Consider the following 72,089-nt stretch of genomic DNA (forward strand, 5'->3'; position numbering starts at 1 on the left):
TTAAATGTGCATTTTTAAATGGACAACTCGAAGAAACAGTGTATGTTGAACAACCACCAGGTTTTGTAAACAGTGAGTATCCTGATCATGTGTATGTCCTTGACAAAGCTATATATGGGTTAAAACAAGCACCAAGGGCCTGGTATGCAACACTTACAAATTTCTTGAAACAATCTAAATTTAAACAAGGATCAGTTGACCCGACATTATTTCGCAAGAAAGTTGGGTGTCATCTAATGCTTGTTCAAATTTATGTTGATGATATTATATTTGGTTCAACTGATCCAACATTGTCAATTGAATTTGAAAATTTAATGAAAAGTCAGTTTGAAATGAGCATGATGGGAAAAATTAATAATTTTCTTGGTTTAAATATAAGGCAGAACAGAGAAGGAATCTTAATCACTCAAGAAAAATATGCGAAGAACTTGCTTGAAAATTTTGGAATGCTAAATAGCACAAAGCTCAGAGTACCTATGGCAGTAGGAACAAGACTAACTCCTTCGTTAGATGCTCCTGCTGTCGATCTAACACTGTATCGTAGCATGATAGGGTCTTTATTGTACTTAACTGCAAGTAGACCTGATATTATGTTTTCGGTTTGTTGTTGTGCTAGATTTCAAGCTAATCCAAGAGAGCCTCATTTGATTGCAGTGAAAAACATTTTTCGATATCTCAAGGGAACTGTTTCTTTAGGACTATGGTATCCTGCGAAAACAGGATTTTTCATTCAAGCTTTTTCAGACTCAGATCTAGGAGGATGTACTTTGGACAGAAAAAGTACAACTGGTAGATGTCAACTTTTGGATGGAAAGTTAGTGAGCTGGCAATCAAAGAAACAGACTTGTGTGGCTATATCCACCGCTGAGGCAGAATACATATCTGCAGCTGCTTGTACTTTGCAAATTAACTGGATTCAGAGTCAACTTCGTGATTATGCAATAAACATGAAAAAGATTCCTTTGTATTGTGATTCGCAAAGTGCAATTCGCAGTTGTCACAATCCAGTACAACATTCAAAGACAAAACACATTGCTCTTCGATATCATTTTATTAAAGATCATGTGGAAGATGGAAATATTGAAATTCATTTTGTCAAAACAACTGAACAACTTGCTGATATTTTTACAAAACCTCTTGATGAAAAATCCTTTGTTCGAATTTTAGCAGGTTTGGGGATGATTAATGCGAATTCAATTTTGTCAACACAAGAGTAAAAGCTTTGTTCAGCAGCTAAGAGTCGAAATCATTCAGAGGTTACTGTTCATTCAGAATGCTTCGCATGGCTTCGCAACCACAGTTGTTCGCATCTGGTTCCACAATACTATGGTAAGGTTTACGCTTATTGTTTTAGTTATGAAAAATCGAAAATCCAAAAAGATTTTATTTTTTAAAAATTTAAAAATCCAAAAAGATTTTATTTTTTTTGTTCTTTAAAATTGAAAAATCAAAAATACAAAAAGAGTTTATTTTTTTTGTCCTTTCGTTTTTGAAAAATTTCATAATCACAAAAATATTTTTTGTTGTTCTTTAAACTGTGTGTTGAGAATTAATACAGGGCTACAATGCGAAGATGTCATACATTTATGTTTCTATGGGAAGATATTAAATTTCTTTTACAAACTAGTTAGGATGTCCCTAGAAGCATGCTGTTGTATGTAGACCTCAAGCCTCGAAAGATTCTATGTGTGAAACATGAAAGCCTTGATGAAATTATCTCATGAACATTTCTACCCAGCAAGGCTTGTATTCGCATAAATCAACAAAGAGCTACCTTACTCTTCTCATATGAGTTAAGAGTTTTCTGTTTTGTCCACATCATAACAGAGGTACAATTTGATTCTTAACCAATCTTTTTAAACCAACATGTTCTTCAAATCCAAAAAAATTTTTTGAAAAGATTTGTCCTTGAGGTCTTTGGTAAAACCAATCAAAACCTAGACAAATCAAAACTCTGTGTTTAAGATCTAACATCATGAGACCGTGATGGAAGTGAAACCCAAAAATCATACACCTTTAAGGAATTAACGGGGAACTTTGTTCCAGATTTTTACGAAACCTTTGTTTCAGTATCAAAAATTTCGAAACTTCAAATCATATTCAATTCGCATGCGTGGTCTTGATCAAATATTTGCAACCAAGAATATTTGTTACCCAACAAGATCCAAAACAATTTTTTTCTTGAATATGATTTCAGTGTAAGTTTCATTCGCAAATTCTTGTCATGATAAATATTTTCACAAGCCAACTTGTCACTGACTATACTGGTCAAACAAGTAATTTCATTTACAGTTTCTCACCTTATGTTAAGGCTGATATGTAATGAAATTTCAAACCAACCCAAAATGCCCTTTAAAAGAAGCCCCTCGAAACTTCTTTACAAGTATTCGATTGTAATTCACGAGAAACTACACAAGCTGTTGATTATCTCTCTTGATAATTAACGAAGCAACCTTTGCCTGGGGTTTTACTGCATTCATGTCAAAATAACTTTTTGACATCACTACATTCCAAAAATTTCTTTATTCTTATCTTATTTCATTGGCACAATGCACACACGAAATCCTTGAGGTTCTGAGTAAACCCAACTCAGACTGATGATTTCGCAAGTCTGGCATATGACTTCGCTTTAAATCCCAAAAGTGAAAGAGCCTTGCTTCCATGCGAAGGGTTTTATTGGTTCGCATTCTCTAACGGTTACTTGACAGGCTGTCTACTAAAAATGGTTGGTATTCTATCCGGTTTTCGAGGAGATGTGACAGTTACTTTTTGCAGCATAGTACTCTTTTACAGTGATGATCCGAGATTCAAGGTGCCACATCGGATTACATTAAATGCATCCCGCTTTAATTTCAAATCAAAGTTTGAGTAACCTATAAAAGGGGCATGAAGAACACTATGTACGGTTACGCAAACAAGAATTCTCACAAACCTTCAAAGCTTTCATCTTGATCCTATACTTCAAATTTCTTTCAAACCCTACAATGGCAGTCACAAACTCAAACACTGATGAGGTCCTTTCTCAATCCCTCATGAAGATTCAAAGCACAAACTATCAGGTTGATCCTAATGTATCCGCTTACCCAGAAGAATTGAAGATGCTCATTGTGGCTTTGAAACGATCACCGTTGTCAACAGCCATGTTCCGATCCTTCCCAGTTCCGATGATCTGGTTATCCCGTGCTGCATCCACGGCTTCCTACAATCACACGGCGGATGTAATTACCTTTAACCTTGTCAACAACAAAAGGGTGAAACTGTCCAAGAACTTGTTCGTGGAGTTCTTGGAGATTCCCAACAACCCACCTTTTGTGAAACCGGTCAACTCCCAGATTATCCACATGTTTAACGAGATGGGCCATCAGCCGGAGTTGGAGAAGATAAGTGATTTCCGGAAGTTGGGATTGCCCTGTATTTGGAATTTTCAATTTGGAATTCTCCTCAGGTGTCTTACAGGAAGATCTGTTGGTCTATACAGAGGAAGAGTCGAAGTGTATGCCATGTTAATGGGTATATACTATGACATCAACGTTGACTACGCGACTCAACTGTGGAAGGAATTCGTAAAAAGCCTTGAAAACACGAATTCGGAGAAGGGGATATCCTGTGCTAGGTACTGGAGTCTGATCTTGGAGAAAGTCTACGAAAAAGAAGCAATTCCGGTCGTAGCAGATGTCGAAGTGGCTGAGTTTTCACTTTACCAATTTCCAAAAGTGGTAGAAGATGATGAAGCCATATTCACCAGGATAGCTCGCATTCCAGATGCGATGCTTCGCAAAGTGTCTCCCACTCACAAAGTGTTGGTGAGGTATTTGCGAAACATAGACACAGCTGATCAGTCGGGTGTCTTACCTGAATTTGCTTCTCCATCAAAGAAGACGAAGAAGGGGAGCAAGAAACCTGCAAAGGGTTCACCTTCACCAACTGTTCAAGAAGAAGAGGTGAAGAAAGATGTTTTACCCTCCAGGTCTGGAGTGTTAAAACAGATTTGCAAGGCGGAGGTGAGAAGTAAGGGAGTTACTATTCGTAGCATTCCTGCACCAGTTTCTCCTAGGAAGAAAAGACAAAGGGCGGAAGACGTTGCGAAGAATATGCAACGAACACTAGGAAAGAAGAGGAAGATGGTGATTCGCAATGAATCATCAGACGACGAAGTTGTCCCTGAAACTCCACCTATTTCTCTACCTATCACAACCATGGTAACCGTTTCTCTACCTATTTCTCAACCTTCGCAAATTTCACCAATTATTTCTCAAACCCAACTACTCGAAATAGCTCTTACCAAATCAATTACTGAGGAGGTACCTATTTCGGATACGGTTGTCAACGTATCTGATACGGGGGCACCTATCCCGAGTGTTGCAACTACTCTACCCATCACCACCACTTCATCCATATTCGACCATGCCCTTCGGAACCCATTCACCACCCTTTTCCCATCCCAATCACCTGAAAATCCTATACCTTCGCAACAAATGTCAGATCCAGAAGTAGAAGGAGGTGCTTTTGGTGGTGTCCTTGATGACATTTCATTTGATTCCGATGAAGAAGATATTCCTGATCACATGCTGATGACAGAAAAACAATTCAAGATTCTCAATCAAAAATTGAAGGCTATCATTCAATCCCAAGCCGATTCTGGGAGAATGTCTTCAATCTCATCCATGGAGGTGGACGTGATGATAAAAGGGGCTGAGAAACGAATTATGGAGAAAGTCGATCAGTCAGACAAAAATAACGAACTCAGACTGCAAGCACAAGGGAATAATTTCACGACTGCAGTTAAAGATCTTAAAGCTACTACAAAAGAAAGACATCTTCTTTTTATTCAAGATGTAAAGAAAGTTCGTGAAGACGTCAACTTCAAAATTCAGGAGTTGAAGTCTGACCTTGCGAAGGATTTGCAAGCAGTAAATACAAGACAGGAATATCTTCACAAGCAGGTTGTGGAAATCTCGTCTCAACTACACAAACTCAACAACATTCATGTTGCTGATGATCAAAAGGCTGCTACAATGGAGAAGTTTGATCTCCTGATCAAATTGGTCACGGAGCTCAAATCAGCAGTTTCACAGTCTTCCACTTCGCAAATCCTTACTCCAGAATTCTAGTCTCTAAAGATTAACACTTTAGAACAAGCCATTCAGAAGGCTCTAGCTCCGATATCGAACTTCAGTTCTTTACTTCCGAAGGGTGCTCCACCTGTTTTCACAGGGGCGCAAGGGGGGGAGAAGTGTCGAAGTAAAGAAGCCGATGCCAAAACAGTTGGAAAAGTCATCTCGACTCAACTGGTTGCAACTCTTCCAATCCCTACCAAACCGATTTCTTCAACAACAATAACTACAAATACAATTTCTAAGGGAATTGTTATTGAAGGAAATGAAGGAGGTTCGAGTTCTCAACCTCAGAAGGATGTATCAGGGAAGGGAAAGGGCATCCTTTATGAAAAATCGAAAGAGGAGATAAAAGTTGATGCTGAAGCTGAACTGGAAAGGATGAGACAGGTCCAGAGCATAATGCGACAACGTGCAAGTGATTCTCCCTCAATGAACAAAGGCGATCCTGCGAAGCTTTACTCTTACGAAACGATAGAGTCTAAAGTAGTAGGAAGGGAGATGTACGAGTTCGAGAAGAAGCCGAAACAAAGTTACGACATTGCGAACTCAGATCACTGTCAGCTAGATTTTCCTATCAACGAAATGCTGTTCATCACAGCACAATACAAGATCAGTGAGAAATTCGATAATCCGGATGACTACACTCGCATGAAAATCAGATTTCATGCTGTTCTTGCGAAGAATCCTGACGAAGTCTGGTCCCTGATGAAGATCAAGAAGGTGCTCACGATAAAGAAAGATGTTCTGTTTGAAGACATGCTTCAGAACTTTCGATATTTTGTCATCAGGGCAGACAACAAACAATATGACTTCACTATTGCTGACTTCCCACTGATGAACTGCAATGATTTTATTCAAGTAGCTTTGATTTTGAAGCACATGGAAGAGAACAAACTTAAAGGCTCAGAGACTGATGTTTTCAAAGTCGGGTTCGCACATGTGAGGACTTACATCGACAACTACTTCGATTGTCTTGCACTGACTGATGAGGAGTTGGCGAATGTGCTTGGAAGAGAAGTGAAGGTTCCATGGGAAGATACTTTGACACAATCAGCATTGTCGAAGTATGTAGTGGGTGAAATTTGCCTTAAACCATTTGGCATAGTGTTTTCGGGAAGAGACACTAAGGGCAAGTCGAAGAAGTTCTTGTTCAAAGCTTCAGAGATCGAAAGATACAATTCTTCGCAATATACGCACTTCATTGTACGTATGGACAATTGCAAGAAAAACAACGAAGGTGACAAGAAGGATTTAAAGAAAGTGATCTCCTGGTATGGAGAAGTGCGAAGAACAATTCACTCTGCAATTCAAAAGCTTTTAAGTTGAATTGTATCGACTGTTTACAAAGGGGGAGAATGTAGGTGTTATGTTGTAAAAGTCGAATAGTGTCTTGTAATGATTCGCATTTTTGTATGTATTTTACTAAGTCAATTTTAAATGCGAAGTGTAGCATGCGAAGTTTCAGTGTATTAGACTTAGTATACTTTTTGTAAGTACCCTATAAATAGGGAGTTAGGCTTGAAGTAGAAGACAGGAGATCGAAACACATAAACTCTCTTCAGCTTATTCTGTAATCAGTCTTAATAAAATGAGATCTGATTAATATTTACTTCGTGTGTTCTTTATCATTCATCATTCAAATCAATTGTTTCGCATCTTAATTCTCGATAACAATTCTCATCACTCCAGAGCTTTTATCTTAGATGTTTCAGTTGTTGAAATTGACAATCCACAATGAGCTTACTCCACTTGCGAAGTTGATTAATCTGATGCCAACAGATGCCGCAATTGTTGACACAAGGGTGCAAGGGGGGAGAAAAGGGTCGAGTTGGCATAAGTTTGAAAACATGATTGGGAGGAAGTGGTTCAGGGAAAGGAGATGGTGATGCAAAATTAGTAGGGAAGGTCATGTCTACTCAAATTCCTACTTCATCGCCAAAGGGTTTCAACTACAACCACTTCGAAAACAACAACAACAAAGCTAATAACAGAAGGTGTTGTAATTGGTTCTACTGTTGAAGGTTCAAGTTCTTTGAAGCCACCTCCTACAATAGAAGAAATGAAGAATAAAGAAAAGGGTATTTCTATAGAACCAAATACCGAAGAAAAGAAAGATGCAACTGAAAAGGGAATGGAGAAACAAAAGAAAATTCAAAACATACTTCGACAAAGGGCAAACGACCCTCCTGGTCTTTATAAAGGTGATACTTTGAAACGGTTATGTTATAAATACATTGAAGCCCAAGTAATAACAAGAGAAACGCATGATTTTGAGAAGCGTCCAAAGAAAACTTTTGATACTGAGAATACGGATTTTAATTAGTTAGATTTCCTGATAAACAAGATGTTGTTCTTCGCTGAACAATTTGAGATTGCAAATAACTATAAAGATAGATAGGAGTTTAATCAGCTGGAATTTCGATTTCACTCAGTACTTGGAAAAAGGGAGGAGGATATATGGTCCTTAGCCAAGATAGTTCGGATTCTCATTATATCCAAAGACGTTTTGTTCGAGGGTGTGTTGTAGAATTTATGCTATCATGGAGTCCGAGCTAATAATGTTGTATTCAATTTCTCGGTTGCAGACTTCCCTCTGATGAATCTTCATGACTTCATTTGTTTTGCAAGTATATTGAAAAGTGCTGATGTCTCAAAGCTACAAATGACCAAAAAAAAAGATTTCTTACGTTGCATTGCACACATCAAATTTTTTATAGATAAATACTATGGTTATCTAGCTTTAATAGATGTCGAATTAGCTTTTTCATTGGGAAAACATATCATAGTTCCCCAATCCATGGTTAAAAGCCAAGCTAGTTTGAGATGTTATGAATATCGAGAGATTTTTCTAAAGCCGCTCGGGATAGTGTTTGTTGTTAAGAACAAGAAAGGAAAGAACACAAAGTTTTTGTTTCAAGATTTTGATGTAGAAAGATATACCATACCTCATTATACAAACCTCATGGATTGAATGAATAGTTGTGCAAAGAATCTTGAAGGTGACAAAGCTGAGGTTCGTAAGGTGATCAATTGGTATTCAGAGGTTCGAAGAGTGATTCATGAAGCAGCTCAGATGTTTATGACTTAGATTCGACATTTCTCACAATGGGGGAGAATGTACAGATCGAAAGTAGTTGCGAGATGTCGAAATCTGTCTAGGTCATTCCAAGTATCGAAAGTGTGTTTGTCTGTTTACTATAAGGGCATTGTTTGTTTCGAAACGATAATGTTTAGTCCCTTACATTTTTTGTATGCTTTCCTTATCCCTATATATATGGGATGAATAGTAGAGTTAGACCTAAGCTTTTATGCATTCAATTTGTACTCTCTAAAACTTCTCTGTATTCCTTCAAAGCATAATTGAGCCAACCATATTATATTTAGATCTTGTGTTCATAATTCGTTCTTAACTCTGATCTCGTAAGACATACTCGATTCAATCACCTCCACAGCGATAACGAGGGAACTTTCATCATCCACATCTCGTGAGGTGTTTTTGCAACATTATTAGTTAGGAAAAGATTGAGGATATGGGTGGTTGTCTCTAAGCCATACCCCTAGAAAGATATGGGAAGAGTTGCTCGACTCATGGATCATGGAACGAACCATGTCCCACAAGGTTCGATTATGCCTCACAGCCACAACAACAAGTTGTGGTGTCCTATGAGGAGTCAATTGTGAAAATATTCCACATTGCTTGAGGTATTCATGGAACTCGATACTAATATACTCTCATCCTCTATCATATCCAAGCATCTTTATCATCCGGCTTAATTGATTCTCGACATCATGTTTAAAATCTTTAAACTTTTCAAAGGTTTCTGATTTTATGTTTGATCAAGTATATATAACCATACCTTCTATAATTATCCGTAAACGTTACATAAAACTGATTAGCATCTCTTGTGTTGGATCTGAAGTGTCTACACACATTTATGTGTATGAGGTCCAACAAACCTTCACCTCTTTCACAAGATCTAGTGAAAGCTGATTTTGTCATCTTGCCCAAAAGACAAGATTCGAATTCATAATTTGGCCTTAGATCAAATGATTCCAATACTCTATCCTTTTGGAGTTGGGTGATGTGTTTCTTGTTAATGTGCCCAAGACGACAATGTCACAAGCATTCCTTGTCTAAACCATTAGACGAATTAATGTGAAATATATTATTTCCTAATCTATCAATACAAGTCACAGTTTCATATACACCATTACAAGGTAAAGCTTCAAATATAAAACACCATCTTTATAAACTAAAATTGAACCATTCAAAACATTAAACGAGTAAAGAAAACCGTGTCTAAACAATGCATGCAATGAAATAATGTTTAACGTCATTTATGATGAATAGCGACATACTCGCCGAGTCCAAGAAGGGACTCGACGAGTAGGAGCTGGAGGACGAAATCCTAATTTACGGGGTTTTGCACCCTATTTAAGGATCACTTATTCGCCCTTAGCCTCTCTTACTGCCTCCCTCGAATTCAGAAACCCTAAAGTTTCAGTCTAGCGTTGCAACCTCAGATCTGGACTCCTTTATCCCCTCTTTGTCATAAAGTTTCAGTCTTTGTCAAGCTATGACCTCTCCGTTACCTTAAGCCACTCCTTTAGCTTGTTTTGGGTCATTATCATCTTGCATGCACATAAAGTTTTCAACTTTACGTGATAAACATGCTCTAGGGGCTTAGATCTACAATATGGAGCGTTTACATGGCTAAGAAAGAACCTGTAGGGATGACGGATTGAAGGGACTCGACGAGTCACATGGTCGACTCGGCGACTCATATGAAGATGGTCCTGAACTCGACGGGTTGGATGAACAACTCACCGAGTCCGATGAAGATTGTCGTAGACTCGACGAGTCAGTAGAGTGACTCGGCGAGATGGTCAGTTATGCAAGGAACTCGGCGAGTGTCGAGTTGCACTCAACTAGTTCAGGTCAACATGGACTGTTGACCCTGGCAGTTAACTTTGACTTTGACAATGGGTTGACTTTTGGACTTTTGGGGGAATTTTGGGAACTTATGAACATGGTTGTATGGCGATTATAGATGGTGGAGTTTTTGGCAGTGATCCGAGAGTGTGAGTTTATCTTTCCAGTCGACAATTGCAAGGTGAGTTATCCTCATTATACTCAAGGGTCTAAGGCACCAAGGTCGGCCCTTTGAAATGTTGTCTTGTTATGTTATGCTAGTATGATATATTAGATCGGTATCCTAGAGGGTAGGATAATATTATATGATATGTCGTATGAGCTGTTAGATCGGTATCCTGGTTGATAGGATGGTATTGTGCTGTGTGGTATGATATGCTAGATTAGTGTTGTCTATAGATTGTTATGTAATTAGCTGTTATATGTGCACATGTTTTTTGGCGGTTGAGGTTTATCTGCTTTGTGCGGAGGCCAATAGACCGGGGCATTCCAACCAGTTGGTTGAGGGCGTGGGGTATTCCATCTCGAGGATGATTGGACCCATAGTATGTTGGCATTCCAACCTGTTGGTTGAGGGCCTGGGGTATTCCAAACTGATGGTTGACTGGACCCATAGTATGTTGTGTTTTATGATTATATGTGTATTATTGTAAGTATGGGTATTTTAGGGGAACTCACTTAGCTTTCGGTCTTACAGTTTAAGTTTATTGTTTCAGGTACATTAGGGGATCGCGGCAAGGAAAAGGCGTGATCGTATAGCTCCTCATATTTTGTTGTGGATTTCTGGGAAAACTCTAATATAGACTATTTTGAAACAAATTTGTTATAACTATTGGTTTTAAATGTTTATGAAAATTTTAAATTTGGCTTGAAAGTTTTGGGTGTTACAAGTTGGTATCAGAGCCTTGGTTTGAGTGAAGTGGAGGAACACTCGTGTGAATCCAGTCTCAAATCAAGGAAGGATTTTCAAAATAAGTAAGGAGGATGCAGTGTGTACGATCAGCCGGAGCCAGTAAGTAAACCCCCAAATACCATACAAGTTATTTGATTATGTAATCTGTTAGCACAACATGTTAGTACTAGGCTAGGGATCTTCAGGAATTGCATGATAGAATTTCCAGATTACATGATGCCTGTTAGCCTAGGGATTTCCTTATATGAGATTGACATCATTACTATAGTTGCTTATGTATGCATCACAACTATATATAATTAAGATCTTATAGCCTGAGAATGTTTGATCTGGACTTATGTTCTGTTCCTAATGATTAGAGCTTAGGGTAGGATTGAATATTTGAAAGTCTATAGGGTCTAGTGTTATGTATGGCTAGCATACATTAGTGCTACAGGGTTGGTGGAAATTTCATGGCCAGGTGGTTGTGTTAGACCGTTAGGTCAGTTACACGACAGTTAGCCTTCCTCCAGGGGTAAGGTTGAGCGGCCGCCATGTGTATGTATAGTGTTAGGGTGTTGTGGTGATACTTGAGACAAATATGGGTAGGTGTGGAAGGTAGCATGGGCTCGTACTACTGGAAACACATAACCCATACACGTAGCAAGGAAGTGACAACCCCTAGGATTTAGTAGGGAGTTGGTTCCCGGTTATTTTGAGGATTGTCTGATATCTTCTTGTTGTATTTTCAGTATGGTGGTTACTAGGCGTTCCTTGACTGGATCCGGATCGGGATCGGGATCGGGGCAGGGTGATCAGGATGCCTCAACAGCGCCTGAGATTATCGGCAAGGGAGAGTAAGTGTTGGTAGAGGATCAGGTCAGGGAGATCATCCACGAGGAGGTGGTCGAATTGTCAGGGGTCAGATTTCGGAGTTGTTTGAGACTATTAAGTCTGCTATGATGGAGTGATTTGACGACAGATACGTAGCCCTAGCAGATACAGCTGCCACTGCAGCTGCATCAGCTGTAACCACGGAAGGAGGAGGAGTAGGAGTCAGTCGTTGCTTCTAGTACCGGGACTTCGATAACACGTGGCCCCTTACTTTTGATGGGACTGAGGACCCCATCAAGGCCATGAGGTGGGTTTCTGATGTGGAGGGGTGCTTCTTCACTTGCTCATGCCCTACGGACCAGAAGGTCAAGTTTGCCCTAAACCTGTTGAGGTCTGGGGCCAAGGACTGGTGGAGATTGACGACTGGGTTGTACACTGATGATTAGAGAGCTGCTATTACTTGGGAGCAGTTCTGGGATATTTTTCGCGCTCTTTACGTTCCGCAGGTCGAGCGGGAACGATTGGCTAAGGAGTTTTTGAGTTTGAGATAGGATGGGGAATCGGTGATGGAGATCACCTGTATGTTTACCGAGTGGGCGATGTTCTACCCAGAGTTTGCTTCCGAGTAGGCTCATATGACTCGTTATCTGAGCATGCTCAAGACCGATATCCGATAGTTTGTGCCTACCCAGCAATGTGGTACTCTTCTGGAGTTGCAGGAGGCCGCGAGGCGGCATGGGTTGGAGATCGAGCTACAGTTGATGGAGCAGCAACAGGCCCCGATACAGTCGCAGCTGGCACCGAAGCGGTCCAAAACCGCCGATACCAGGATTGTTGGATAGCCAGGCTGCACCTGTGGAAAGTGTAGAAACGCTCATTCAGGGACGTTTCGGTCAGGGAGTGGGTGCCACCGATGTGGCAAGCAGGTCCATTTGGCCAGGGATTGCAGATAGTAGACTCCGGTTTTCGGAGTCGGGCTTTCTTATCATTGTGAGCAGGTGGCCATATGAAGGCCCAGTGTCCTTTGTTAGCCGCCAAGCCAACGCAGACTCTAACGCCGGCCACTTTGACAATTTCAGATGGGGGGCCAGTTAAGGTAGAGCCTCTGAAGGCTCAGGGGCGTGCATTTCAGCTTACGGTCGAGGAGGCTAAGGCAGCATTGGATGTGGTTGCTAGTATGTTTTTATCACTTGCCTCATTTATTATATATATGTTATGCTTATCTGTTGTACCTGTGTTTAGGTACGTTTTTAGTAAATCCATTGCCCGCTTTGGTTCTATTTGACTCGGGGGCGAGTCGTTCCTTCGTATCTCAGACATTTAGTAGGGAGTTTAGTGTGCCAGTAGGTGAGCTAGAGTGTCCGTTGAGAGTCCCCATCGCCAACGAACACGGGGTTTCTGCTTCTTCGGTCTACCAAGGATGTGATTTGGAGATTTTCGGTGTATCCTTCCCAATAGACTTGATTCCGATTCCCATGAGGGAAGTATGTGTGATTGTGGGGATGCACTGCCTTAGTCGATTTGGTGCCATGATAGATTGTGAGGGCCAGCGAGTGGTAGTTCGAACCCCAAGTGGGGGAGAACTGATTGTATATGGGGGGGCACCAGAGTGGGATCAGGGTTTTGTTCTGCCGCCAGGGCTCGGCAGTAGATAATTTGTTCAATCTATTACATGGTGCATCTTGGTTCTCCAAGGTTGATTTGTGGTTGGAATATCATCAGGTCCGGGTCAGAGAGGAGAACATGGAGAAGGCCGCGTTTCGGACACGTTATGGTCATTATGAGTTTGTGGTGATGCCTTCTGGGCTCACCAACGCGGCGACAGTATTTATGGACCTGATGAATCGGGTCTGCAGACCGATGCTTGATCGCTCGGTCATCGTGTTTATTGATGATATCTTGGTATATTCCAAGACTCGAGAGCAGCACGAGGAGCACCTCGGTGAGTTATTGTAGGTTCTGAGACGAGAACGATTGTATGCTAAGTTCTCAATGTGCGAGTTTTGGTTGCGAGAGGTCCAGTTCCTAGTACATCTCGTTAATCAGGAGGGGATTTTGGTGGACCCAGCAAAGATCGAGGCAGTCATGCAGTGGGATGTGCCAAGATATCCCTCGGATATCAGGAGTTATCTGGGTTTAGTCGGGTACTACCAGAGATGTACTTGAGATTTCTCCAAGATTGTGGTACCCCTCACTCATCTGACGAGGGAGGGGTGGATTTCCGGTGGGTCATTGAGCAGCAGAGGGCGTTTGAGACCCTTCTTCAGCGTTTATGCGAGGCTCCAGTCTTAAAACTCCCAGGGGGAGTTGAGAATTTTGTGGTATTTTGTGATGCATTCATCACAGGTTTAGGGGAGGTCCTTATGTAGAGAGGACAAGTGATAGCTTATGCATCGTGGAAGCTGAAGTCGCATGAGACGAGATACCCTACGCACGATCTGGAGTTAGGAGCGGTGGTATTCACTCTCAAGATTTGGAGGCATTACCTATATAGGGTCTGTTGTACCATATACACGCATCACAAGAGTTTGAGACACATCATGGATCTGCCGAACATGAACAAGAGGCAGCGTAGGTGGCTGAAGATAGTCAAGGACTACGATTGCGATATCTTTTACCACCCCGGTAAAGCGAATGTCATTGCGGACGCTTTGAGCCACAAGTCAGCTGGGCCTTCTACCCCAGCGAGGTGTATGAGGATAGTTATGGATTCCCCGCTTGTGATTTTGATGAGAGATGCCCCAGTCGAGGGCATCTGACTGAAGAACTGGAAGTTGGAAAGGATTAATGATGAGAGCGCCTGGTTTATGCAGGATAGCCAGGAATTATTTACCTGATGCGGTCGAGTTTGGGTTCTGATTTCTGTTGGGGTCAGACAAACAATTATAGAAGAGGCTGATAAGTCTCGTTTCTCTATACACCCGGGGGCCACCAAGATGTACCGAGACCTGAGTCTGAGTTACTGGTGGCCATGTATGAAGTGAGAAATCGCTTGGTATGTCGAGAGGTGTTTGACCTGTAGGATGGTCAAAGCCGAGCGTCAGAGGCCGCATGGTAAACTGCAGCCTCTTGAGATTCCCATGTGGAAATGAGAGCAGATCACGATTGACTTCCTTACCAAGTTGTCGAGGACGGCGAAGGGGTTTGATTCCATTTGGGTCATCGTAGATCGATTGACCGAGAGTGCCCATTTCTTGGCTATATAGGAGAGTTCTTCGGCCGAAAAGTTGGCCGACTTGTATGTTCGCAAGGTCGTCGCTCGCCATAGGGTTCAGGTCTCCATTCTTTCCGACCGAGATGTTAGATTTACCTCCCGTTTCTGGCAGAAGTTCCATGAGGAACTGGGCACACGGTTGCATTTTAGTACAACATTCCATCTAAAGACCGACAGTCAGATCGAGCGGACCATCCAGACCCTCAAGGATATGTTGAAGGCGTGTTTCATTGACATCGGTGGGAGTTGGGATTCCCAACTACCCCTTGTGGAGTTCACCTACAACAACAGCTATCATTCTAGCATCGGCGCTCTACATTTCGAGCTATGGTATGGGCGGAGATGTCGCACCCCAGTTTGTTGAAGTGAGGTCGAGCATAGGGTGATGGGGCAGACCGAGGTAGTTTTTCAAACTACTAAAAAGATCCAACAGATCAGGCAGCGATTGTAGACCGCCCAAAGTCGGCATAAGAGTTACGCCGGCAGACGCCGATCTGGGTTAGAGTTTTAGGCGGGTGATATGTTACTCCTGAAGGTCTCACCCTGGAAGGGTGTGATCCGCTTCAGGAAGATTCGAAAATTGGGTCCCCGTTTTATTGGATCGTTCAGGATCGTTGCTAGGGTCGACAAGGTGGCATACAGGCTAGAGCTACCGGAGGAACTTAGTCAGGTGCATAGCACTTTCCAAATTTCGTAGTTGCGAAAGTGCATTATGGATCAGGAGGCAGTGGTGTCATTGGATGATATCCTGGTTGATGAGCGCCTAAATTACGTGGAGAGACCGGTGGCCATACTGGAAAGGAAGATGAAAATCCAACGGAACAAGGAGATACCTTTGCTGAAGGTGCAGTGGGAGCATCGGAAGGGATCCGAGTGGACGTGGGAGCCGGAGACTGAGATGTGGGAGCAGTACCCGACGTTGTTTACCTCAGCGGACTTAGAGGACAAAGTCTAGTTCAAGTGGGGGAGAATTGTGACGCCACGAATCTCAGATATTGAATTATATAAGAATATTCTTGATTTGAAGGTCTACTAGACGAGTTGGTTGCCCTACTCGTCGAGTAGCAGCGGGTTGGTTCACGTGATTTAAGCGACCTACTCGCCGAGTCCAAGAAGGGACTCGACGAGTAGGAGATGGAGGATGAAACCGTAACTTCCGGGGTTTTGCACCCTATTTAAGGATCACTTATTCCCCTTTAGCCTCTCTTACTGCCTCCCTCGAATTCAGAAACCCTAATTTGTGCTTTCCCTCTATTTTGTGTGCTTCTTATCTTGAAAGGAGATTCTTGTAGTAAAGATCTTGGAGTTCAAAAAGTTTGAAGCAAGGGGGTGTTGTAGATCCATATTCTTCTCTATCTTGGCATCATTTTGAAGGTAACAAGTTGTTACCTTGACTCCCATTTGGTTAGATCTCTTCATTTATGGGTTTAGAGCCCTTTTTGGGGGGTTTTGTGGAGGTTCTCCGATTTGGGTCGAGATCTGGGGTTGCAACCTCAGATCTGGACTCCTTTAGCCCCTCTTTGTCATAAAGTTTCAGTCTTTGTCATGCTATGACCTCTCCCTTACCTTAAGCCACTCCTTTATCTTGTTTTGGGTCATTATCATCTTGCATGCACGTAACGCTTTCAACTTTACATGATAAACATGCTCTAGGGGCTTAGATCTACAATATGGATCCTTTTCATGGCTTAGGAAGCACCTGTAGGGATGAAGGATTGAAGGGACTCAGCGAGTAGCATGGTCGACTCGTCGAGTCATATGAAGATGGTCTGAACTCGACGGGTTGGATGAACAACTCGACGAGTCCGATGAAGATTGTCGTAGACTCGGAGACTCAGTAGACTAACTCGGCGAGAAGGTTAGTTATGCAAGGAACTCGGCGAGTTTCTAGTTGCACTAGACGAGTTTAGGTCAACATGGACTGTTAACCCTGGAAGTTAACTTTGACTTTGACCATGGGTTGACTTTTGGACTTTTGGGGGCATTTTGGGAACTTATGAACATGGTTATATGGCGATTATAGGTGGTGGAGTTTTTGGGAGTGATCCAAGAGTGTGAGCTTATCTTTCGAGTCGACAATTGCAAGGTGAGTTATCCTCACTATACTCAAGGGTCTAAGGCACCAAGGTCGGCCCTTTGGATTGTTGTCTAGTTATGTTATGCTAGTATGATATGTTAGATCGGTATCCTAGAGGGTAGGATATTAGTATATGATATGTAGTATGAGCTGTTAGATCGGTATCCTGGTAGATAGGATGGTATTGTGCTATGTGGTATGATCTGCTAGATCAGTGTTGTCTATATATTGTTATGTAATTATCTGTTATATGTACACATGTTTGTTTGGCGGTTGAGGTTTATCTGCTTTGTGCGGAGGCTAATAGACCGGGGGATTCAAACTAGTTGGTCGAGGGCCTGGGGTGTTCCATCACGATGATGATTGGACCCATAGTATGTTAGCATTCCAACCTGTTGGTTGAGGGCCTGGGGTATTCCAACCTGATGGTTGACTAGACCCATAGTATGTTGTGTTTTAAGATTATATGTGTATTATTTTGGGGGAACTCACTAAGCTTTCGGGCTTACAGTTTCAGTTTATTGTTTCAGGTACATCAGGGGATCGCGGCAAGGCAAAGGCGTGATCATACAGCTCCTCATATTTTGTTATGGATTTCTAGGAAAACTCTGATATAGAATTTTTTGGAAACAAATTTGTAATACCTATTGGTTTTAAATATTTTTGAAAAGTTTATATTTGGCTTGAAATTTTTGGGTGTGACATTAAGCCCCAATGTTGGTAATAGGAGAAGATCGGCTATTTCCCATAATCAGATTTATCCTTCCATGCTCCAAATCTTCACTTTTTTATCCCCTGCAACTCGAAACAAATGCAAAAACCACATCCTGTATCAAGGAACCAAGAACGAGTAGATTGTGAGTTACTAGTTTGAATAGTGTATATACCTGCTAACCATGTGTTCACCTTGCCATCCATGATGACTTGCAAGTATTTGGGGCTTCTCCTCTTCCAGTGGCCCTAATCATTAAAATAGTAACCAGTCTCCTTTTTGGGGTCACTAACAGCTGGAATGTTTGAGTTGCGCCTTGCCTTTGAGACATTGCAAGATAAACCAACATGGGCCCTGTTCTTCCAATTAGCTTTGGGAGCAGTCGTCCTTTTCTTCCCTTTGCCTCGCCTAATGGAAAGAACGGGAGCAATAGTGGAAGGGGCCGAATTCTTTCCCTTCATTCCACTCCGCAGTGTGTAGTAAGTTATGGAGTTGGGCCAATATGGTTTCTGTGTTGCTCAAATGATAGACCAACATGAACTGATCATAGCAACTTGGCAAGGAGTTCAAGACCATTTCAATGGTTAGCTCCTCATCAAAATGCACATTACTCCTAACAAGGCATTCCACTTATCTTTGCATTCTTTGCATGTGGTTTCATACAGACCACTTCATATTTCTCTTGACGAGCTCTCGTGGTACTATTCCACAAGGTCATTGTTCATCTCATATGGCCAATTTTCCTCATAGAACCTTCGCAATTCGGGAGCCATTGTAGTGACAATGATGCAGGAAATTTTTGTTTCATCATCATAGTGTTTCTTGTAGGAGGCTAGTTATTTTGGAGTAGCAGTGGCTTCATCGATTTCAACAAGTTTTTCTTCAAGGACATATTCTTTTCCCTCGAACCGAATAACCATCTTGATATTACAAAATCATTCATTGTAGTTGGTGCCATCAAATGTCACCTTGGACATGATCAAGAATAGGGAGAAACCCGAGTGGTAGGTAGACGACAAAGGAGTAGAAGCACCACCAGGAGCAGACATCTATAGAGAAAAAGAAAATAATTTTAGTTAGATGACAATAATCATTAACATTTTAACCCATAATTAATATTTAAGGCTAGGATCCAAAATAACAATTCACAAATAAGAAGAGGGATTTCGTAATCTTACTTCAATTTTAAAAAGGTAGGTACAAGCACTTTACCAATCTGGAACTATGAAACTCCTAAATCTTCTAAAATTCATTGAATCAATCAATGACATGCTTAATCTCATACCATGCTCTTTCATTCGTGACTGTGATATTGATGATCACAAACAAGATGTGAATAACCATTCAAATATGCTTAGCAATCTCGATGTCATTTATCATCTCATATTAATGTGACAGTTCACCACACACGCTCCATTAATCAATGATGATTTTTGAGATGCCTATTATTACTCTCCATAGTCACTATTAATGTTTTGGTTAACCACTCGTGCTCCACTAACTGCTTATAAAGTATAATGTGCAATTTTATGGATTAGCATACTTTTCACATTTTTACTAAATAAACTAAGAGTGGGATTTTATAAAAGGTTTAGTTACTTTTATAACATTATACTTATTAATGAGATTATGTGTTATCAAATACGTTTGGCTAACGACCATCTACCGTACAAGAGAGCGGTGGATAAGAATAGATACCCAATGGAGGTCATTTTATAGGTTGTTTCCTAAAACTCCCCTTATATTATGGCTTCGTGAATAAGGCGTAGTAACGATTAGACTAACTTTGTCTTATATATACAGTATATTAACCTTTTAATTGTATGTCTCTCTCTCTCTCTCTCTCTCTTTCTCTCTCTCTCTCTCTATATATATATATATATATATATATATATATATATATATATATATATATATATATATATATATAAAATAAGGTGTGTTTTAAAACTTTTTAAAAATACTAGGTTTAATTTAAATATTCGAAAATAAAATTTCATTTAATCTAAAACAAACCAAATAAGATTTAATCTTTATATTTTCATTAGTAATTAATAAAGTTAATTTAAATCTTCTGAATATTAAATAATCATTTACCATTAACTATTAATCAAATAATTTAAATTAAATCCTAATCCTTTCCCATCTATGTTTTCGAAAATCAAGGGATAATGGATTATCCAAATTTATGTATCCTATTTTAAACAATTTAAAAGCAATAATCATCAAATAAGGAAACCCTAGAAGATTTTAAAATAAGGGTGGAAGCTAGGGTTTCAAGAACCCTAGCTCATGTCAAATTTTCATATCCCTTAGTGTTTAATTTCTATAAACCTTAATCTTGATCTATTCAATTGTTATGCATATTCAATTTAAAATAAGCGCTCTGATACCACTAATGGAATTTATAGGTTACAAAAATCATATTTTAGTGGAAAAACATAAACCCTAAGTTTGCATGTAACCTAAATGATCTATTTTTCACTATTGAATGCAATAACCAACTGAATATCAACAACCCTGCAAGAACCCTAGAATTTTCAAATTAATAAATGGGTTTTGTAACATCCCAATCATAAATTTTTTCATTTTTAAATTAATAAACCGTTAAATCGTATCATTTCCATAAAACCAAGGTAATCAATGTTTTATCAATTCGTCAACATTATCAGAGTATATCATAGAATGCGGAAACATGTCATGTGTTATCTGCAATCATCCCGATCTGTTCCTTTTAAAACAGTAGTACCTGAAACATAAACTAAAAATCGTAAGCACAAAGCTTAATGAGTTCCCAAAAATACCACATACCATACATACGTATGCCATGGGCTACCCCTGTGGTCTTCTCCCTGAAATTCCATGTGCTACCAAAGAATCCTGATGACCCAACATGGCCCAAGATAAGCAAGCCCCAAAGACCAAAACAACAAAATCCAATCATGTTGACTACGCAGGGCATACTCAGCTTGTACGCTCAGAGTACTGTTTTAAGGGCTTGTATGTGCAGACTCTCTTCAGATTGAGCCCAAAATCTTTATTAATTTGGATTTTATATTCCTTTTTTTTTCATTCAGGAACAAGAAGTTTGACCCACTTCTAATTTTTCATTTTTTTCTTATATTTATTTTGATTTTGGGGACTTATATTGAATGCGTCTCACAACCAAGAATAATTTAGGGGATCATTTCGGTTTTGGATGTAGAACAATAGGTTCAAGAGATGAGAGAATTGAGGATACCCACCAGAAAGAGTAATCCAATCCATAATGATGTACCTAAAAATACAACATTTTTGTTACTTGACCAACCATCAGGAGAAGCAAATACAACAGGTATGCTAATCAATAAGATTGATGAAGTAGCAATTAATGCGCGTACTCACCAACTTGGCCAACTTTCCGATTTTAGCTCTTAATCAATTAAGACCACGACCCAAGCTCAAATTTAAATTCCTTAATGTGGTTAATCACATAAAGTTGCCAACTTTATGTGCACGCATGTCTTAATGAAGCTCTTACAACTCAAAAGGACTAAATAAATGACTTAATGCATGCGTCAGACCATAAACTTATAAAGTTTCACCTATAAGCATAATAAACCCTCCAAACATCCAGATCTACAAGATTTAACTTCTAAAATGGCCTTAACCCATCAAAACCAACCAAAAAGGGGACAAAGAAGCATATAACCAAACATGAGGAGATCTAAGGAAGGAGAAGGGAAGGTATGAACTTGATACCTCAAAAGACTTTCAAAATGAGTGATCATTATGGATCTCTAAGCTTAACACTAAGCAATACACCTTCAATCTTCCTCAATCCCATTCAAATGAGGAAAATAAGTATCATCTTCTTCTCAAGAGCTCAATGACACAACCATGGAGGCAAAGCGTCAAAATTTATGGTTTAGGAGGTATGCAGGGTTGGTAAAGAGGCCTGGCATAGGGACTTAATGAGCTTAAATAGGGTGCAACGCCCCAAGAAAGGGTTTTCTTATCCACCTCTTACGCCATGCATAACCTTCGTACACCTAGTGTATGAGGATTCAGACCCGCGACCAAGCCGCTTAGTACGTTAAGCATACGTCAGTGTACGCCTCGCGTACTGGACCTCGCACTAGTATGCCTTACATACTCCATATGTACGCCACACATACCTTGGTTATCCTTAAACTCAAATTTCATCCAAAGGCTATAACTTCCTCATTCTATGTCAAATTTCGACAAACTTTATATCCACAGAAAGATGACGATAAGCCATACAGTTCTAACAACTCACCCCCACCTTAAGACTTCCCGAACAAAAACCAAAAATTAATAAAGACCCTAACTGCCAAATTACAATAATACCCTTGGGCTCCGAAACATAATCGAAAATCGAACACTCGGATCACTTAATTTATAATACCTACATTCAAAAAGGTCTAATTCTTTAACAACGTAAATTTTCAAACAAATTTTCAATTTTTCAAACACAATAAAACTAATTCCATAATTCTCAAAATCACATATGTCTCAAATGTCAACATAGTAAAACAAAATCCCAGAATCATAAAAACAATCTCTTGCCAGTTTGTACAATCATGTCGATGCCTTGCCGTTATCCTCGGAACTACCTGAGCATATAACACATAACACGGTAAGCATAAAGCTTAGTGAGTTCCCCAAAATACCACATATCAAACATTAGCCACTCGAGGCTATAAGTATGTAGGACCCTTTGGTCGATGTGTCTCAGTGGGATCCTCCGGTCCCACAACTCAGGTGGACCCTCTGGTCCCTCAACTAAGCAACTCAATATAGTACACAACAAACATATCACAAAAAAATAGTAGGTTATCTCAATACATAGCACATGGACATAAAACCCTATAGTCACACATAAGTTACTACTCAAGGTAAGTATAGTGAGAAGACTCACCTCGTAAGCTAGCGAATGAAAATCTCGTACTCGGAATCTCGAACGCTACCCACCGGTCTAGCATCCGCCTAACACATAATAATTATCCCTAATTAATATTGGCCCTCAAGAAGCTAGACTAACCCTTCTATAACTCACGGAAGGGTAGAAACCGTTTCACCCCTCCATAGGCTCAATAGTCCTCAATTTTGACCAAACCCTAAAAGTCAACAAAAGTCAACAAAAGTCAACGGCAGGGAGTACGCTGCACGTTCCACCTACCTACGTTGGGCGTACTCGGCTGCTATAAAGGAATCGGGGATGCTCGACCCCTACGCTACGCGTACTGGGATTACAGCCAGCGTACGCCCCAGTTTCACACTCCTCATGATTTGGTCTTAATCAGTTAAGACATAGGCTCATATTTCAGATCTGGTCACTCTAATGTCTCTTAATACATAAAGTGAGTGACTTTAAGCCTTTGCATGGCTGAAAAGGTCACCAACACTCAAAACACACAACCCCTTTCCTTATGAAGCTCATAACTCGTGTGTCGCTCACTCCTAATGTCCAAGGTTGGATTTTTATGACTCTACTTCACAATATACACTGAAAAGTGGTAGATCAAGGTCTCTGGAGCTCATTTACTCATAAAGTCTCCACCTTTGGGTACCAAAACCCTAAATACACCAAATGAATGAACCAAAGCAAAGGACAAGAAAGCTTGAAACATTATACCTTTTTAGGAAGCCTTTCACGCAGCTATGCTCAGATCCAAACTCATGGGCTCTCACTCCTTCTCCTCCAAGCTCTTTCTCAACCTCAAGATCACAAAGATATACTCACAAGCTCCAAAATGCACTCTCCAGCTACAAGGACGAAGATTTAGGGTTTAGAGTATTTGGCGTATAGGAATGGTGGCCAGAAATGAGGCCATCATGTACTTTAAATATGGAGCTTGACCACAATTAGGGTTTCATTATGTGCTTAGTATGCCCAGCGTACCCATTAGTACACCCAACGTACTAGGTGTCCTCCACGTTATAAACATGCATTCGAGTACGCTAAGCGTACACCCAAGTACGCCCCGCGTACTCGTTCACCACCCTTTTCTCAATTAAGGGCCAAAAAATGAACAAGAGCTCACAATCAGGGTTTTATACGATATACCTAGACTTGGGATGTTACAAATTCATTCTTCCATTGGGCTATAACTTCCTCATTCAAAGTCAAATTTCGACAAACTTTATATCCATAGAAAGATGACGAGAAGCCCTACACTTCTAACAACTCACCCCCACCTTAAGACTTACTGAAAAAAAAAACCCTAAAATTCATAAAGACCCAAACTGCCAAATTACAATAAAACCCTTGGGCTCCGAAACATAATCGTTAATCGAACACTCGGATCACTTAATTTATAATACCTACATCCGAAAAGGTCTAATTCACTCTTCCTCCAAGGCCCAAAGCCTTAACATAACTTATGATATGGTCATGGCCCCAAATCATGAAGCGATTCAAAACTGAGTGTTATAACTCTCCCCTACTTAAGTTAGATTTTGTCCTCGAAATTATTCCTTATCACCCCAGGCACACCAGACATCCTGAGAAACACAACCACAACCTTGAGCATACAACGACCTTCCTAAGGCTACTGAACCCAACCTTAGTAGAACACTCCAAACCCGATGATGAACGAATCCTTAATACCTTAAAGGAAACCACTTCTACCGTTCCACTTGAAGTACAATATGTATGTAAGGTCTACTTGTCTCCCCCATGCTTTACAACATATCTTTTTTTTACTTAAAATAATCAAAAGCTCGTAACTAGTCTAACTAGTTAGAGGATTTATAAAAGAACGTCAAACTTTTATCAATTTTATAATCTCTCTTTTAAAATAGAAAATTAACTTTTAGGATAAAGACAAAAAATTCTTATCTCCATGAAATAAATAATTTCTAATTAATTATAAAACTCTATTGAAGAATTATTAAAATAAATTTCTAATAAATAATCAATTTTATCAGGTTGCTTTTAGTTTGACCCATTTGTATCATATGTTAATTAGCAATAGCATGTTAATATGAATCTTGAGCATAGAAGATCTTTCTGTCCAATCATCCTTTTTTGATCATTTACCTGTAAAAAAAAGATAAGTCTATGTTTCAGCAAATTCGACACGTCATGTATAAGAAACCAAACAAATTTTTAAGTAAGAAGTTTAAACTATTTATAAGTTTCTCAATAAACAAAACTAGATCTACACGTAATGAAAGATTGAATTTCAAAAGGCCTTTTCAATCTATGAAAACCATACCATAAACAAAACATGGAAGTACATTGTTTTTCATGCACAAAAGCATCTAAGGCTAATGAAAACCAAAAATGGAAGAGAGACACCTTTTCACACAGAAACCCATTCTAGATGATATACCATAAATATTTAAAGTGCATTTCCCTTTTACACAAACCTTGGGTTCCTAGAAGAACGACACTCATTTACAACATAAATTGAATAGGGCATAATTTATGTAACCAAAGTGGAATTCCATCAATAGGTTTAAAATATGGATGGAATTACACTACTATTTTCTGCCATTGCTCCTCAATAACATTTAACTCTTATTGAAATTATTTTATGCTTCCTCTAGTATTTCGATTACATTATTTGCTTCTTATTAGGGCATTATACTTTGAAAATCCCAAAAAATTATAGCAATAATATGATTTACTCTAAAATTGCAATGTGCGAATAAGTAATGGGGTGGTGTTTCTATCTTAATACACACCCAACTTTGGAAGCAACATTAGCAAACAAATACAAGAATCAATTACTATTATCCTTCGATCAGAGAAAACATAGGAAAATGGTTTTGAAAATTAGATGGTCAAGAAAGGAGGCTTGATTACTACTATGGTTAGACTATAAGTAGGCACATAAAACAATACCTTAAAAAAATTATGAAAAATAAACGTAGATGAATTAACTTTTGCTGAAAAGATAGAGTGTATGAAGATCATTATAATCCATCTAGTAATATATCATCAAATGTAGACCTTATGCAGAATGGAGACCTTGCTAGTGGTTTTCCATCAGAGTAGAACGAAGACCTACATAATCAAATCATAACCAACTTATGCTAAATTAAATAATATATCTTTAAGCCAAAATCACATGCTACTTCTATTTTTGTTGCTACTTTTATTCCGTTATTAAGTTCCAAAAAGCATTAAGCATTTAACCCAAAATGTACATTAGCTTTTATCCACATAATACTACCATATACAAGTCACATCACATTTTGTCCATAACTTCATAGTCTGCCTCCCTAGACAAAACGAAAAGAATATTTCTAGTAGGTTGAAGATGAGTATTCTCTTATTACAAATAAGATAATCACATGGACTATAGCCAACAACAAAGATACACCTTACAAATAGATGGAACTACATCTTAATAGAATAACGAAGATTAAGAAATTTAGGAGAAGGTTGTGAATGGTGAACGGACTCATCACACATCATGTTCACCAACCTTTGATGTGGAACTTGTTGTAGCCGAGACCAACAATCATCAGATTCCAGAGACCTCCAACTGCTTGTATCAGCATAAACATCAAAAAAGTAGCATAAATGTAAAAAAAAGAAGCACAAAAAAAACTTCAAACATACAAAAAACAGGGTAATGAGATTCAAAAGCAGGTTCATCCATCAAAAATCAGAGATACAGAAGAAAACAACAATAATAACATTTAATCAGTTTTCTTATGTATATGTTAAGCTACAATAATCCATCCTAATAAGCAACAATAATCTGCCCTAATGACCAACATAATCTGCCCTAATCACATTCAAGAGTGGAGAGAAAAGAGACAACATAAGAGTCATGATATCAACACATATCAACTTTAACTATAATCAATAATGGAGGCAAAATATAGAATAAAAGAGAGGCCAAGATATATACCTCAAGGGGGTGACGGTAACACTGTGAAAGAAGCAGAGGCGAAGTCATCGTTGTCATCATGTGGAGCCCGGAGGTAAGGGTGGTCGGCGTTAAGAGGACCGGTGGAGCGTGGTTTAGGTTTTAGTGAACCACTTCAAGATTAGTTTTAACAGTGTAGTTTATCGGAGGCTTCGTCTTGGCCGAAGTAGTATCTACAAAACTCAAGGATTGAAACTTAGGGCTACAAATCATACAAATCACGATAGAGAGTGAGGTTTAGGGAATGAAATCTTTCAACATACACATAAAGCTTTTGGCCTCTCAAAATCTAAGCCAAAACACCCCCATAGTTATTAGGCAGATGACGAAAGTGAGATAGACACATGTGGCTTCTCTTACCACCTGATTGGAGGAGAAGGTCAGATTTCTTGAAGAAGCGGGGAGAGGTGAAGCAAAGGAAAAGCCGGTCATTATCGTAGTTTTACATTTATGATTTGTGACGATGCTTCTAGATATAATGAGGGGTAATATATGGCGCTGATGAACATTACCCCGCTCAGTTGGGTTCTGTTCCTAAGTCGTGCGCAAAATTAATTGTATATATAATTAAGTAATTTAACCTTATTTTTAACTTAAATAGAGAATAGATGGTAGTAATTAGGATGAATCAAGGTTGTCAAGATCGGGATCATACGTGAGATCGTTTTGAGGTTTCAAAATCGGGATAAAGACCCTAAGATCCTACAAAATAAAAAATCGTTTTAATTTATAATTTTAAAAACACTACTAGAAAAACAACATTTTACGATGCGCAATGTGTGTCATATAACACTCAGACGACGCGCAAATGTGCGTCAAGGAAGGCCCTGTCATAACAAGAGACGACACGTTTTTGCGCGTTGTAACCTTACGACCCTCATTTACGACGCGCGTTTACGACACGCATTGCGTGTCAAGGAAGGTCGTGTCATAAAGAACATGACATGCATTCGTGTGTCGTAAAACGATGCACATTTACGACTTCCAATGCGTATCATTAAAGCTCATGTCATAAAGAAAGACGACACATATTTTTGTGTGTCATAAAGTTTAAATGTTTTAAAAAAAATATATATTTTTTGTAAATTTACTAATTTTCAAATACATCACACATTTAACGTCTCATAATATACAATAAAACTGCATACACAAAAAATAAAATAAATTGCAGAAATTATAATATGTCATACAAATAATTATTCATATGTTAAACAAAAACAATACATTGCTAACATGGGTTATACATTCCTATAAAACTAACAACCCTCGGTGAGATTGATCTAGATCGAGGTCGACTTGGATCGATGGCGACAATTGAACTACAAAAATATATAGATCAAATTCCTTAGCAAGTGATAAGTAAACAAATCCATTAGGATTTAAATCAATTATACTTACTTTGATCTTAAAACTTTGGGAACTAGAAGACCAAATTACTTAACAAAATCAGCAAAAGCCTTGTTGGTAGGGTACCCTGCACAGCTTATATGAATTGCTTCTAGAACCCCCTTCATGAAGAGTAAACAAAATAAACTTCAAATATGATTCAGGAGTCTTTATTAAAGTTCAGGGGCATCTCCATGCCACTATAGCCTTTCAGCTATAGGAAAATCATTTAAGCCAAGCGCCTCACATTCACTGTTAAAAAGACCATTAATTTTAGGAGTGTGAATTTAGTGATGATATACATAAATTGAAAATAAAAACTATTTATGTGATGGACTTACTGGAGGAAGTTGGTTACTAGACGGCAAAATCTGAAAAAATCTGATGACGACTCTTCTTTCTTATCCCACTGGAAGTAGTTCATCTAGGGACAAAACGATAATTTTAGCTCAAAGATACATATGCTTCTTTTGTTTAAAAAAGGAAAAGCAAAGAGTATATCATCACATTGTTTCTCCCTTTTGTGTGACCATATTCATCCCCCATATGTATCATCGGTACACCCTGAAAAAGGGATAAAATCGTAAAATAGAAATGTACTTTTGATTGGTCCTTTTTAAGTAACTTACTTGTGAAACCATTAGACAAAGGAAGAAGGTTCTCCTTTGTCGTTTCCTCAATCTCTTCACTGATATGCTTACAAACTCCCCCTCCTAAATCAGTCATACATATACACGCATAATATGACAGTTGTTAAAAATTATGCAGCCATATTTTTTTAATTCTCATATAAATAAATAAAAAGTAAAAGAGATGATATAGGAACAAAATTACCTGCCGGCAATTCCAGCGGTTATTGTGACTTTCTCCATCTTTGTTGTCTTCACCGTTTGCAAGGTTATGTTTGTGATTGTACATAACTAAGTCAGCCAGTGTAAAGCCATCATGTGCACATATGAAGTTTACATTGTTCCGTGGTATTCTACCACCTTCCTGATGCATACATATAACATGAAAAAGTGATTAAAAAATAACAAAATCCAATAAGAATGAAAAAAAAAAAAAAGATAATAAATAGATTAGCGTACCTGGTATAGATTAGGGCTCCCACAAAGGCATTCAGCAAAAGCACCAGAAGATCCATCTGTACCCTTAATGAACTGCCTTACTGTATCTCGATACTGAAATAATTACATTCTTTTTTATAGGCTAATAAGTTTTATAAATTATTGAAAAGAAATAACACTTATTTAAGAAAATAAATGAGCCAAAAAATAGACCTTTCCATTCAATTCTGACCAAATACCCCAGTGAGGAAACACACCAACTTGGTAAAGGCATCCACAGTCCCATGCTTCAGCTATAAGCTAGAAAGGATATTTCCTATTTATTTAAAAAGTTAAAATTAATAATTTAAAAGATATGTTTAACTGATAATCATTTTAATTACCTTCACTCCTAGAAGTATTGGGTCATTGCTAATCATGTCAATTAATGGTGGGTTGGTGAGAGGTGAGCCAGTTGTCAGTAAATCATCTTCTACTTGATTTCCATATACATTTACTACATCAAAAAGGCTGAAAGAAAAAAGATAAAAAAAAAAGAACAAATGAATGTTGTTTTTTTTTTAAATATTGTTAAGATAAGAATCAGAATATAAGATATTTTGTAGACTAGATAACTAATAACGTGCTGCCTCTTGTCATGATAGAGGCAAGATCAAACCGAAATCCATCTACATGCATCTCTGTTACCCAATATGTATAGGAAGGATTCATAAAACAAAACTTAATTGACGAAAAATCAGGAACACATGTATGATTGTAAATTACAATTTTGGTCCCTGAGTTTAGCACTCTTTTTTGGTTTTGGTCCCTAAAGGGATCTATTAGCAATTTTGGTCCTTTTTATGAAGTTCATAATGATTTTGGCCTCGGCTATGAACCCCATTCAATTTCAATTTATAATTGTATCTCCACTGTTTGTTGTCAACCATTTTCAATTTATAATTGTATCTCTACTGCTTGTTGTCAAGATATAACGTTGTTAACAATATAACATATATTTTAAAATAGCAAGTTATATTAACATATAAATAATTCAAAATTGCTATATTAACAAATTAATTCAATATACAATATAGACCAAGAACTTTTATAAATCATATGCATAGATAAAATGTTATAAACCTTACTATAAAGTATAAACTAACAAAAAAAACTACAAATTTGCAGTTTTGGTCCAAGGGCAAGATGGTCATTTGAAAAAATATCAACAATTGGGTCTTAGATTAAATGCTCCAAATATCAAAATCGTTATGAAACAATAAAATAAGGGCAATGTCTTCCAAACAAATTCCTTTAGGGACCAAAACTAAGTAAGTGCTAAACTCAGGGAGCAAAATTATAATTTACTCTTAAAAATAAAAACAGAAAACAGGGGATAGGTAAGTAGCAACTTATATACCTCAAGTAATCTACTATGAATTAGCGCACAATAGGATGGTTGCAGTTGAAGGTGTTTCCACATCCTAAATAGTTGTAGAACTCTCCGTACAAGATCATAAAATAAATGGTTGGTTGGATAGAATTAAACGATGAAGAAATGCAATAAACAAGGACACGGTAATGGAATAAGCAAGATAATGGAATTATGCAATGTAATCAACAATTCCAATACCTTTGTCATCATATTCAATGCAACCAAAATAGACCCTTAGTGTACCATAAGTATTAATAAAGATTGCATCACTTACCTTGAGCCCCTACATTTTGTGGATGTTGTTATAGGTGAAGCTTCATCTTCCAACTCTTCCTTTGGCAGAAGCAGCAGCATGCCATTATTTACAGGTTCCTTCCTGTTGACTTCTGCATAGTCAAACAAATTATCAACATATGCTTTCTCTATTGCTTCATTCAAAGCCATTTCTTCTCTTTTCACACTAAAGTAACAAACATATGTCCACTTGTTAGAAAGCCAGTTACATGTTTGTATAATTAAGCCGACCAAATAACTTCTTTGTCTTTCAAGATTCGAGTTGACTCAGAATATGGTAACACAAAGCCTCCCATCTGCAAGAGCCAAGATGTAAACATTACTTATTTCAACCTCAAACTCAATGCAAATTTATAATTATTCCCACCACATTCAACTTTATAAAGATCAATACTGATAAAACTATATCGCTGTTAAAATTCAAAACAGAAGCTTTTTTTCATCTCCACCTGAAAAGTACTAGATTGGAAGTAACATCACATCCTATGTTACTTTCATCTCCACTTGAAGAGTACTATATTCGAAGCTTTTTACAAGTTCCTTCTTTTTATACAAACCATGAGCATGGTTCTAGATAGGTATCGGGGAAATGCAAACCTGAGAGCAGATTCCAATGGCACTTGATACACCAAACAGAGCAGTTTAATAACTGCTAAAGTTAAATAATAAATAACTATTGAATACAAAAAAAATTGAAACTTTCAAGTTTGGACTTAAACCATCATCTAATATAATATGTTCTGATAGTTCTCGTCCATAACCCAAAGCATCCCCAAGAACTGTTGTGTTTTGAGCATTCTAACACTCCTAAGTGTACATGCAACCCTAAATACCTTGGATCTATGTTTTCTCTATTATACATGCAATTATGAACTTTCCAAGGTATTGTTCTAATCTAACATACAAAACTTTGAACAACACAAGTTAGAATAACATATCTTTTGTTGGTGCTTCTCCTCATGAAGCTTGAGTTCTTAGTGCCCCAAGTGTGACACCTCAAATGGTTCACACAACACCATAATCACTTGGAATAGCTTACAGAGTAATTCTACACTTCATGAAAATCGGCTAGCCCTCATTCTTACACACAAGTGCCGATTTTTCCCAAATATATGATCTTTATATAGTGTCACAATTAGGGTAAACCCTAATTGTCATGGCCTTCCATTTCCTTGGATCCATGGGTTCAAATACACCATGGAGCATCCTATGGGTTTTAGCCTAACTTGATAATCCATGGAGCATTACCCCACTATATAAGAATGGATTATTTATACAATCAACCCATATATTTAATTAGTCTTCTTTTGATCACTTAATTAATTCTAAATTAACTCTTTGATCAATACTAATTAAATAATCTTATTAATATATTAGAACTTATAATATATTAATAAAACATAAGTGTTATTTCTCTCATTTTAGTCTATCCAAGTGCATGATGCCATGCTACCCAAATGGACCATGTCGGGTCGGGTCAAGTCTTACCAATTATAATTATGGACTTAGACATTAATCCAACAGTCCCACTTGGGTAAGTCTAAAACTATTATTGCAAGTATGACTTCATAACCCGACTACCAATTGTATCTATCAAAAGCTTCTGTCGACCTCTAACTTTGTCGATGAACTCTGACCTTTGTCAATGACTTGTCCATTAGATAAGTGATCATATATTACTCCATTCTAGATATCATATGGACTGAGACATGGATTATAATCATTCTCTCTGTCCATTTGTTGTTTCCCGATGTCTGATTTATGACGACTGACTAGTTTCAACAAATCAAATCAGTCCAGGCCCGGCCGAGCACTTACATTTTGTCATCACTAAATCATCGAGTGGTCCACAGATATCACTTTTATCCCTTTGAGGGAAAAAGGAATGGATAAAATTCGACTCATATTCTTGTTGTACTACTTGTTGAATCATACACAAAGGCACGTTTTATGACATCGAGTTACCAATGCGTTTTCGTACAATCAATGTATAACCAACTCATAGTCAGCAACTCATATCTCTAGGTTTCAAGAATATAAGATATTATCGTCTCATGATTCACTCGTGATAAAATCCATGAAGTGAATCCAAATGAGTGTGGGTTGAATCCAATACTCAGAACTTATGAGCACTCATGAATGTTGTAGCAACCATTGCTATGTCTAATGCACATTAGACAAATCTTACAAGCCAGATTCATGACAGTCTTGATTCATAACTACTTCCAACATATGACTGACTGTGGATGGTTAAAATAAATTTGTCATTCGGGAAGAACGACCAAATTATTCTGGAAATCAAAACATGCAAAGTGAAACACAAGAATAATATTTAATCCTATATGGCCCCAAACTCTTGAGTGTAAATAAAAACCCTTTTATCTACGCACCATATTGATTACTCATTATTCATGTTTCGATTAATCAACTTAATACTTGAATTAAAATAGTAGTGATGCCATGCTCCTAGCATGCATACTATGTTTCTCTAAACAATAGCTATACCATACTCCAAGTATGCACACTATGTTTACATATGGTCATCTCTTTGTGAAATATATATCAATTGAACATGACTTCAATGATTCTCATTTCACAATCCCAATCCTTATTGTAAATGTAAGAATACCAAACTCTTGCCATTTACTATAGTCTGTTAAATTCTAAACTTATATGCAAATATCCCCTTGTAATGACTATGCACAGAAGTCACAAAGACTTGACAACAGACATCACAGAGTATTCCAATGGAAAGCAATTCCATGAAGTCTCAAATTCAAAGTACATTCCTTTGAACATCCTTCTTGCATTAAGTTCTCTAATCTTACACAGATTCAAAGAGTAATTTCCACCTATGGAAACAATTCCATATTCCCATTTTGACCATCACTTTTGGACAAGAGTTGCCCCTTTTGTCAATATGGTCCTTACTCTATACTTCTAATTGTCCATGAGCAACCAATCATTGGTAAACCTCAGATTGTCCTCGACAATTTGCTTAATCATTTTAGTCATTTCCAATTCTATTCCTTTTTCCATCTTAATGCCCTAAGAATTTGGAAAATTTTGACCGGATTATAGCACATGTAATCGAACCTATACTCGAAGCATATGGGACACGATTCATGCTATAAATTTTTATTTTCCATGTTCTCATAATTCGAACTATGAAGAGGTATGTCATAATCATAATCGAATTTTGAGAACGCAACATATATAGAATTTCCTTATGTTGAACCATTCCAACATAACATTCTCATATATCCTTGACTAAAGTAGATTAAAATCTCAATCTAAGCTTGTACAATTGGAATGAAGTATAAAATTCTCTCCCATAATTATAGCAAAACAACTTTTTCAAGGCGAATTGAAACTTTTTGTTTTCTATAATTAACATTGCTTACTTGCAACACTTAATATAATAATCATGCTCCCACTAGTATAATTATTATTATCTTACTAGCATAACACTTTATGCTCCCACTAGTATTGACATGTACCCAGAAATCAGCTGGACTTCTAGAAATCAATACTTTATTGACTTTCTTACCAAAGTTCAGATTTCTGATACTAGATGCTTTGATAAGACTTTATCAAAATCATACACCTTTCCTCAGATAGCTCATGTTTCTCTAGACCTTTTGCAATTCTCACTAGTTAGTGTGCCGGTTAACCACACACGCTCCGCTAACGACATGTGAATGCAAATATCACAACTGCTATCTACTTAAAATCTACTTGGTGAAAGAGTTTCCTTACCATCATTTTCATGAATCGAAGAGAAACCTTATGCCACTTAGATTTTATGGTGTAAGTGTTCCTATCCATGTGAATTTGTCATAACCATAATCACAAGACAAGGTTAGTGACAAATCCAAACTCATATGGACTGAACTTGTTCAATCTTAATTTCTTGCCAACTGGTAGCACAATGCCCACCATTGCTTCCGGGTTGTTATGCAAACAATTGAGAACTCATAGGACTCACAAGCATAGTCAACTTATAATGGAATAGAAATAAGAATATGTTAACACGATAGGTTACAGACCTCAATTCGTGGGCTAGTGATTAACAAAACTCTTGATTAGTTCTTGAAACTGTCTCAATACTCCCACTGTCCTCTTGACATATCAGATTCTCTTTGTCAAAAACCATTCCTTGACAAAACAAATATTCAAGAGTTAGTGTGGATTCTTATCAAGTTAAACACTTCTCACTATTGGTCTTAGTTGGTCTTTGTTTTATCCAAAACATCACAACTTACCAATCTCAAATGTACAAGAATAGGAAACATCTTACTCTACATTTGACAAGTGTTATGAACTTTCTAAAGACTATGTCACTCAAGTTACAATCTTAGAGTATGACTCTTAGACTTGATTTTGGAACATAGTATGATTTATCTTTTGATTTAACCATTTCAACAACTCACGATTCCTCTCCTTAGCCAACAAATACACTAAGGTGTCCTTAGAGGATCAATTGTGATATGGTTACATAATCACAAAGATAATCATAAAACAAGATACACAAGTACTCTCCCATCTTTTCAGATTGGAGAAACTTTTATCTTTCTGCCTTGTTTGATTCTTCTTATTCATTATGCCATACATTGAAACTTTTCCAATGTTTCAGAATTACACTTAAACTTGTAAGCATAATCATATTTACTAAACTTTAGTAAATCATAACTAACAATCTAATCGACCTTTATGGTGGACTTAACTAGTGCACAACCATGTGTACCCAATCCTTTAGTCCTTCGCTTGACTCACATGCGAATGTGAACAAGGAATTAGTCTTAATTTACCAAAGATTGAAAATTCTCATTCATCACACAATACAACATGCATGATTCCAAGTTTCTATCCAACTGAAACTTGTGTGACGAGAATCTTTCCTTATTTGATGAATTATGACATTACCACAAACGAAAGAACCAAATTCATTTTCCAATATTGCTCATCAATGGAAACATATAAGCAACAATTTTTCACAAATGCCTTTGTAAGGATACTTAAAATAAATAAAAACAAAAATTTTCTTTAATTTTAAAACATGCGGAAAAACTTATCCTTACAATGTAAATTCATATGAAAACTTTTTTGTTATCTATTCCTAAGCAATATCTCATAATTCTTATGTAGTGGCTCAAAATTCTGGTCATCGAACCATGCGATCAGAATCAGCACACCTTTTCTTTATGCATCCTTTGATTCTTCAAAAACATCAAAATGTAATTACATTACATCTTGTATTAAGAATCTCCAAAAGAGACATAATAGAGTTAGATAACAGACTTTACTTGAAGTAGAGTCAAACTTTTGACTTTACCATCCTTATAAGGTTTCAGGTAAATTTGACAGCTTCGCAACCAATACCCCATCTATTGGCAAAAGGTAACACATGGACTCTTTGGAAAGGGTACACTGGACTATCACAGACTTAACCTTTCTCTTTACCATTAGGTCAAACGACTTGACCATGGCCGATCCCTTTCAATTGGGAAGAGAAAGTTTTCTGGACTTCCAATGTCACCAATGTCAATGTCCAAATAGGTTTGGGAAGTAGATCTTCCAATCTAATTTGCTTTACCAATGCTCCAAATCATTGCTGGTTCAGCATCATCAAGAAAACATGTAAGATCATTAAGGGTCATGTCATAGTCTGTTATCAGTTAGTGACTGAAGAACCAAGTCAACAGCCAGCTACCTCGAGACTTCGACACCCGACTCTCCCGGCTTGTCAATATGTGCCTTAACCTCTAAGATGTAATCACATATAGACTTTGACTGCCAATAGGGATTGAGTGACTTAAAACTATTCAAGTCTTGAAACTTGTGGGATAGGGAGAATTATTGAAGGAGGTGGAGGAAATGAAGTATGATTTTCCAGTCCCATTAGTGCCCAATAAAGGGATTAGTCTTTCACCTTGATTGCCTTTTGGGATATCATCTTCATTAGGAAGCTTGTTCCTAAAGTTTTGGGAAGACCATAGTTGTCTAAACCAGACATCTATAAGGGAGAAATTCAAGTTAGTTGATTTAAAGTCCTTAATATAACAGCCAATATGAAGAATTAAGGCTAGGATCCAACAACCTATTTATAACCGGAAGAGGGATGCCGTAATTCGAGTTATAAAATAGTTGAAGGTAGGTAAATGACGATTTACCAATTTCCACCATGAAAAACGAAATATAATTAAGTTTTAATTGGATTTGAAACTCCTAGATCTTTTGAGATACATTGAACTTTCAATGGCATGTTTGAAGCTCGATCGTGCCCTCTCAAGTTTGTGACTGGCACCCTTAACTTTATCACCTAATCGATGCTCCGATTAACCACACATGCTCCACTGATCTATAATAAATTCAAGTTACCCTTTGCCACTCTTACTAGTCCTTGTTAGCATGCCGGTTAGCCACACACGCTCTACTAACGACTTGGTAAGGTACGAAGTGTAATTTCATGGGTTAGCACCTATTTCACATTTTCCTAAGTAACTAAGATTGGGAATTTATAAGCACTTAGTTACTTAGTATTTATCATTATACTTTTAATGAAGGGAGAATTATAGTCCGTTCTTACCCATTCGGCTAACGAACCTTCACCCGCCAAGGAAGCGGTGGGTGAGAGTGGACACCCATTAAACTGTCATTTTATTGGCAGTAACCTTATACCCTCCTTATAGACCGGCTTCGCAAAGGAGGCCTACTAACGGGAAGATTGACTTTATCTTATACATATCTATATAATTAAAATTATAATAATAGTATAAGGGTGTATTTTAAACACTTAAAATACTTGGTGGTTTAATCTATTAATTAAACTATACTATTAATTTAATTAAACATAAACCATATCTTTATGGAATTATTAACTCTTTTAATTAAACACCTTAATTAATTTAATGAAGTCCATAAAGTTTGAATTTTAAATTTTAAAATTCTAATGTTTAATTTGGAATTAAAGTATACAAGAGAGGTAACTTTACAAATTCCAAAACATGAGGACAAGTTTTGAAACTATTCAAGAGTTTTCATTTCATAACTTATGAGTTTAATGGTTCATTAAAATGAAGACTCTTCACTTTAATGTAACCCCTTATTCTTTAATAACACTTTTAAAGAAGTGGTTTTTCAACATCCATAACTTGAAGACAAGTCATGGAGTCATTAAACAATTAATGGAAAAACTCTTCATTTTTATGTAACCTACAACACTTTTATGAGTTTTTAGGATTCATAAATATGACTTTTCACATAACTTGAAGACAAGTTACAAAAACATATTTTATGAACTTCTATTAGATTAATATGGATTGAAATCAACAAAAACACAAATTTTTTTCATCAATCTAAACTAACTCATAAATCAAGGAAACATAAAACTCTTGGAAATTCATAACTTGAGGACAATTTATGAGCTCCATACAATTTTCATCAAGATCATGAATTATACTAACAAACAATTTGCACATAACTACTATGATCTAACAAAACTCATAAGCATGAACATTCATAATCAACAATTTTCAAGAATAACATAAACACATATAAACTTGAAACTTTGATTATAGCGTTGAAATTGGTTTAACATAATCATTACCACATTAAAAACAGGTTTTATAGTTCCAAAACAATCATAGGTAATGATTCTAGACCAATTCCAGCACCAAAACTCGAAGATATGTTGTTTGGGGGTCCAACTCGTCGAGTGCATGAACAAACTCGGCGAGTTGGATGCATTTTGTCTTGGACTCGTCGAGTCCCCTGTCCAGACAGCACAAAAATTCAATTTTTTAAGCTATTTGCATCAAGTATAAGTGAAAACAACCCATGGCTCTGACACCACTGTTGGGTTTTGAGCATTCTAACACTCCTAAGTGTACATGCAACCCTAAATACCTTGGATATATGTTTTCTCTATTATACCTGCAATTATGAACTTTCCAAGGTATTGTTCTAATCTAACATACAAAACTTTGAACAACACAAGTTAGAATAACATACCTTTTGTTGGTGCTTGTCTTCATGAAGCTTGAGTGCCTAGTGCCCCAAGTGTGACACCTCAAATGGTTCACACAACACCATAATCACTTGGAATAACTTAGAGAGAAATTCTACACTTCATGAAAAATCGGCTAGCCCTCATTCGTACACACAAGTGCCGATTTTTCCAATGATATGATCTTGATATACTGTCACAAATAGGGTAAACCCTAATTGCCATGGCCTTCCATTTTCTTGGATCCATGGGTTCAAATACACCATGGAGCATCCTATGGGTTTTAGCCCAACTTGATAACCCATGGAGCATTAGCCCACTATATAAGAATGGATGATTTACAAAATCAACCCATATATTTAATTAGTCTTCTTTTGATCACTTAATTAATTCTAAATTAATTCTTTGATCAATACTAATTAAATAATCTTATTAATATATTAGAACTTATCATATATTAATAAAACTTAAGTGTTATTTCTCTCATTTTAGTCTATCCGAGTGCATGATGCCATGCAACCCAAATAGACCATGCCGGGTCAGGTCAAGTCTTACAAATTATAGTTATGGACTTAGACATTAATCCAACAAGAACAACCTTTAACTTAACTTGTTTTTCTTGGACCCCATCCTTCTTTTTACTAGAATCATTTGACTTCCTAGCCTTGCAGTTACCTTTCTTTTGTGGTGCAGGTGCGTCAGTTTCACTTGCACTACCTTTCGCCATATCCTTAGTTTCTTGATTGTTAAAAGAAGTAAGAGTTGCCAATAATTTTACACCATCTGTCTGCTCAAAGACTTTGCAGATTTCAATTGACGGTGTGTCATGATTACACATCATTTATTATCATCGATAAATTAAGTGAGTTGGTAACTTATTCACAAAAAGTATTTGTAATGATGTAACCTATTGGAATTCAACAAAAGAATCAAGATTTAAACCTGTGTAAACGCAGAAGAGTCATAAGCATGATTCAGAAGCAGTGAGGAGTATGTTCCCTTGTGCATATAACTCCAATATAATATATTAAGCACTGAACCAACTCTAAATCGAAAGAGATTTATCAGCTTAAGTAATTATATGAGAAACTAAAAATATAATTCAATAATCAACAAAGAAAAGAAGAATCTTATGTTAGCTACAACAGTTCTAAAAGTATTTGATCGATATCTTCATTATAATAGTTAACTTGATTAAGATAGACAAGTAAAAAAAAGGAGAAGCCAAGACCATAAAAACAAATTTCAAGAAGAAAATTAATTTTCACCATCAATAATCAAATTTGAACTAAAGCAAAAAGTGTTGGATAAGGTGTATCAGTCCATAACTTATTTGGTATATACTTGACCCGACCCAACATGGTCCATTTGGGTTGCACTTCACCCAAACAATTATTATGGATAATCTTATGAGAATAGTATGTTTATGATTTATTAATATATTATAAGTTATAATATATTAATATAAAATCATATTGTTTAATTAGTATTGATCTTAAATTAATTATGAATTAATTTAGTGATAAAAAAGGTGACTAATTAAAAATTGGCTATTGCATTTTATATAATGTGGGCTTACACTCATTAGGAATGGGCTAAGCATGCATGGGGGTCCATGGATGATCCTTGGAGCTTTTAACCCATGGATCCTTGGAAAGGAAAAGATATAGGTTCTTAGGGTTTACCCTAATCCTCCACACTATATAAAGATGCTTATGATGCTTGAAATGACAACTAGTTGTGTGATAACTAAGGGTGGCCGATTTCAAGAAGTAATATACTATTCTCTCAAGTTTCCAAAGTTTTTGGTGATTTGTGATTCCACTTGAGGCATTCACACTATTGGTGTTAGGCTCTCAATCTACAAGCAATCAATCACTATCAAAAGGTATGTCATTCTTCTAGTATTTTATGGTTCTAGTTCTTCATGCTATGCTAGTTAGGATGTAAACCTTCGAAATTATTATTTGCATGTATTTCTAGAGAAAACATAGATCCAAGGTTATTAGGGTTGCATGCACACCTTAGGAGTGTTAGAATGCTCAAAACTCAATAGTGGTATTAGAGCCTAGGCTTGTTTTCTTAAATACTTGATGAAAATTGCTGAAAATCGAAGTTTATATGTTTTCTGCACAGCAGACTCGCCGAGTCCATGAAAGGACTCGACGATTCCAAGGCAAAATGGATCGAACTCGTCGAGTTTGTTCATGCACTCGACGAGTTGGACCCCCTGACAACATATATTCGACTGTTTTGGCTGGAATTTGTCTAGAATCACTACCATAAAATGTTTTGGACTTATAAAACTTGTTTTTGATGTGGTAATGATTGTGGTAAACCAATTTCAAGGATAATATCAAAATTCCAAGTTTTATATGTGTTCATATGATTCTTGAAATTGTTGATATGCATGCTCATGTTCTTATGAGTTTTTGTTAGATCATAGAAATTATTTGCAAATTGTTTCTTACTTAATTCTTGATCTTAATGTGTTTTAATGGAATCCATAATTTGTCCTCAAGTTATGGATTACCAAAATTTTTTCTTTTAAAAGTCCATTAAAAACATAGGTTACATAAGTTGAAGAGTCTTTTTCATCATAAATAGTTTTATGGACTCCATAACTTGTCCTCAAGTTATGGATGTCCAAGAGTCTCTTTATTAAATGTTTCTTTAATCCTTATTAAAACTCATAAGTTATGAATATCCAAAAGTTTATGGATTGTTCAAAACTTGCTCTCAAGTTTTGAAATTTCTAAAGTCTCACACAAACTTTAATTCCAAACCCTTAGAGTTTTAAAAGTTAAAATTCAACCCTTATACTATTATAAGATTAATCGTTAATATTTATATATGTATAAGATTAAGTCGTTTTACCATTAGTAGGCCTCATTCACGAAGTCGGTCTATAAGGGGAGTATAAGGTTGTTGCCTATAAAATGGCAACTTAATGGGTTTCCACTCTCACCTATCGCTTCCTTGATCGGTGGAGGGTCGTTAGCCGAACGGGTAGGACAATGACTTTAATTCTCATTAAAAGTATAATGATTATAAAGTAACTAATTTTCTATAAAATTTCAAATCTTAGTTACTTTAGGAAAATGTGAACATAGTGCTAACCCATGAAATTCACACTTTGTGCCTTACCAAGTCATTGGTTGAGTGTGTGTGGGTAACCGGCACACTAACTTGGACGAGTAAGGATAACAAAAGGGTAACTTAATGTTTATCATAGATCGGTGGAGCGTGTGTGGGTAACTGACACATCGATTAGGTGATAATATTAAGGGTACCAAGTGAATTTGCATGGTTATTCACACCTTATTTTATGATCCTTGGCATCCCAGTCACAAAATTTGAGAGGGCACACTCGAGATTGAAACATGCCATTGAAAAGTTCAATTAATCTCAAAAGATCTAGGAATTTCAAATCCAAGAAAAACCTAATAAAATTATTTCGTTTTCATGGTGGAAATTGGTGAATCGCCATTCTCCTACCTTCAAATATTTTATAGCTTGGATTACGGCATCCCTCTTCCAAGTTATAAAATATTGTGTTGGGTCCTAGCCTTAATATTTCATATTGGGTGTTATATTAAGGACTTGAATCAACTAACTTGATTTTCTCCCATTATAGATGTTTGGTTCAGACAACTATGATCTTCCTAAATCTCTTGAAGATGGTGTCTCTCAACATCATGCTTCACTTCCTCCACCTCCTCCAATTATTCTCCCTAACCCACAAGTTTAAGGTCACTCAAGCCCTATTGGCAAGCAATATCTATGTCTGATCACATCTTGGTGATGAAGTCACATACTGACAAGCCGGGAGAGTTAGGTGTCAAAGTCTTGTGAAAATTGGATATTCAATCACTTTCTTAGTAACATAATGAGTCCCTTTGGGACTACTTTGAGACAGACTATAACATGACCATTAATGATATTATCTATTTGCTTGGTGCTGCGGAATTGTAGCATTGGATATCTAGAAAAGGATTTCTCTTCCCAGTGGAAAGGGATCGGTCATAGTCAACACGGTTAACCAAATGGTAAAGAGAAAGGCTAAGTCTAAGATAGTATCATGAGCCATTACCAAAGGGTCCATATGTTTTTATTGCCAAAGGAAGGGGCATTGGTTGTGAAGCTGCCCCATTCACCTGAAAGATCATAAGGTTGATCAAGTCAAGAAGTTTGACTCTACTTTAGGTAAAGTCCACTGTCTAACTCTAGTAAGTTCCTATTTGGAGATTCTTATTACATAATGCGAATGGGTCACATGTTGATGTTTTTAAGAATCAAAGAAAAGATAGGAAGCTTAAAGGAAGTACATGTTGATTATGATTGCCAAGATGGATTTCGATCGCATGGTTCGGTAATCAGAATTTTGAGTTGTTACTTAAAGAGTTATGATATATTGCTTAGGAATAGATAACAACAAGGTTTTCATATGGATTGTAAGGATAAGTTTTTCCGCAAAGTTTTAAAATAAAAGGAAAAAAAAGTTTTTAATTTTATTTAGTTTAAAAATATCCTTACAGTGGCATTTGTGAAAAATTGTTGCTTATATGTTTCCAGTAATAGCAATATTGGAAATATGAATTTGATTCTCTCATTTGTGGTAGTGTCTGAATTTACCAAATGAGGAAAGGTTCTCATCACCCAAGTTTCAATTGGACCGAAACTTGGAATCATGCAAGTTGTATAGTATGATGAATGAGAATTTTCATCTTTGGAAATTAAGACTAATTCCTTATGTGAACAAGGATAGGACTAAAGGGATCGAGTACACATGTTTGTGCACTGGTCAAGTCCACCACAAAGATTGATAAGACTATTCGTCATGATTTGATCAAGCTTAGTAAATATGGTTATACTTACAAGATTAAGTATAATTCTGAAGCATCGGAAAGTTTTCAATGTGTGGTAGAACGAATAGGAAAGAATCAAATTGGGCAGAAAGATGAAAGTTTCTCAATCTGAAAAAGATGGGAGAGTACTTTAGTATCATGTTTTATGATTATCTTAATGATTAAGATACCATATCACAATTGATCCTCTAAGGACATCTTAGTGCATTCTTATGGCTAAGAAGAGGAGTCATGAATTGTTGGAATGGTTAAATTAAGAATATGAGGCATACTTCGTTCCAAAACAAAGTCTTAGAGTCATACTCCAAGATTGTAACTTGAGTGACACATCTTAAAAAAGGTTTATTAACACTAGTCAAATGTAAGAGTAAAATGTTTTGTACTCTTGTACATTTGAAATTGGTAAGTTGTGATGTCTGGGATAAGACAAAGAAAAACTAAGACCAATTGTGTGAAGTGTTTATCTTGATAAGAATCCGCACTCACTCTTGAATATTTGTTTGTTTGTCAAGGAATGGTTCTCGACAAAGAGAAACTTATATGTCAAGAGGACAGTGGGAGTCTTAAAGGTGTTGAAAGTTTCAAAAGCTAATCAAGGATAAAACCTATAGTTTATCACTAGCACACGACTTGAGGTTTGTAACCTATCGTATTGACATAACTCTTGTTTCTATGCCTATTCGGGTAAAGTTGAGTGTGTATATGAGTTCTGTGAGTTCTCAATTGTGTGCATAACAACTTGAAAGCAGTGGTGGGCCCTTGTGCTACCAAGTGGCAAGAAATTAAGATTGAACAAGTTCAATCAATATGAGTTTGAATTTGTCACTAACCTTGTCTTGTAATTATGGTTTCGACAAATCCACATGGATAGGAGCTCATACAGCACTAAAATCTAAGTGTCGTAAGGTTTCTCTCCGATTCATGAAAATGATGGTGATGAAACGCTTTCACTAAGTAGATTTTAAGTAGATAGCAATTGTGATATTTGCATTTTCAAAAGTCGTTAATGGAGCGTGTGTGGTTAACCGGCACACAAACATGGACTTGTGAGAAATGGAAAAGGTCTAAAAAATTGAGACTATGATTACGGCATCCCTTTTCATAGTTCTAAAATTGTTTAGACACACATTTGAGCTATCTAAGAAGAGGTGTATGAATCTAAATTTAAGAAGTCCAGCAGATTTCTGGAAACATGTCAAAGCTAGTGGGAGCATAAGTGTTATGCTGATAATAATCATGTTAGTCAGAGCATGATTATTATGTTTAGTGTTGCAAGTTAGCAATGTTAATTATAGAAAAACAAAAGTTTCAATTCGTGAAGTTGCAGGGGTTGAAAAAGTTGTTTTGTTGTAATTAAGGGAGAGGAAATTATACTTCATTTCAATTCTAAAAGCTTAGATTGAGATTTTAATCATCTTTAGTCAAGGATATATATATATATATATATATATATATATATATATATATATATATGTGAATTTTATGTTTGAATGGTTCAACTTAAGGAAATTCTATATATATTGCATTCTCAAAATTCGATTATGATTACGACATCGCTCTTCATAGTCAAATTTTGAGGACATGGCAAATAAAAATATTGTAGCAAAAGATTGGTCTAGTATCATGTATTTATGTGAAACATCATGAATCTTGTCCCATATGCTTCGGATATAGGATCGATTGCAAGTGCAATAATATTCATCCTTTCTAAATTTTTCCAAATGCTCAAGGCATTGCGAGAGGAAAAGTCTAGAACTGGATGTGACTAAAGTGATTAAGCAATTGTCGAGGACAATCTAAGGCTTTCCAAAGATTGGTTGCTCAGGGACATTTGGAAGTATAGTGGTAATTTTGGCAGGACCATATTGACATTTTCTGAAAAGAGGTAACTCTTGTTCAGAAGTGATAGTCAAAATGGGACTATGGAAACGTCTCCATAGGTGGAAGTTATTCAATCTGTGTAAGATTAGAAAACCTTAATGCAAGAAGGATATTCAAAGCAATGTACTTTGAATATCAGACTTCGTTTCCATAGAGTTGATCTTCTTTGGAATACTCTGTAATGACTAGTGACAAGGTTTTGGTGACTTTATGCATAATCATTACAAGAGGAACAATGCATATAAGTTTAAAATCTAACAGTTATTGGTAAATGGTAGGAATTAGGAATTCTCACATTTACAATAAGGATTTGGGATTGTGAAATGAGCATCATTGGAATCATGTTCAATTGATCTATTTCACAAGGTAAGGATCATAGACAAACATTGTGTGCATACTTGAAGTATGGCATAACTATTGTTTAGAAAACAAAGTGTACATGCTAGGAGCATGGGACAACTGTTGTTTTATTCAAGTATTAAGTTGATTATTTGAAACATTATACAATGAATAATGTGTAATCCATATAGTGATAAATAAAAGGTGGTTCTATTTATATTCAAAAGCGTTCTGAGACCATATTGGATTCGATTATTCTTGTGTTTCACTTTGCATGTTTTGACTTCCAGAATAGCTAGGTTATTCTTTCCGAATGAGTAAGTTATTTAAACACTCCACAGTCGTTCAGATGTTGGAAGTAGGTATGAATTAAGACTGTCACGAATTGAGTTTGTAGATGGCTAAATGTGTTTAGATATAGCAATGCTTGCTACAACATTCATGAGTGCTCATATGTTAAGAGTATTGGAATTAACCCACGCTCACTTGTATCACTTCATTGAATTTATCTCGAGTGATCGTGAGACAGTAATATCATATAAGTCTTCAAACCTAGAGATATGAGTTGTTGCCTATGAGTTGGTTGTGCATTGATGGCATGAAAACGCATCAGTAACTTGATGTCATAAAACGTGCCTTTGTGTAAAATTCAACAAGTAGTAGAACAAGCATATGATTCGAAGTTTATCTGTTCCTTCTAGAAATAGAAGCGATATCTAGGCCCCTCGATGATTTTGTTTTGACCTATGTACCGGGCCCGGTCAGAACTAAATTGATGTGTTTGATTAAGTTCTTTGTCAAACAAATCGGAAATCGGGAAACAAACTGTTGGACAATAAGTACGACGTTCTTCCATGTATTTGTCCGGCTGATATCTTGAGAACAGAGGATTATATGATCACTTATCTGAAATGGCGCTTCATAGTTCAACAAAGTTTTCGAGAGCTACGATTGTTGGTTGGTTCCTGAAGTAATATAGGTAAATACAGTTATTAGACTTACCCAAGTGGGAGATTGCTGGATAGGGTGTCTAAGTCCATAACTTATTTGGTATATACTTGACCCGACCCAGCATGGTCCATTTAGGTTGCACTTCACCCGAATAATTATTATGGATAATCTTATGAGAATAGTATGTTTATGATTTATTAATATATTATAATTTATAATATATTAATATGAAATCATATTGTTATATTAGTATTGATCTTATATTAATTATGAATTAATTAAGTGATAAAAAAGGTGACTAATTAAACATGGGCGATTCCATTTTATATAATGTGGGCTTACACTCATTAGGAATTGGCTAAGCATGCATGGGGGTCCATGGATGATCCATGGAGCTTTTAACCCATGGATCCTTTGAAAGGAAAAGACATAGTTTATTAGGGTTTACCCTAATCCTCCACACTATATAAAGATGCTTATGATGCTTGAAATGACAACTAGTTGTGTGAGAACTAAGGGTGGCCAATTTCAAGAAGTAATATACTATTATCTCAAGTTTCCAAAGTTTCTGGTGATTTGTGATTCCACTTGAGGCATTCACACTATTGGTGCTAGGCTCTCAATCTCTAAGCAATCAATCACTATCAAAAGGTATGTCATTCTTCTAGTATTTTATGGTTCTAGTTCTTTATGCTATGCTAGTTAGGATGTAAACCTTTGAAATTATTATTTGCATGTATTTTTAGAGATAACATAGATCCAACGTTATTAGGGTTGCATGCACACCTTAGGAGTGTTAGAATGTTCAAAATCCAACAAAAAGATACTAAAATAAGTGGCTCTTGTGACTGTTACAATATTACAAATACAAATGTTCCATAATTCGTTCACTGTAAATGTTGAAACAAAGAAAAAAAAGTTTGCCCTAGTACAAATAGTAGTGCACAGAAGATGAACAATTCCTCTCAATCCTCTCACTATTGTATATACACGAAAAGAACTTTCAAAGACATACACATACGTAAAACGTACTTGAAGAAAAAAAAACAGCAAACCAGTGACATAAATCAAGAACAATCAAAGTCGAGCACACCTATCTAAGCAGCAAGTGCGTAGCGAAGGGCTTCTGCCATGAAATAATCATACAAATCTGACACTAGAACTAACTAGAGAAACCTTTTTCATATATATAAGCATCTGATTTAGGTAAAACCTACACTAGAAAGAAAAATAGGTCATCGTGATCAAGATCTTGTAGTTTTTTGGGGGAAACTTAGAATTGTAAACTGAAAAGTAGTAGAAAAGTTATAAAGGGGCGAAGAGGAAGGAGATGAGAAACGCGAGGCCACAGAAACAAATAGACAAAAAGGAGAGAAAAGAATCGATGATGAAAGAGCCTTAGAAGGATTAGACGCGAATCTAAAGGGTTGAACCCAACCATCGTTGCATCTTTATTCCCCACAACCACCGTCTGGTGTCTTCCTTCATTTGAGCCACCTTCGCCGCCTCTTCCTTCCCTCAAGCCAACATCTCAAACCTTTCTCTAGAAATTTGATTCTTGAGAGAGAGAGAGAGAGGGAGAGAGAGCAATCACGCCGACAACTGTTGTTTGTTGTGAAGGACCTGAATACCGTACACATTAGAGCAACCACATATACAAACACAACCAAATAATTATGGAAGGTGGCGGCACAGAAACACCTCGACAGCCTAGGCTGCCGACCATGGTAGTAGGTAGTGCTTGGCGGGGAATACAGAAAAGAAGGAGAAGAAAATAATAAGAATCGATACCTTAGGCTGGAGAAAAGTTTGTCTCAAAGTCGTCTTCCCCCTCTTCCCTCGACGGTGAATCAAAAATCTGACAGCCCTACACAAAGACGAACGAACAGAAGATTAGGGTTGTTTTGCGATGCTAATGGTTTGGTTAGAGGGGATGTATGAACTAAATATGAGCAATCGTCCCTAATAGAAGATCACAAGGGGACCCTTATGTCAAAAGATGGCTTTCATCCCAAGGGTACCTGATGTCAAAACGTGGCCGCCAATTAGGGTTCTTTTCATGTGGAGGATTTAGTTGGAGGTTTTCATGTAGAGAAACCCGAGTTGTGTTGGATGAAGGACTAGGGTTGGAGGAGCTGGAGGTGGGTGGAGATGAAGTCGATCCCTGGGGCTTCTTTCTTGCTAATTCAAAGATTAGTGTCGATGGTTGAGAAAGGATCGAACAGGCGGGGGTTTTGATTTTTACGGATTCCATTTCCCCCCTTAGCTATTAAAAAGCGCGTTTCATTAAAATTATAAAGCGACGGGTACAGACGACGCACATTTAAGATAAAGCACCCTCCGTGTTATTAATTTTTTTTTCTTGAGACACTAATTTAAGGACACGCAATAATGTGTGACGTAAATCCTTAAAAAATTTTAAGAGATGACACTATTTTAAGGACACTCTCTTTTGCGTAACATAAATCAGTGTGTATCGTAAATTGTGTGTCATTGGAGGCATATATTCTTGTAGTGAAAAATGAAAAATATTTCAATCATTCACTTTTTAGTTCAAAAGTTATAAAAACTTCAAAATATTAGTCAGAGTCAAAACACAAAATGATTAACGGTAAATCGGTAAAGGATAAAAGACATAAAGTGGTTAAAAAAATTCATTTGCAAAAAAAAAGAGAGAAAAATCAAGGGAAGGTAGGATCGGATCGTATCCCAATCCTACGATTCTAATAACGATCTTACGATCCTACCTGCGAACCTATCCGAAATACGGTCCATTTACGATCCAGATCATTTTTCATACCTAGGATTGTAGGATAATACGATCGTAGGATCAGGATCGCGATTTTGACAACCATGTGATGAATAAAAAAACAATCGCGCGATAGCACCAACAGCCATTGCGTCTTCAACAATTTGAAGTCGTCCCCACTTGATTCGGGAAGGTCTATTGACCGCATTGACTGACGAGGTCAAGGACGCCCCTTCACGACGTCATAACGTATCATCAAAGGGGACTCGTTTGGACGGGATTGAAAACCAGAATTCAAAATTATATGATTCTATGCATAAGAGTAGGCTGTCTTATTGGTTTCTAGTGGTCAACTTTATGCAACAATCACAAATTTCTGGTTTTTTATTATTAAATTTGAATCGTGCTTATAACGGGAATGTGAGTTCTTGATTCGAAATTGGTTTGAATTGACTGAGAGCAACAAAGCTATGATACTAGATGTTGGCTAAAATTGCAGAAATCATCCCTCTTTTTTCTAATCAAAACATAGAATCCAAAATCCAAAATTTATAAAAATAAGATAACTTACTTTGCTGGAATTCAAACTTTGAAGAAAATAAGATGCCATTTGATTCTTGTTATGATGTCCTAAATTGATGCAGAATGGCACAATAAATTCATTTGTGTTTCTAAGGATTCATCAAGACTGAGAGGAACCGGTCATCCTTGTTAACGTGACATGAAAATCACATTTACCCCCGTATAACAATTATGTAACTTGGAGTATCAATTATGTCATAGTCACATAGTTACAATTACATTATGTAAATATAGTAACAATTACATAATTACTAAAAAATATCCTAATCCAACTCTTTTATCTTTTCAAGCAGCTTTATGGTTTTTCCCTTTCCCTTATTCGTACCTTGCTCCAGTAATTCCATGATTTTCTCCATAGCTCCAAGGTTTTGAGCCTCCACCAAATATTTTTGATCTTCCAAACAAAGTTCCACCAAAACTAAAGTTGCATTCTCTTTGTTCCTCGGGGATCCATTCCCAATAATTTCAACCAGAATGGGCACAGCCTCTGCTCTACCAATAGCCAACCTTCCTTCAAGGTGGATTGAAAGTATGGCTAGAATGGCTATGGCTTTATCTTTCAAAACACCGTGTTGCTCCCTAAGAAGCTCCATTAAAATCGGGACTACACCCGCCCTCACTGCCATCTTTTTGTTATCCTCATCTAAGCAGAAATTAAACAACGCATTGGTTGCCATCCTCTTACCTCTCTCAGTACCTTCACTCAACAGTAACACAAGAGCTGACACCGCTTCTCCAGAACCGAAGATTACATCTTTCTCGTGGTTTACAGAGAGGATGAAAAGGGTAGCAGCTGCGTTCTCCCGTGCTACCATGCTACCGTTTCTCAGCACATCAGCAATCGCTCTTTCAGCTTGGCAAAACACCATGCTAACTTTGTTTTCCTCATAAACTGAGAGATTAAGAAGAGAAGTCACTGCGTTTTCCTGAGCATCAGAATCCAGTGATTCGAGAAGGATTGATAGTAGAGGGATTGCTCCAGCTTGGGCAAAGGCAACTCGGTTTTCATGATTGCTTTCTGTAAGGCGGGAGATTTCACTGGAGGCGATCCACTGGTCATAAGTACTGATAGAATTAAGCTTACAAAGGAGACTTTCTGCCGTGGAATGGTCTACTGGAGTGGAGAGAGAATGCTCCGCCATCTACAAAAAGAAAAAAATATGAATTAAACCAATTTTTTTCAAAATGAAATAGGTGACACGGTTTATATGCCATGCATTATGCAAAAAATCCTTATTTAGCGTTCTATTCTACACATAATTCAACCTTTTGTGACTGATTTCAATCACCACGCAGTCACGCACACCCACACTAACAAGTTTTCTTAAGTTATTTACAATGACCATATATCACCATCTTAAAAAGGTTTGTTAATTAAAATTAGAAATATAGGATTAAGACTGATTAAAAAGGTTTGTTAGTTAAAAATAAAAATATAAAAAAGTAACTAAATAATAAAAATAACATCAACAACATTTTTTTTAGAGATAGCTATATTTGTTTTAATTAGGGGGAGTATGGTATAATACTAATTATTTTTTCTCAAACCGTATACTATTTTAATTATTGTTGGTATAAAAAAAACTCCACATGTACCGAAACCAATGACGGATCTAGTTGGTAGCGTGGGGTAGCACTCTCAAAAACTCTCAAATAATTCAAAAAATCTCAAATAATATAAAATTTTTGAAAAGAAAATTGCAAGTAAATTAAGGTTAGAAACCTTTTGTTTCTTTTGTCTTCAACCAACATACAAATGATGCAACACTCTTGCTTTAACATATACATACCCCTTATCTTCAATGTGGAGATGATAATTCATGATAGCTATTTAATTATAATTTTGAAATCAATATCCCTATTATCGGTTTTTGTTTTTTTTTTTTTCATTTTATTTGCAACCCTTAAGATCGTTTTAATCTTCTAATTTACTTTTATTAATGTTATAGTTTTAATATGTAAGCTATGTATTGTTTTGTTTTTTAATAAGTTGATGTCCCTATTAATATCTAGACCATTTTTAATAGACCAAGAAGAAGAAAATAAATAACTTGACCTTGCACTTATATTACCAATTATTATTCAGTAAACTTGATGTCTTTATTTAATATCTAGTATTACCTTTGAAAAATAACGAATGCGTACTTATAATAGTCGTTAAATAGAGACATCGTAAAATACTAATACTTTTAGATTTCGTTCGTGCGTTCAGTCTAAATAATAAATAATATTTTGTATCGGTAACATTTTAATGCATATAGGTATCATTATATATTTACAAGATAGTTTAAAAATACAACATCCAAAACCCAAAATTTTCCGATTTTACCCTTGACTTTTTAGAGGTTCATCTTTACGTTTTCCGTTAAAAAATTCTGCCACCCTTAAACAATTTTTATGGCTCCCTCACTGACCGAAACAAATATTGTGTGTACAACCTACTTCTGCTGCCAACAAGTTTAGTTGCTAAACAATGCTACCAACTTGTTCCATTAAAGCAGATGAATGAGGCAAAGTTGTGATCTAGTAAACAAAGTAGTGAAGTAATTATTTTTGTTTAATAAAAATTATGTTAAGTAACTTTTTAGTTTGTTATTTAGTTATTATGATAATAACTATTCACTATATATATATATATATATATATATATATATATATATATATATATATATATATATGTATATGTATGTATGTGTGAGTGTAATTTTCAGAACAAAAAGATTTACGAAAACTCGAGAACTCTTAATTCGCAAATTATTTTTCAAAACCAAGGCCACCAATATTCTCCAAACGGTGCATCTAAGTTATATCTACGATTAGAAAAGATTGGCAATTTTTTAATATACGTTTAAGGATATTTGAATGTTCACATATATATATATATATATATATATATATATATATATATATATATATATATATATATATATATATATATATATATATATATATATATATATATACAAATATAGATTTGTATTTTTTTTAATCTTTTACAAAATCAACATAACAATAAGACTATAATAATAACGTTTAAGCGAATCCGAACTTGAAAACGTTAAAAAATAAAGAAAATATAAATATGTATGCATGTATGCTTACATGTGTATATGCATATTTCCAAAAAAACAAGTTCGTCAGACCTTTATTTTTTTTATAATCATTGATCACTCTTAGATGCAGGATTTGATGAATATTAGTGGTATTAGTTTTGAATATTGATGAGCAGATAGATGTTTTCGACTTTTTGGAAATCATTAACTTTTAAAAGAACTTCCATATATATATATATATATATATATATATATATATATATATATATATATATATATATATATATATATATATATATATATATATATATAGAGAGAGAGAGAGAGAGAGAGAACGAGAACGATAACGATGCATGTTATTTCGATAACCAAAAGATTTGTATTAACTTGAGAACTCTTAAGCTTTACATCATTTTTCAACATCAAAACCACTAATATTAATTAAATGCAGCGTCTAAACCATATGTAGGCTCAAATAAATATTTGACAATTATATATATATATATATATATATATATATATATATATATATATATATATATATATATATATATATATATATATATAATGTCAAAAAACAAATAAGAAGGAAATTTTTGGTAGGAAGGTAAGTAGTTTTTTTTTTTACATATTTTTTTCGCAAACAAACAAAATGATTAATTAGATGATTCATTTATAAGATGATTCACAAGAAAAAAATTCTGAAAAAAACATCTCGATGATTCATTTATACAATGATTTTGTTGTTATTCAGTAAAATTGTCACAAAAGTGATTTTTTTCTAAATTTACTTAAAAATGAATCATAAAGATGTTTTTTTGAGAATTTTTTCTTGTAAATCATTTTACAAATGAATCATCTAGTGATTCATTTCTTTTGTTCGTCAAAAAAATATGTAGAAGAAAAACCTTTTACCTTTATAACAAAAAAATTTTCTTACCGGATCTATATATATATATATATATATATATATATATATATATATATATATATATATATATATATATATATATATATATATATATATATATATATATATATACTTTTGGTGATTACTTTAGATAATCCATGATAAAAGTTGTACCATATACGTCTAAATCGCATCAGTGATTTACAAACTTTTGGAGAAACTAGGCAATCAACTAAAATTATTTTAATTGTATGACGTTAGTTTTATTCATACATATGAAATTAGATTCACTTAAAAAGAAGGAGATGAAAAGACTTACTTGCATAGTTAATGCTTCCTCAAGCCTTCTAAGGACAACGTCCATTGTCGGGCGCTCAATTAAATTATAGCTTATGCACTGGTATGCTACTTCTTTGTAAGTATCAAAAGAACGACTGTCAATTTGATCTATTATATCAGGATCAATTACCATGCGTGGTTCCATCTCATGGTATCGTCGAACCCAATTCATTAGAAACTGTTGCTCATCTTCAATGATCCTTTCATGATAAACCAGCATCCCACTCAGGACTTCAAAGAGTACCACGCCAAACGAGTATACATCTGACTCTTTTTGGAGTATGCGGCTTTCATGGTAAGTGGGATCTATGTAAAACTGTGTACCAGCAACCTTTGTATAGAGTTTGGTATCAGGCTGATTTCTGGGACCCGATTTGGACAAACCAAAATCGCAAATTTTCGCCACAAAATTCTCATCTAACAATATGTTAGAACTCTTGACGTCTCTGTGTATTACTTTGTTGTGCTCCCCAAGACCCGAGTGAAGGTAATTCAGTCCCCTAGCAGCCCCAATGCAAATCGTGAGGCGTTCTGTCCATGATATGCAACCCATCTTAGATCGGTTTTGTAGATGATGATCAAGGCTTCCATTTATGGCATAGTCATAAACTATAATCATCTCTCCACCTTCATCACAATACCCAATAAAAGAGATGATGTTTTCGTGGTGGAATTTGGAAATCATCTCAAGCTCGTTCAGGAACTCATGCTCTCCTTGGTCGCTGTCCTTACCCAGGCGCTTGATTGCAACTGTGCGGTTTTCCGAGCGTTGTGAGAGTTTTCCTTTGTAGACTGCACCAAATCCACCGCCTCCTATGCATCGTTGCCTACTGAAGTTTTCAGTGGCACGTTTTATCTCCTCCAGTGGAATTTTATAACTTTCAAGGTTTGCTCCTGAAGAAGACATCGTCTTTAATTTGATATGGTAGTGTCACGGTGCGAGGGATAGGGTGAGAGCTGGGCTAGAATGGGATGGTGAGAGCTGGTGGTAGTCAAAGGAGATGAAGATGCGAGGCGACTGGAGGAGATGCGGTAGGCCGGGTTACTGTCGGTTTTGTTCAGAAGAGGTTGAACGAGGAAGAGAGGATCAGCGATGCAGGTGCTGGGTGAGGGTGGCACCAGGTAAGCGTTATAACTGTGTTTAATATTAAACTATCAAACACGTTATTAATGGGTATTGTATTTTAAAAATAGCTGGAGACATTGACTTCAATTTCTTTTTGGATTTTTTTATAGATATTTTTTCCACAATTCAGATGGATTTATTCTTCTTTATGCGGTTCTGCCTAATATAAAGTGAAGGTAAACCTTGTAACTGAGTTTAGTATTAAACTATCAAGCACGTTATTGGGCATTGTATTTTAAAATTTTCCGGAGAAAGCGACTTCAATTTCATTTTGGAGTTGTTCTTTTTTTCTGCCTCATTTAAAGTGGCTCGTTTCGTAAGATATTAAAAAAATTGTATATATTATTTATACTATATATAAATAGAGCAAAAATAATTAAAAAAACTTTTCAAATACATAAAATTACATAAAAAGATATCCTTATAAAACCCAAAACTGAAACATCATAACCAAAACATAAAAATATAAAAATTGTAAGAGACAAAAGCAGATTTTTATTTATAATGCGATTCACTAAAAATTAAATTTATTTATGTATAATTTGTCTATTTAAATGCCTTATTTGTTAAAAAGAAAAAAACTTTATTTTCTTTGCTTTAAAAGAACATCAACTACAAACTCTAAATTGCAACTAGGGATAATGACTTAAAAGGGTAACATATTATTGGTTTTGTATACATTTAGTTCCTGACTTTTTTTTGTCCACATTTTACCCTTGAACTTGGTGTTGTGTATAAATTAAGTCATTATTATCGGTTGCTTCCAGTTAAGCCTGTCATTTTGTGTTTTACTGGTTTACGTGGCAATTATGTGACAGTTACCCTCTTTCACCCTCATTTATCAAGAAACCTCATTTACGAACGAAGATCAATTAGGGTTATATTGTCTTTATTCTCATAATTCGTTCTTGATCGGTTCCACATTACTCACACTTCACTTCTCTCAAAACACCATTCTGATTCAATGGAGGAAAATCAAGCTTTTCCAAAAGACGATGTACACTATAATGGTACTTTTGTGCCTAATCTGTTAGTGTATTTTGCTCCACAAGTACAACGTCTAAATGAAGATGCAAACGAGTTAGGTTTCTCCGATTTCATCAAATATGTTGAGAAGCTTATCGATTTTCAGTGTAAGCATGTGTATTATTGTATACCTGAAGTGAGATTGAGTGAAGGGCTCCAAACACTACAAAATGAATGTGACTACTCTGAGTTTCTTGAGGTTGTAAATGCTAACAAACATGTGGATGTGTGTATTGACCATTATAATGAACCTCTATTTGAGTGGATTCAGAAAAAAGAACCAGACGATGAAGAACTTGTGTATTCAAAAGAAGACGTCCACTCTGTTTTGGCAGATGATGAGAACTGTGAACATGAAGAGGATGAATCTGTTACATCAAGCAAAAGAATCTTCAAAAGAACCTATAATGATAAGTTTTTGAACAAGTTATGTCCAGTAGTTGTTGAAGATGAAGATGAAAAAGGCAATCAACTTTTAGCTGTCTACCCTAGGCATGATGCTACTCAGGAATGGAGGAAGATGAAGTCTGAACTAGGTATGAGATTCTCTTCTCCTGCTGAACTTAAGTCATCTCTCAGTAACTATGTTGTTGCACATGGATATGACTTGTATTATGAGAAGAATGACAAGGATAGGTTGCTTGTAAAGTGTTGTAAAGGAAAAAAGACCACAATGCCCTTTTAGACTATGGGCTTCCTGGATGAAAGTTGAACAAATATTTCAAATAAAGTCCCGTAGAGAAGACCATGGTTATTCAAGGGCATTGAAACTTGGGTCAATTGTTACCTACAAGTGGATAGGGAAACAATTTGTCACTGATATTTTTGAGTCCCCTAAAATGAGTCTGAGGAAGATATATGAAAGCTACGATAACCAAGTTATTCAACATAAATGTTAGTGTTGGACAATGTAGGAATGAAAAAAGATTTGCATTGTGTGAAATTGAGGGTGATTTGAAGGATCATTATTCTAAGTTGTGGGATTATGGAGCTAAAGTTAAAAGGGCCAACCCAGGATCTCATGTAGAAGTGTATGTGTAGCCCCAAAATAATTCTAGTGTGGTGTTTGAAAGGTTTTATGTGAGTTTTAAAGGAGTGGTTGATGGATGGTTAGATGGGTGTAGGAAGGTAATTGGGATAGATGGATGTTTTCTAAAGGGAATCTGTAAAGGAGAGCTCCTCTCAGCAGTAGGCACGGATGGAAGCAATAAAATTTACCCAATAGCCTGGGCAGTAGTAAATGTTGAGAACAAGAATACTTGGAAGTAGTTCTTGGGCAATCTAATGGAAGACATAGATGAAGGGGGGAAATGATAATGGAATCACAGTGATGTCAGGTGGACACAAGGTACATATATACACTACTTTTATTTTACAAAAAATTACCTTTTACATAAACTAACATTCCAAATCAATGCAGGGCATAATGGAGGCTATGAAAGAAAGATGTCCAGAAGTTGAGCATAGGTTGTGTGCTAGGCACATCCTTGCTCACTTCCATAAAAAGTTTAAGGGTGAGTGCTACATTAAACTTTATTGGAGAGCTGTAAAGGCAACTACAATTCCAAAAATTGAACATGCAATGGAAGAAATCAAGAGCTTTGATGTAGGGGCATATGATTATCTCATTAAAAGGGACCCCAACTGTTGGTCAAGGGCTTTTTTTAAGGTTGGAATGGGATGTGATGCAATGGAAAATGGTGTATCTGAGAGCTTTAATGCTGCTATTGAAGAAGCTAGAAAGAAGCCATTGATCACTATGTTGGAGGACATAAGGGTATTTGTGATGGAGAGATTGTACATGCAGAAAGGGAAAGGATTGGGCTGGGATTTGGCAATTTGTCCAACTATCAGAAGGAAACTTGGTAAACTAAAGAAGTTGAGAAGATTAGTTGTTACAAACACTTTTACTTACTTTTTGTACATGCTACTGCTAACTAACTTTTTGAATTGACAGATTATGGGCATCATATGTTAGTGGATACAAGCAGTTTGAAGTTGTGCAATGTAATGAAAGGTATGGTATTGTCTTGGAGAAGAGAGAATGTGGATGCAGAGGTTGGCAATTGACAGGAATTCCTTGTGTACATGCCATATGTGCCATATCTTCCTTGAATCTTGATCCAGAGGAATTTGTTGCAGAGTGGTTTACTAAATCTACATTTCTTAGGTCCTATGAGTACACCATACATCCCCTGAATGATAGTACCTTATGGCCCCACATGCCTATTTTTCACCAGATATTACCTCCTATTAGGAGGAGGTTACCTGGTAGGCCATGTGTGAAAAGAAAAAGAGACCAAGCAGAAAATGAACTCAGTGGGAACACAAGGCATACTATAAGCAGGGTAGGTGTTCAGCACAGATGTACAATTTCTAATGAAACTGGACACAACAAAGCTACATGTCCAATGAGGGGTCCTTCTGAAGCAGGTCCAAGTAAAGCAAGAAAGAAGAGTAATGCAAGAACTGGGAGTTGACATCTTCTTCTTCGATCTTGGGTATGGAACCAGATGCACTGGGAGTCGACATCTTCTTCTTTGATTTTGGATATGGGTTCGAATGTTTTTTGACTGAAATTAGGGCTAGGTATCGTATTATAATCAACGGAACTAAGCGATGATCCACGTAGGAGTGTTTTCATTTAATGAGTGTCCACATAGGCAGCCATGTTAGCAAATATGGAAGCAACCGATAATAATGACTTAATTTAAACACAACAACAAGTTCAAGGGTAAAATGTGGACAAAAAATAGTCAGGGACTAAATGTGTACAAAACCAATAATATGTTACCCTTTTAAGTCATTATCCCTTGTAACTACCCTAAAATTCCATTAACATGGGATAGGGGATAAATGTCAAACATTAATCATGCCTCCGAATAGGGTAGAGTGACTGTGACACTAGGTTGGCCTCCAATACCTATAAAGGAAGCATATGAAGAGAGTAAATCACAGATAGCAGCAAGTACATAAACATGAAAGTAAAATATAGAACATGAAGATTTGAGAAACTATAAAAGAGCCAAATAAAGGGAGTAACTCAAAAAAAAGCAATAAATCATGATACAAACATATGTGCAAGAAATATGTTTAACAATACAAAACCAAGAAGAAAACAATACTAGGGCGAAACTACTCATATCTTGGATTAACGCGTCTAAGGTCTTAGTTAAATATGTGTAATCTTAGTAAATAAAAGTAAAGTTCTCTGTGGGTTGTCCTAATAACTAGAAATAACAAGAATTTATATTATGAGAGGAATAAAATGATATGTTAATGTATTATATAATCAATATATTGATTAGAAATACTTAATAATTAATTAGAATTAATTGAAAAAATAGTTTTGGATTAATTAGAATTAATTAAGGGTGCAAATGTTGAATTATAATTGTTCAATACTTGAACAAGAGAGACAATTCAAGAACCTCCCACGCCTACAACTTTATTCTTTTCTCAATTGCCTTAGTTACTTGCTTCTTTCTTGCCATCGTCTTCAAGACACTAATAGTTTTACGCTTCTTAGATTGTTGCTCCTCACCCGATGGTTCTTGAATCATAACACCCTTTGAATTGATCTTAACCTTCTTATGTGTAGGCACTCGGGGAACACCGCCCTATTTCGTTTATCATAGTAAATATTTTATCCACATACGGAGATTAAATTGGACCATCGTACTCTGAGTAAATTGCTTCTTATTGAAATTCTTCTCTTTTGGTTTTTTATTGTAACACTCTTAATTTTTTTCAAACCAAATTTTCATTTTTATAGTTCACACAAAATATAGTTTAACTTGGTCTTGGTCTTAACCTTCTTAGGTGTGGGCACCTTGGGAACATCACCCTATTTCGTTCATCATAGTAAATATTTGATCCACATATGGAAATTAAATTGGACCATCGTACTCTCAGTAAATTGCTTCTTCTTCAAATTCTTATCTTTTTGTTTTGTATTGTAACACTTTATTTTTTTTTGCAAACCAATTTTTCATTTTTAAAGTTCACACAAAACATAGTTTAAGATTTCTCATGCCAAATTTATAAATTTTCCAAAACACAAAACTTAGAAATTGTTTGCTAAATATCCCAGAACCCTCAAAACACAAAATGATCAAGCTGGTGTGTACAATCATGCCGACGCCTTTCCGCGATCCTATGATGTTGTATTGTATGTCTTAAATGAAATGAAAATTGGAATTTAATGTATGGTATACATGTATTTCTTATAAAGGTTATAGTTTGCATTTATTTTGGTTAATTACAAGAAGAAGAATGTATTTTGGTTAATTATATTTGTAGCATGAAGAAAATGATCCATATAGGTATTATGATCAATTTGTTACCATTTTTTTGAATTATTACACTTTTAAAGTTCTATAAATGATATTTTTTATAAAGGTTATATTTGTATAATGAATTTGTGCATGGAAAAAATTGAACAGAAAAGTAGGATGCAATAATGGAAAAAAAAGTATGATGCTATATTGTGTATGTATTTGTATGCAATCTGGAAACTACAATGTTATAATGTAAAAAAAACAAAATAGGATGCTATAATAGAAAGTGTATTATTTTTGTATATGTAATATGTGTAAATTCTATTCATATTGTAATTTTGCAGGCTATATATGGGGTTTAGTTGGGTGATACTCTTCTATATGATGGCGGATGTTATGGGCTTAGGACATGGAGGTGATGGAACCTGGGATCCACCTCCTCCAGTAGGCTTTGGTCGTGGACAACACGAACAGGATGGTCAGTCTTATTATAATATATTTATTAGCCATTTTTTATCCGTTTATAATAAGCTATCGTGACTAATATTTTTAATTATATTTTTCAGCTGAGCTACCTAAAAAAAGAAGAGGCCTAGCAAAAAAATCCAACTATCAAAGATGATACGGGCAAATAAGGGAAAGCCTGTGGATTTGGATTTCGATAGGGAGTTGACATATTCCCATGTCGGGAACCGTGGTAATTGGTTTACCTGTGAGATTGGGAGGTATATGTGGATGAACATCCCTTTGAACGTATCTGGTTGGGACAATGTTTCCCCCACTTTAAGGAATGCCATAGTGGTTCATCTAAAGGTAACTTGGATAATATTTTAAGTTTAGTTCAGATTGGTATTTAACTAACTAACTTTTTTGTATTTGTAGAATAAGTTTGATTTAGATAAGGTTAACTTGGATCCTGAGCGTGCTTAGTTGTTGCAGAGCATTGATGCGACTTTGCAAGCAGTTTATAGAGGCCGGAAAAATAAAGCACATACTTATTTTCAGAATGTCAGGGGGGGGGGGCTTACAGATATCCCAAGGGCATTAGCCAACGCCCCCGATGGTATGTCATGTGAAAATTGGGCGCAAGCAGTCGAACATTTTCAAACTCCTGAATTTATAAAGTGTTCGACGTCAAACAAATGAGTCTGTGCATAACAACAAGTTGTAAACAGAGGGGGATCGTGCTCATATAGTAATGCATGTTTCAAAGAAGTAAGCTATGATGTATTTAACTGTTTATTTAAATTATAATTAATCTAATTTTTAATGTTAAATAGGACATCGCTTGAATTGAAGCATTTCGTAAGGCCAATACTGATCGCCAAGGGGTATTTAGTAGTCCAACAATCGAGCAACAATACGTAAGCGGTTAATTTGTATTTTCGTATAAGTGTTTATATCGTCAAGGGGTAGTTAGTAATCTAATTTTTATGATGTTTATCATTTTTTGAAAATACAAAATGATTTACTCCTTGAGATCAGTCAACAAACTCAAACTTCTTCTGAAGCCAGTGGTCTAACACCAAAGGATACACAAAATTGTTTTGAAAAAATGTTGGGCGTTCGACGTGGCCATATCAGAGGCATCGAGCATAAACCTTCTACGGTTGTGTCGATGTACGATCAGTAACAACTACTGACACAGTCACCGCCACAATCACAGGTGACAAGACTATTTAATTTTGGTAATTGTTTCAAATGTTGATAATTGTTGGTTTAGTAATAGTTTCAAATTTTTGTAATTGTTAGTTTGATAATAGTTTATATATTGGTAATTCTTAGTTTTGTTATACTTTGCTTGTATGTGGAATGTATACTTTGTATATAGAATGTTATAATGCTAATTTAACTTATAAGACTATCTTGTTTTTTTTTGTTGGAAATGCTTCAAGCAATGTTAAAAGATCCGGCACGTAGTGCTGCACTTGAAGATTGGTTTCATTCGTTGCCACAACGAAATGAAACCGGAGAAAACGAGGAGAGCGATGATGACGAGTAAATAGTTCTAGGATTTTTTTACGTTTGGTTTGTACAAGTATTTTAGATTAGTATTTTCGATATTTTGTTATATGTTAAATCGGACGAGAATTATGAACGGATGTTGTATTAATATTTTGGAATGGAATGATGTAGGATTAGATTAATTAATATCATAACAGTTTTTATACTTTATATATATATATATATATATATATATATATATATATATATATATATATATATATATATATATATATATATATATATATATATATATATATATATATATATATATAGGAAAACACCAATACCGGCGACGTCTTTAGTGGCGACAACTGGTTATTAGCGGCGACGATGCTTTAGCGGCGGCATGTCGCCGCTAATAGTATTATCGGCGACAAACCCCACCTTCAGCGGCGACGTGTGTCGCCGGTAATACTCTAATTTCTTGTAGTGATCGTAAAAATAACCGAAGAAATTTACTTCAATTTCTTTTTGGATTTTTTTATAGATATCTTTTCCACAATTCACATGGATTTATTCTTCTTTCTGCGGTTCTGCCTAATATAAAGTGGAGGTAAACCTTGTAACTGAGTTTAGTATTAAACTATCAAGCACGTTATTGGGCATTGTATTTTAAAATTTTCCGGAGAAAGTGACTTCAATTTCGTTTTAGATTATGTTTATAGATATTTTTTCCAAGATTCACATGGACTTGTTCTTTTTTTCTGCCTCATTTAAAATGGCTCGTTTCGTAAGATATTAAAAAAATTATAGCTATTATTTATATTATATATAAATATAGAGCAAAGATAATTAAAAAAGTTTTCAAATACATAAAATTACGTAAAAAGATATCCTTATAAAACCCAAAACAGAAACATAATAACCAAAATATAAAAATATAAAAATTGTAAGACAAAAGCAGATTTTTATTTATAATGGGATTCACTAAAAATTAAATTTATTTATGTATAATTTGTCTATTTAAATGCCTTATTTGTTAAAAAGAAAATAACTTTATTTTATCTGCTTTAAAAGAACCTCAACTACAAACTACAAATTCCAACTACCCTAAAATTCCATTAACATGGGATAGGGGATAAATGTCAAACATTAATCATAACTCCGAATAGGGTAGAGCGACCGTGACACTAGTCTAGCATATGAAGAGAGTATATCACAGATAGCAACAACTACATAAACATGAGAGTAAAATATAGAACATCAACATTTGATAAATTATAAAAGAGCCAAATAAAGGGAGTAACTCAAAAATAAAGCCATAAATCATGATACAAACATATGTGCAAGAAATATGTTTAACAATACAAAACCAAAAAGAAAACCATACTAGGGCGAAACTACTCATATCTTGGATTAAGGTGTCTAAGGTCTTAGTTAAATATGTGTAATTTAGTAAATAAAAGTAAAGTTCTTTCTAGGTTGTCCTAATAACCAGAAATAACAATAATTGATATTATGAGAGGAATAAAATGATTTCTTAAGGTATTATATAATCAATATATTGATTAGAAATACTTAATAGTTAATTAGAATTAACTGAAAAATTGTTTTGATTTAATTAGAATTAATTAAGGGTGCAAATGTTGAATTGTAATTGTTCGATACTTGAACAAGAGAGACAATTCAAGAACCTCCCGCACCTACAACTTTATTCTTTTCTCAATTGCCTTAGTTACTTGCTTCTTACTTGCCATCGTCTTCAAGACACTAATAGTTTTACGCTTCTTAGATTATTGCTCCTCACCCGGTGGTTCTTGAATCATAACACCCTTTGAATTGATCTTAACCTTCTTATGTGTAGGCACTCGGGGAACACCGCCCTATTTCGTTTATCATAGTAAATATTTGATCCACATACGGAGATTAAATCGGACCATCGTACTCTGAGTACATTGCTTCTTACTGAAATTCTTCTCTTTTCGTTTTGTATTGTAACACTCTTAATTTTTTTCAAACCAATTTTTCATTTTTATAGTTCACACAAAATATAGTTTAACTTGGTCTTGGTCTTAACCTTCTTAGGTGTGGGCACCTTGGGAACATCACCCTATTTCGTTCATCATAGTAAATATTTGATCCACATACGGAGATTAAATCGGACCATTGTACTCTCAGTAAATTGCTTCTTCTTCAAATTCTTCTCTTTTCGTTTTGTATTGTAACACTTTAATTTTTTTTTCAAACCAATTTTTCATTTTTAAAGTTCACACAAAACATAGTTTAACATTTCTCATGCCAAATTTATAAATTTTCCAAAACACAAAACATAGAAATTTTTTGCCAAATATCCTAGAATCCTCAAAACACAAATGATCAAGCTGGTGTGTACAATCATGCCAATGCCTTTCCGCGATCTTGAGATGTACCTGAAACACATTTTACACAAACATTGTAAGCACGAAGTTTAATGAGTTCCCTAAAATACGACATACACAAATAATTAGCCTCTCATGGCTAAATCTCGATGAGGACCCTCCGATTATGTGTCTTAGTGAAAACCCTCCGGTCTCACAACTCAGTTTGGACCCTCTGGTCAGAACTTGATATATGCATAGGGTAATATAACAACATAAATCACAAAGACAGAATGCATGTTAACACATATCTCAATATAACAAATAAGACCCTCCGGTCAATAATACGAATAAGACCCTCCGGTCAGTAACACGAATAAGACCCTACGATTGATAATACAAATAAGACCCTCTCGTAACACATAAATTACCACTCAGGTAAATATAGTGAGAAGACTCACCTCGCAAGTAAAATAAATAAATAGTGTACCCAAACTGTCGGTCTGGAATCCGCCTAACATATGATATATATTCCTCCATTAATAATTGACATGAACAACCCTTAAAATGTTAGACCAAGTCCTCCACTAAACCTCAGGAGCGTAAAAATACAATTTTTCCCCTCCATGGCTAAACGTCCACAACATGACCAAAACCCTAAAAGTCAAAGAAAATCAACACTCAGCATGTATGCTGGGCATACATCCCTCTACACTGGGAGTACAACTAGCCATGCATGCATCGGGGTGGTTCAGCGTTGCGCGACGCATAGCTGGTGTAACACCCAGTTCTAAAAGTACTCGATTGTGGTCTCGGAGGCCAAAGGTATAAGCATTTTGGTCTTTTATGGGTCTTGAGTTTTTATTCGAGAGGTTTTGGGTCGGGGTGTGTCACTAGATGCGTAGGGCTTCTCGCCACCTTTTCGTGGATATAAAGTTCGTCGGAAACAGACTTAGAACGAAGAAGTTATAGTACTTTGAGGTTATTGGTAGAAATGACCCCTAATGGAAATAAATGACAAGGAATGACCTTGCATGCAAAGTGGAAGATGCGTGGTTACGCCCAGTGTAAGTTGGGTTATGCCCAACGTATAAAATGAAATGGTCACGAGTGTTTTTGGTGTACACCCAACTTACATCCAGAGTCCAGAAACCCTAATTTTGGGACTAGCCACTATATAAAGAACATTATGGCTCAAACCCTAGCCCCTTATCAGCCTCCCCAACCTCAGAGAAACCCTAGAAGGCCTCATCTCTCCATCCTTGGGTGATTTTGACTTCAAGGAGCTCATTTTGGTGGTGTAAGCTTGGAAGAGGAAAAGAAGAAATTGGCAAGGAAGAACTTGGGAAGTTAGAGCTCATAGATCTTGAATAGCATCATCATTTGGAACTCTTTGGAGGTATAAAGTTCATAACTTTACCTAAGAAGGCTTGGCTCTAATTAGTTTGGTTTTGGAGTCATTTTTGTCCCAAGAATGGACCTTTATGATGAAACCTCGTTTTTGAGCTTAGGGTGCCACCCTCAAAGCTAAAAGGGTCCCATAAGCAGTAAAGTCTCCATCTTGAATCTCTTATTGGGTTCATTTATGAGATCTAGTCCTTTTCATGGAAGTAGGGAATCATTTTTAGAGTTTGGGCTTATTTGGGCCAAGTAAAGTCACCAAGTTAGTGACTTTATGGATTAAGACGTGGAAAAGGACCATGATCTGTGTCTGTACCTTCTGAAGTGGAGTATTAAGCACTTAATGGGAAAAGGACTTAACAGGCGGTTTACGCTGAGCGTACGTGCAGGTGCGCCCAACGTACGCACCTTCTAGCTTGTACGCTTAGCGTACGTAGATGTACGCACCGCGTAATCTGTCGGTATGGACTTTGTGTTATTGGGCCACGGTTTGGGACATGCTTGGGTATTTGGGCTTTGATGGGCCATCAGGAGTTAGTTATTATAGGCCATGAATATGTTTTAGGCTTAGGGTAAGGCCCATTAGGGGGATTGGGACCAATGTAGCAAATTGGGCCACTAGTGGGTTTGGGAAGCTTACCTAGTGTGGGCCTTTTATGTTATGGTTTTTGGCCTTTGTTATGGACTATGTTGGGCTAGGGGTAAAATGGTCATTCTATCTTGAGGAGAATTATTGGTTTGGGCTAATCGTTATTTGTGGGAAATGGTAGCTCGGGGAGCCAAAGGATCAGCGGTTCGGGGATTTTTCAGCTAGCATTCATAGGATTGGTCGCAGGACTTCAGCAGTGCGAGGTGAGTCTCCTCACTCTGTGCATGGGTCTATGGCCGTAATGCCAGCCCATTATGTTTATGTTTATGTATGGTAGGAATATCCGGGGGTTAGCCCTAGGTACCTATTGTTACATGATTCGAGTTACGACCTGATGCCGGACGAGGCCCGGGAAATGTTACATGATAGTAGGTCTCTGGACCGGGAGTCCGATATCGGGGAAATCCTGAGGAAGGTTCTTATGTTGTATGTTAGATTATACTTTTTGTCTCTATGATACTTGTATGTGCCTGGTAGGGAGGTAAGTGTGGGCGAGGTCCCGTATCTCATCACTAGCTAAGTATGGATGGGGTTTCATATCTCAACATTAGTTGAGTAGGGGCGAGGCCCGTGATTGGAAGGGTGTGAGGGTGGGCGGGGGCCCGTATCTCATTACTAGCAGGAGTATGGACGGGGTTCCACAACTTCAGTAGCAGACTAGGGGCGGGGCCCATGTTAGGCGAGGCCTTAGATCAGGGTACAGTTATAGTGTGTTTATTTATGTACTAGTATGTTTTTGGATTGTATGTATGTGTATAACGGGTGACGCCCGGAGACAGGAAGGGCCTAAGTGAGACAGATCTGTATACCGAGCGGGGCTCGATGCCAGGCGGGGCCCGATGCCGGGCAAGGCCCGACGCAGCGGGCGGGGGCCAAGTACGTGGTTATGTGTACATGGTTATGCGTTTTTCGTATGTGGTAGGTTAGGGAACTCACTAAGCTTCGTGCTTACGGTTTTCAGTTTTGGTTTCAGGTACTTCCGGTAGCGGAGGGAAGAGCTCGGGATGATCGCATGGTACACACCAAAAAGTTTTAGCCTCGGATGTTTTTACTCTGATAAATAGAACATGTTTTGAAATGGTACACTGATTTGATATATAAATCTTTAGTTATGGTTGAGATGATTTGATACTTATGATTTTATTAATGTTTTAAAAAGAAGTTTTTAGTCATGATTTTTGGAATGTTACAAGTTGGTATCAGAGCCTTGGTTTGAGGGATTTGGGCACACTCTCGGGTGTGTCCAAACTCAAACTAAGGACTTAGTAAGAAAATCATTTTTATAAAAAGAACTTTGAAAGGAAAAAAAGGACATTGAAAAGAGAAAAGGGTGTTGTGCATGCAATCAGCCGAGCTCAAGTAAGTCCTCTCAAATTACCCATACAAGTTATGCTATGATATGATTACGTGATCAGCATGCTAGTTTAGGGCTAAGGATCTAGGAAGGATGCCTTATATTCCTGTTATATGTGTTTGTTGAGCTGCATGCTAGTCTTGGTTAGACAGTGGTAGGATAGCCTGTTTAGGTTATGCCTGATTATATGAGCTTAGAATCGCATGCAAGTACATATTCTTGATATATGAATATGATTTCTTGATTATGTTATGGTTAGATTTTCCTTTTGTCTGAATGCTGCTTGCTATGTGCTTTGTGGGATTCTGAGTGATGGGAGTTAGCTATTAGGTGAATGTATTAAGTCACATGTAATCCGGGTTGAATAATCTTAGAGTGCTGAATTTGACCCTATTACACAGCTCTTGTCTAAGTCCTAACCGTTGTAGGGATGATTCCTTTACTCGAGGGATTATCCGAGCCTCACTACATGTGATGGTATTCATGTAGTAGCTAATTGACAATACGAGGAGACCTTCAGCAGATGAGGACTCGTTTGGGTTGGAGATTTCCCTAGGGTAAGCCTATGATGAGTTTAGTTTTGGGAACAGAGGTAGCAGTGAAAGGGACTTGGTGGAGTCGAGGCAATTCTTAAGGAAAGTACGGATAGATGTGGAAAGTAGTATAGGCTCGTACTACTAAAAGCAGAGGATTCGTACTCGATTCAAGAAGGGCTGAGATAAAACTAGGGAACTTGTAGTGTGTGCATGATTCCTCAGTAGTGATAAGTATTATGATGGTTGTTATGATATGTTTTCAGCATGGTGACGTTGCGTGAGAAACCAGTGGGCGAGTCAGGTGCCAGAGAGGGATCAGGCTCGGGTTCAGGAGCCGAGCAATTCAAGGAGCGGATGAGGGAGTTTATATCAGCTGAGATTACGCACAATATTCTAGACCAGACTCCTATGACCTTTGGGACAATCAAGGAGGGCATGATAGAGATTATGGAGGAGAGGCTCAGGGCTTTCAGAGCTTAGATTGTTGTGGGCCAGACTGGGGCCCGAACTCCCTCGTTCCGCGAGTTTAAGGTGTGCGGAGCGTCGGAGTTTTTCGGGGTTAGGGACCCCTTTGTTAGCCAACGCTGGGTGGCAGATACTGAGAGCACCCAGCACACGATTTCTTGCGCAGATGCGGCAAAGGTGGGTTTTGCTTCATGTATGCTGAGAGACAGACCCCGAGTTGGTGGGGCGAGGTTACTAGCCAGGTGGGGGTAATCGGTGTGGCGGAGATGTACTGGGCCTAGTTCGTTCGGCGATTTGACTTGGAGTTTGCACCAGCTGCATAGGATGGTGTGAGAGTCCAGGAACTCCAGCAGACCACAGAGACTGCGGCGGAAATCACCGCCAAGTTTTGGGAGCGAGCTTTGTTGATCCCACAGTATGCTACAGATGAGGATATGAGGCGAACGAGATATCATTCCATGCTGAGGGATGATATCCGGTAATTTGTGAGCTTTACAGGGAGCAATACCCTGAATGAGATGGTAGAGAAGGCCCATGAGCTGGAGATGGAGCTGGAATCCCGCATTAAGCGTGTAACGACGTGAATTTTCAAGACAAAATTTTCATTTAAAATCATATAACTTCTCATGAAACATTTCATTAAAATATCATTTATTTAATTTACAACTTGTATCTCGTTAATTGTTTGATTAAAAATCCAGTATCCTCAAAAACATAACTCTTCACTGGTGTGTATAATCAAGCCGACGCCATCCCGTGATCCTGAGAAAATCCTGAAACACATAACACATGGCACGGTAAGTATGAAGCTTAGTGAGTTTCCCAAAATACCACGTACAAGTAATTAGCCACTCGAGGTTATAGCTCTGTAAGACCCTCCATTCAATGTGTCTCAGCGGGACCCTCCGGTCCGATAGCTCGTTGGACCCTCTGGTCCGGTCTAGCTCGTTGGACCCTCTGGTCCGGTCTGGTTGAGGACCCGCTAACCTCATAAATTGTTGGACCCTCTAGTCCGATCTGTAAAGCTCCGCATGACATAAATCACAAAGAAAAAATACACAACATAAAACTTAAGGCATGATAACATAATACTCAATGTAAGCACATAAAACCTTCCGGTCACACATAACTACCACTCAGGGTAAAGTATAGTGAGAAGACTCACCTCGACTAGCAGGCAAGGAATTATCCTTGTACTTGAATCTCGAACTAGCCACCGCCTAACACATAGGGCAACATCTCTAATTAATACTTTATTCATATTCATATATGACAAGGACTATTCTCTCTCTCTCTCTCTCTCTCTCTCTCTCTCTTTCTCTCTCTCTCTTCCTCTCTCTGTTTAACTCTTAAAGTGGATAAAAAAACCATTTTACCCTTCCATGGTCTACCTTACTCATGGTTGACCCAACCCTAAAGTCAACCAAAGTCAAACTCGAGTCAACAGTCCATGTTTGACCCGAATCGTCAAGTGCACTCATGTAACTCGTCGAGTCCACTCAAATCCTCGGAAGTCTAATGGAAGTCCAGCTCAAGTTGTCGAGTTGACCCCAACTCACCGAGCTATCGCACGATTCATGTCTTTGGGACAAACCCTAACTAACTCATCGAGTCGGCTCATCGACTCGGCGAGTTCATTCAGACACTCTGCTCAAACAGACAATGTAGAACAGATCCAACACTCCAACCACTAGATCTATCCTCCCAAGGCTCAATGGTCACGTAAAGCTTCGATCTTACGTTCATGTATGATTTTCTCCAAAATGCTATTACATTGCTTTCATGAAGGATTTAACTCATCAACCCTCATTTGAATGACTAAAGTTGGGACACCTAGCTCTAAGGACCTTAGAAGGTGCAGATCTAAGGTTTCCAATCTCAAACCATGTCTCATTCAGCTCATAGGTTCAAAAGGATGGAAGCAAAGCCTTAAAACTCCCAAAATGAGATCTAGCACAAATAATGAACAAGATGAGAACTTTGTACCTTCACTTAGCAGCTGAAGCACTCAATACCATAGATGCACAACCTTCTTTTGTTCCAAATCATGAAGCTCTACATCCTTCTTCATAGAAATGCACCAAGATTTCCCAAAAAGATCACACACTCACTTCACAAAGGATAGAACGGTTTTAGGGTTTTTCTCAGGCTCTCAAGGGAGAATGGAGGTTGAAATGAGGGCCTGAAGCCCCTTAAATAGGTCGCAAACCCGGAGACTTAGGGTTTCTCTGCCCTGCACCAACTCGTCGAGTCTGCCTCCCGACTCGTTGAGTCCATTCATTTAATCCCATACGGCTACTCGACCCTACTCGGGGAGTTGGGCTCCCAACTCATCGAGTCACTCCATAAACCTCAAGAATCCAACCATATAATAAAATACCTAAAATCCCGGGTGTTACAAAGCGGAAACTTGAGTAGGTACAGGCAACAGTGGGTC

At 36.7% G+C, this 72,089-nt stretch overlaps 2 protein-coding genes and 1 pseudogene across 2 annotated transcripts; all 3 read right to left on the bottom strand.

Moving 5' to 3' along the window:
- Positions 1–28,229: 28,229 nt before the first annotated feature.
- On the bottom strand, positions 28,230–39,680 carry LOC111898293 (isoamylase 1, chloroplastic-like; annotated as a pseudogene).
- Positions 39,681–50,345: 10,665 nt separating this feature from the next.
- On the bottom strand, positions 50,346–51,622 carry LOC111898303 (U-box domain-containing protein 12-like). The gene has a single exon (XM_023894221.2). It carries the CDS (start codon positions 51,349–51,351, stop codon positions 50,473–50,475), a length of 879 nt encoding a protein of 292 aa, XP_023749989.1. The 5' UTR covers positions 51,352–51,622; the 3' UTR covers positions 50,346–50,472.
- A 2,770-nt stretch (positions 51,623–54,392) lies between these two features.
- Positions 54,393–55,577, bottom strand: LOC111898313 (probable receptor-like protein kinase At5g59700). Its single transcript, XM_023894231.2, has 2 exons — positions 54,492–55,577; positions 54,393–54,404 (listed from the first exon to the last, which is right to left on the bottom strand). The coding sequence occupies exons 1-2, from the start codon at positions 55,416–55,418 to the stop codon at positions 54,393–54,395; spliced, it is 939 nt and encodes a 312-aa protein (XP_023749999.1). The 5' UTR covers positions 55,419–55,577.
- Positions 55,578–72,089: the final 16,512 nt, after the last annotated feature.

This window comes from Lactuca sativa, chromosome 1 (genome assembly GCF_002870075.4).
Source record: "Lactuca sativa cultivar Salinas chromosome 1, Lsat_Salinas_v11, whole genome shotgun sequence".
NCBI lineage: Eukaryota > Viridiplantae > Streptophyta > Magnoliopsida > Asterales > Asteraceae > Lactuca > Lactuca sativa.

What these genes read in the sequence shown, in the direction of transcription:
- LOC111898313 (XM_023894231.2), bottom strand. Translation starts at nt 55,418, where the DNA reads ATGTCTTCTTCAGGAGCAAACCTTGAAAGTTATAAAATTCCACTGGAG.
- LOC111898303 (XM_023894221.2), bottom strand. Translation starts at nt 51,351, where the DNA reads ATGGCGGAGCATTCTCTCTCCACTCCAGTAGACCATTCCACGGCAGAA.